The sequence below is a fragment of the Engystomops pustulosus genome, chromosome 3 (genome assembly GCF_040894005.1).
Source record: "Engystomops pustulosus chromosome 3, aEngPut4.maternal, whole genome shotgun sequence".
NCBI lineage: Eukaryota > Metazoa > Chordata > Amphibia > Anura > Leptodactylidae > Engystomops > Engystomops pustulosus.
The window spans coordinates 189,518,280-189,590,368 of NC_092413.1; the positions used below are offsets into that span (position 1 = coordinate 189,518,280).

The 72,089-nt window shown below is 42.8% G+C and overlaps 1 protein-coding gene and 1 long non-coding RNA gene across 3 annotated transcripts; one reads left to right on the forward strand and one right to left on the reverse strand.

Moving 5' to 3' along the window:
• The first annotated feature begins 4,592 nt into the window (after window positions 1-4,592).
• On the forward strand, window positions 4,593-5,652 carry LOC140120672 (uncharacterized). The gene is made up of 3 exons (XR_011853938.1): window positions 4,593-4,672; window positions 4,784-4,868; window positions 5,568-5,652. It is a non-coding gene; the product is annotated as an uncharacterized lncRNA (long non-coding RNA).
• An 11,362-nt stretch (window positions 5,653-17,014) lies between these two features.
• Window positions 17,015-27,645, reverse strand: AMOTL2 (angiomotin like 2). Of its 2 annotated transcripts, none has more exons than XM_072143430.1 (10): window positions 27,456-27,645; window positions 25,173-25,963; window positions 24,034-24,187; window positions 23,090-23,234; window positions 22,533-22,625; window positions 20,979-21,274; window positions 20,580-20,875; window positions 20,279-20,463; window positions 20,014-20,166; window positions 17,015-18,299 (listed from the first exon to the last, which is right to left on the reverse strand). In XM_072143430.1, the coding sequence occupies exons 2-10, from the start codon at window positions 25,859-25,861 to the stop codon at window positions 18,241-18,243; spliced, it is 2,070 nt and encodes a 689-aa protein (XP_071999531.1). In that variant the 5' UTR covers window positions 25,862-25,963; window positions 27,456-27,645; the 3' UTR covers window positions 17,015-18,240. The 2 variants fall into 2 exon arrangements, with proteins under 2 accessions (XP_071999531.1, XP_071999532.1); XM_072143431.1 differs by lacking the exon at window positions 27,456-27,645 and adding an exon at window positions 26,097-26,240.
• Between the last annotated feature and the right edge of the window lie 44,444 nt (window positions 27,646-72,089).

The following is a 72,089-nucleotide window of genomic DNA, read 5'->3' on the forward strand; positions in this document are numbered from 1 at the left end:
TCCCTGAGGTCAAAACGGGGAGGGCAGACAATGCCCACACCGGACAAATAGTGGACGTCTCTGGGGACTAAGTACCTGGTAAGTAAAGTATGTAAGGATGTGATGTGATGCGCTTAGAGACCCATAAATGCATATGGGAATACAGAAAGAACGAGCATGTTTATAAGATTGCAATTAATCCCATGTGCCTATATAGAAAGAAGGGATTTGGAAAAGGGGCCAAGATACCCACATGAGGTATCACAGCCGGTGAGGAATCGGATGGTAAGTATGCAAAAAATGATAATAGGAGAAGAAAACCATATATAGCGTCTAGTATGGGTGCTATTGGGTCATAGGAAGCAGGCAAAGCTCTGCTGTTCATTAAGTCCTATCTGAGTGTATACCCGGAACTGTTTTTCGCTTTCCAAGATGTGCAGCCCACAGAGGTGAGCTTCCTTTATATATTTTTTTGCTATATGTAAAATTGCATCACTAGCTCTGAACCGTAAGGAGACCACCAGGCTCACACTTGCTTCGCTTTCTGTGTTTTCTTCTCAGATGGGCACCGTGCGTCCAAGTAACTTCTTTGAAGATAGATTACTGTATGTTCACTTTTAAACGATTCCAGTAAAAGCTATATTTTAACCACTATTTTGTATTCTTCCTGATTAATTATAGTGAGTCCACTATATTTCTTCTACACAGTCTTTCTAGTTGAAATATTTATTGGATACATACTTTTGTATATTTGTCCAGATAGGGATGGCCGGTTTCCTCAAAACGGGAATCGATACATCACAGTGGCTATCAGAAGCCAGTGAGGTTTTTTCGGATAAGGTGCTTTCCCTAAAAAAATACACACCTACTATCAAAGGAGCATTTAAGGAATTACATCAAGTCTACAGAGATCAGATTAGTTCCTGGTGGGAGGTTCAGGCACTCGAAAATTACATCAAACATAATATTGTACCACGAGGCCTGAGAATACCCCTCACACCAGCGACCAGATACCAGGGACCTGGGTTCTGCACTAAGTGGGAGAAGGAGGTCACGGTTTGTTCCATTCGACTTATGCGATTCCTCCTACAAGAGGAGAAAACGAGATTAGACGCCTTAACAATTAAATTACAGGAGCATATAGAGATAGTTGACAAATTTTCCACAGACCCTGAGTTTCAGATTTTAGAAAAACAACTACAATCCAACCTCGAACGTTTTCAATTTCATCTTAAAGAAAGGAAACACAAACAGTTCAACAGAGATCTGTGTGACTTCAGGGACAATAAAGCATACTCCAACATTAACACTAAATTGATTCCCAACGAGACAGACTTTAGTACCGACACAGACACTGACACTGACGGCTCCACAAACAATCAGAGCGGTAGAAGTAGGGGCAGAGGCAATCGCCGTAGAGGCAGGGGAAGAGGCAACTCCAACTACATTCAAAGAGATACTTTCTCGGGAGATAACACGACATGCAACACGTCAGCAAACAACAGCAGGGGTGGTCACATGGGAACCCTTCCCACCTTCGCTCCCAACACCACTCCCACATACGCTCCTTCACAGCCCCCCTCTGTCTCCTCTTCCTCTTCATCGGCTTTTTTAACAGCAGGCCCTCTGTACCCACTGCGGAACCGGAACCGCAGGGGAAGAAACTAGACAACCTGATTATAAATCTATCCAATCGGGTCCTAAACAACGTAGAAGTATTAATCCTCAGTAAAGGGTTATCCTTTGTACCCACAAGTAGATTCGATGATTTTAACTGGCATAAGGACATTCACCTTTTCCTACGTAAACTGAGATGGCATAAATTCTTTAAGATTAAAGAAAGAAAAGACTGTCACAATTTAGGTGTCCCACAAGACCTCCTTGGCGACATACGACTACTTGAAAGTCTAGCCAGTTTACCAGCAGCCACCTCAGGCAAAGGCCCCTTTACTGACCTTAAACTTAAGAGCACGAACATTCCACCAATAGGTGACATCTCGAGTATAGATGTTTTTTCCAAACTAGTGTTCAAGGAACTTGAGCAACTAACCACGGGGATTAGACAACCGAACTGTACAAGGGAGGAAATACAAGCCCTGATGACTCTGGAAAGGGACAATACTATAACTATTAAATCCTCCGACAAAGGAGGAAATATAGTGATCATACAAACAGAACAATACCGCCAAATGTGTTTGAATCTACTGAAGGACACTGAAAACTATGCCATTCTACCCAATAATCCTACCAATTCTTTCCTATCAGAACTTAAGACTATTCTTCAAACCGCCCTTTCAAATGACCTCATCAGTAAAGAAGAATTTGATTTTCTTCTGCCCAAACATCCCAGAACAGCGACCTTCTACGGACTCCCAAAAATCCATAAAGGTCTAACCCCCCTGAAGGGTAGACCAATTGTGTCAGGTGTCGGGTCACTTTGTCAGAATATAGGCATCTACATCGATAAAATCCTTGCCCCGTTTGTCACGGCTCTCCCTTCTTATACTAGAGATACCACGGATCTCCTGAAAAGACTAGACGGACTCTCCATAGGACCTGACACCTACCTAGCGAGTATTGACGTTGAGTCACTGTATTCCTCTATTCCCCATCACTTAGGACTACAAGCTGTTCAATTTTATTTGAGCACTCGAGGCAACCAGTGCAATGCACATAACAACTTGGTCATCCAATTATTAGAATTCTCGCTCACACATAACTATTTTTTATTCGACGGGACTGTGTACCACCAGCTCAGGGGCACGGCTATGGGGAGCTCATGCGCCCCCACCTATGCCAACTTGTTCCTGGGCTGGTGGGAACACTGCCTTGTCTTCTGTGAAGGTCCTGCCCCCCGACACATTGATATGGCGAGCCTATGGGCTCGCTATATTGACGATATCTTTATCACCTGGGAAGGATCAGTCTGCCAATTTAAGACCCTCCTAAATGACCTCAATGTCAATTCCTTAGGGCTTAGATTTACATATGAGATACATGACTCCAGTATACCATTCTTAGATATCAAGATCAAAAAAAGACACAACGGAGAGATAGACACGACTTTATACAGAAAACCCACCTCGACCAATTCCCTCCTACGTTGGGAATCCTACCATCCTCCGGCATTGAAAAGAGGTATACCTTACGGACAGTACCTTAGAATCCGCCGTAACTGTTCCTCCCTGGATGAGTTTAAACTCCAAGCAAAGGACCTCAAACTACGATTTCTAGCCCGGGGGTACCCAGAGGAAACTCTTAAATCAGCCTACCAGAGAGCACTAAGAACCAACTGGACGGACCTACTCACCCCACGCACCAACTCACCCTCTACATCGGTTATTAGACTGATAGGCACTTTTGATGAGGGATCACAACAAGTTCGTAAAATTTTATCCAAATTTTGGCATATACTCAAAATGGATCCAGATATCTCCCCGGTCCTACATGATTACCCCACAATCACATTCAGAAAAGGACGCAACCTAAGAGACAGACTTGTCCACAGCCATTTTACTAGACCTGAACCCACTAGGACTTGGTTACGTCCCGACATTAAGGGCTGTTTTCGGTGCAGTGGATGTATTGCATGCAAGGTAGTACAGAGCTGTAAAACTTTCCACTGCTCCGTCACCAACAAAAACTATAGCATTCTTTACTACATCAACTGTAAAACAAAAGGGGTCATCTACCTGGCCACTTGTGAGTGTGGTCTCCAATACGTAGGCAAGACATACCGCGAATTTCGGCGGAGAATAGGAGAACACCTAGGGGACATTAGGCACAACCGAGACAAACCCCTCGCCAGGCACATACAAGAAAAACACAGAGGGAGCACCAAAGGACTTACATTTGTGGGTATTGACCTTGTTAAACCCCCGGATAGAGGAGGAGACTGGGACCGGACTTTGAGACAAAAAGAGTCTCAATGGATCTTCAGACTTAAGACAGAGTCCCCGTTAGGACTTAATGAACAGCAGAGCTTTGCCTGCTTCCTATGACCCAATAGCACCTATACTAGACGCTATATATGGTTTTCTTCTCCTATTATCATTTTTTGCATACTTACCATCCGATTCCTCACCGGCTGTGATACCTCATGTGGGTATCTTGGCCCCTTTTCCAAATCCCTTCTTTCTATATAGGCACATGGGATTAATTGCAATCTTATAAACATGCTCGTTCTTTCTGTATTCCCATATGCATTTATGGGTCTCTAAGCGCATCACATCACATCCTTACACACTTTACTTACCAGGTACTTAGTCCCCAGAGACGTCCACTATTTGTCCGGTGTGGGCATTGTCTGCCCTCCCCGTTTTGACCTCAGGGAACGTCTCTGCGCATGCGCCGCCGGCTCGCCCGGGAGACCTCGTGAGCAATGTCTTTTGACATGCGCGCTCGGTCCTCTGGGCGGGCCACTGCGGAAGGGCGCCGTTTCCCTGCCCTCTCCGCTCTTTTCTGGCGCATGCGCACACCGCGCGCCCGCTACCGGCCGCACCGCTCCACCAATGAGGGTGGCGGTCGAGCAGACGCCGAGTGTTAGGGGGTGGTACCAACACCACATGTGAAGCGCATAAATTGCAAGCCGCACGCCAGATCAGTTAGTGCCCACTGGTCATCCGCTGCGTACGGGGCTTTGCGCACAGGCACCCCCGCAGCACCTGTCCACTGTCTCAGCTATCTCCCTCAGGTAAGACTTTCATCTAGTGGGGTCAGTACACATTTGTACCCATATGCCCACATCTCCCTGATAATTGTTTTTGCTGCAGATTCACTTTCTTTATCACCTCTTCCTCACTAGGATGGTCACGGTTATATGTACACACTATGCCTAGTGAGTAAGGGAGCCAGCATTACCCCAGCACCATTTATCTAAGCAGTGCAAGGTAAGAGCACATTACTTACACTCTATGTCTATAGACACATTAGAGACCTTTTATATGTCACTTGAGGTATCAAATTATACCCTGTGGTTTTTTCTCTATTAGGGTTTTTTCCACACGCGGACCGCATTATCCCCTGATGAGCCCTAAAGGGTGAAACAGGCCCTGTCGGGATTTGGTTACGCAATTACCCTTATGACACACTTTGTATTACTCGTCCTTAGAGACGCTTTATTGACTGGGACGTTATCTCTAAGACTAGGTCCATTTACAGGGCCAGTTATCTAGGGTAAGGTTCCGGTCGGGGCTCGTGGTCAATTAGGGCCACAACCCCGAGGTTAGGTTTACAGGGTGTTCTAGATCTCTACCTAGGGCATTAACAGGGAGAGCTATAGCTATTTTTTGACCTATATCTCCTATGCCTGGAGTCACAACACCTTGTTCCTTCCTCCTTCTTTTTCTACACTCTGACCTAGGGTGCACATATACATTCCACTGACCCTCTTGGTTCCCTCCACTGAGGAACAACTTAATATCTGAGTGTATACCCGGAACTGTTTTTCGCTTTCCAAGATGTGCAGCCCACAGAGGTGAGCTTCCTTTATATATTTTTTTGCTATATGTAAAATTGCATCACTAGCTCTGAACCGTAAGGAGACCACCAGGCTCACACTTGCTTCGCTTTCTGTGTTTTCTTCTCAGATGGGCACCGTGCGTCCAAGTAACTTCTTTGAAGATAGATTACTGTATGTTCACTTTTAAACGATTCCAGTAAAAGCTATATTTTAACCACTATTTTGTATTCTTCCTGATTAATTATAGTGAGTCCACTATATTTCTTCTACACAGTCTTTCTAGTTGAAATATTTATTGGATACATACTTATCTATTTTGAGGGCATATTTTTAGCGCCACTTATGAATCCGACAGTTTTCTGGTGCTTCTATTTTTCCATGTAATTTTTTGGCGCAATTTGTGCCGCAAAAAGGGCACACCACAGTTTCCATTCAAGGATAAAATTAGTAATAAATGCCACCCTTTGTATTAGAAGATTGGAGGATGTTCAGACCCTGCACTCTTAGAGATTAGCAGACTGGCCCAGTGGTAAAATGCATATACAGTATATTAAAGGGGTTTCTCGTCCCCCCAGGAAGTTCTCAAAACTCATGAACTCTTCTCAAGAGGGTTTGATAGGAGCATATGGGAACGCTGGAGAGACACAGGAACACACGAAAGCGTCTGGAAACGCTAATGGGCTTTCTCTTCCACAGTAATGGCTTAGGGAAGCCTGCCATGGAAACCATAGGAGATCCTGGGAGAAGATCCGGCGGGGAGTGAAGGGCGGTGCCGGATTATAAGGGCAAGCCATATTAGCAGGGGCCAATCAGGAGGATGCTGGCCCTTTAAGGCTTAAGTCCGTGCGCGCGCCCCCTAGTGGCGGGAGCGTGCGACTGCAGGGATGGAGCGTGCGGCCTACACGTCGGGAGCCAGAGCACAGACAGGAGCCAGGAGAGGTAAGTGAGGGCAGGGGGACGGGGACTGGCAGGCAGCGGAGCACGGGTGCACCCGCGATTTATGACATTGAGCGCGGAAGCACCCGTGACAACTGGTACCCGAACACTGGAGCGTAAGCCCATATTGAAATGAATAGGAGTTAACCTGCAGTTCCGCAGGATGACTAGTATATATGTGAGTATTTCATACTACCATAGAGCTGCATACTGATGACCTGTATTGAAGACCAAATTATCCCTATAATATGTTATAAATAAATTGATCAAAAAACAACTAAATGACAGAATCCAATCTGCTGTGTAAAGTATAGAGGGAAGAAGAAATCGATGTGTGAGCCTCCAATACGACAGGAGGTAAGGAAGACAATCTATAGGCCCTCATACACATAATAAAGTCTGATGATTTTGGAAGAACTGCCCAACAGTGGTTGACTCCCAAATCAGCGCAACAGATGATGTAATAGGAAGGAGATGTAATTGGTCTGGCATGCTGAGTTTTATCTAGTCCAATATTTAATGTTTTTGAAGTATGAATTAGTCTGGAGTAGTTGGAGGGAATTGCTGTGGGTTTGGCTGACAGCATCGGAAGGTGTGCGGCCCCTTTAAGACACCCTTTAGTGCGGCTAGAGGCCAGATCACATCAGCATTTTGGTTTCTGTTTTGCAGTTTACAATGAAAAACAGAAAAGTAATACAGATCTGTTTTTTTTGTGTTTCAATGGACTTGCAATGGAGTGCGTTAGTAACCGTTTTTACATTGCGTGTTAGACCTTCTGCTATTTGAGGGGAGTTGATTTGAGGAAAAGTGGCTTTAATATACTGAAAAACGGAAATTAACCTACACTAACAGAAAGCAAGGTATCCTTTAAAATAACCTGACACTTTGCGATTGATGTATTAGACATCTGTTTAAATTACAGTATTTACGAAACTGCAAAGTGGAAAACAAAACCCCGATGGGAACTGACCCTTAGCCATTACAGCAAAGTTTACACTTCCGTTCAAACCTCCGTTTCTTACCTCTGTTAAAAAAAAATAAAGAACTGAGGTTTAATGTATCAATTAAAAATCCAGTTGACATCAATGTAAATATGTCACCCGTTATGTACAATTTAGGCAAGGATCCGTTAACCATGCAGATTTTTGATGGAAAAAATGACGGTGGCTGCAGTACTTTTCCTCCATTTGAATAAAACACATGGATAACAGATACCTGCCTAAATGGAACATAACGGATGACAAATTTACATTTACATGTCAATGGGATTTTTAACTGATACATTAAACCTCCACTCTTTACTTTTTTGTAACGGAGGTAAGGAATGGAGTTTTGAACTTATCAGTAAATGTATCGGCGGTACATTATATGTCATCCGTTATGGTCAGTTAGGCAGAAATCCGTTATCCATGAGTTATTTTTTCAAACTGAGAAAAAGTACTAAAGCCACTGTCACTTTTTCCATCCAAAATACGCATGGATAACGGATCCCTGCCTAAGGGCACATTCACATGGCCGTCTGCGGGGACGTACATGCGGCCGCAAATTTGCGGCCGCATGTACGTCCCCATAGACGGCAATAGCGGCACGGCGGGAATCCGGGCCGCACACCGCAAAAAGATAGAGCAAGCTCTATCTTTCGGCGGATGTGCGGCCGTGCGCCGCTATTCTCTATGGAGGGAGGAGGGGCCACCTCCTCCTCACCTCCAGCACACGGCGGTATGCCCGCACGGCGGGCATACCGCGTGTGAATGTACCCTAAAAGGAACATAAAGGATGACAAACATTTTTTTAATTTTTTATTGATTTGTTAAACCTCCATTCTTTACTTTATTTTAACAGTGGTAAGGCACAGAGGGTGCATGAATTTTTGATCATGTATACAGGATGCAAAAATTGGTCCCTTGGACCACCGATTGCCCCCTTGTGTGAGCCAAACACTCTCCAATGTCAATTCTAATGGACAGCAAGGACCAGCATTACGAGCAGGACATGCCCTGTCTTTTGTGGCACGGGCAGTGGAATCCACAGCCATGTGCATAAATCCATATAAAGTGAATGGGGGCTTGTGCTAGCTGTAAAAAAATACAGCTGACACACGTCTGCAAAACCCCATTGTGTGCACGAGCCCCGAGGCCGATGAGTTACATAGCAGCCAAAAGAGACTGAAGAAAGGAGGCAAGAATTAGCCATAATTAGTGACTTTTGTCCGCAAATGACCAATTCATCTGAATCATTCGGCAGACTTGTTTTCTATGGATACAACCACCGCCTTATAAATTAGGTTGTCAGCTAGCGGCCAGTCAGATGACATAAAATATTCTACATTGCTGAAACCAAAATGTTCTTTGTCTGTTTCTACCATATTCCGATTTTTTTACAGCCATCCAGAGTGGGATCAGTTCCGAATGTTTTTTTAATAAAAGTATGTCCAGATGAAGATACAGATTGTTCCCACATTTCACATTTCTTCTTCATGATATGTTTTTGATCACTTGTTTTCGGACTATATTCTGACACAGGGGTGTACGCAAAGCCTTCGGGAATGTCTACACTGAAAAATGCCCTGCAGATATTCTACAGAATTCTGTACATTAGCCGAAAATTGATAAGATATTACCACATCTCATCCCCTTATATCCTGCAGCATATACATTTTTGGATCTCCCCCCTGAAGGAATATAGTGGAATGTCCGCAGCAGATAGTCTGCTGCGATTCCCATTGCTATTTGCCTGCAGTGGGGGGTGGAGTTTAACTTTTGCATCACGGTCCAGAATGGGCTACATCTGACTGTGAATCCCGTCTTTAGCTTGGTTGCGTTATAGACCCGTATATGTTGAGCCAAACCGAAGTATTTCATAGAGGCCAGTTTAATGTTGGAACGATACAGTATCAAGCTCCATCACAAAGTATGTTCGGGTGATATTCTCCACAGTACTGTGCAGTAAGGATGTAAGACCACATATATTTTTAAGAGAATCTGTCATAGCTACAGTCTGGCTGTGTTCACACATTACGTTTACATTGTTGAGAGCGGATTTGTCTAATTACATTGTGTTAACATTTGCGTTTACAAATCGCAATGTTAACACGATGCAATAACGTTCCATTTTGTCTCCACAGCTGTTGTTTCAAAACGCAATGGTTTGGCCCTGGAGATTTGTGTAACCGTAACATCATGGGGGACTTATCAGCACTGAAGCTCTGTACCTGGTGGAGGGATATTAAGGGGGTGCTCAACCAGTGGTGGAGTGGTTAGACACGGAGCATTTCTGACCACACCTGGTGCAATTCTATGCCTGATCATAAATGCCACAGTGCCCCCCAAGTGTGCTGTTAGTAACAGCAGAAAAATGTTGTTATGTTCCAGGATTTTAGCTGGACTTAGAGCACTCAAGTGCACTGGTGTCTGAGATATCTTCACTTTTCTGTTGCCTCCTACTGATTCACTGCTGCAGTATCACAACAGAAGCTGCTACAGCAGGGGGATTGTGCTGTGCAGACATATCATTAACCATTGGACCAAAGTACTCTTAATCCAGCTACAATCCTGGAATATAAATATAAAAATACAAAAAGGTAAAGTTGCACATCTCCTAAAGGCCAATACCTAACACTGCCTGCAGCTTTGTATGGTCAAAACATGCCAACACATTCCCTTTATTCAGCTTATATCATAAAGTCACAAATTTCACAGAGAAAGATTAACAAAGTGGCCATAGTTTGTGTGGGAGGGGCATGGCCTAAAACTTTAAGTCTGGGTTCACACAATACATTTGCACTGCATTTTTAGGCATATTGCAAATTGGAAATTAAAAACACATAAATTCATCATCAATTCCAACGGCAGAAAGCAGCCAAAAAGTTGCCTTCTGTCAGAACGTTTAGCCATTTTTTGCTGTGAAAAGGGAATCTGAGCCTTGGTCTTTACATTGTGAAGGTTACATTTTGCACTTATAATCTGCAGGATTATAAATTGACCCCCTATTTTTTTACTCTGTGTAGATGTGTTTGTAAAAATGCCATAAACTCTGCTGGAACTGTGAATTATACTGCGAATGAATGAATATTTCGTTAATACTAAAGCCAGGGAAAGGCTCCATTTTTTTGGAGCACAAACTCCACAACATTTGTTGCCCCTCCCTGAATACTCATGGCTCTGTATGAGGCCTTGGGGCCCAATCATTATATATGAGAGCTCAATAATGAAGGCTAATCTCATGTGAGATTATGAGATAGTGAACCCAGGGTCGGACTGGACCACCAGAGTACCAGGGGATCCTCCGGTGGGCCCTCGTTCAATCCAATACTGAACCCTAGAGGTCCAGCAGAAAACAACCCACATTGGAGGCTTCTAGAGCCTATTTCTTGGGGGATCATAAAGGGTAGGCCCACAGGTTAATTTTCTATGGTTGGCTTAAGGAACCCCAGTCTGACACTGGACAAACCGATATATCGTGGTCCAAATACAACCTTTCAAATGGTGCCTATAGGTCATTTCCACAGTCAGACATTTAATATGTTTATCAATATTTTATAATGATTCATGTTGGAATGAGCGAGCGTTGATGTTTACCCAGGAATCAGGTGAGCATGACTTCATAAGGAGACCATAGGTTACCTTGTGGTGAATTCACTCATTCTGAGGCGAGAAGGTAAGACAAAAATAGAGTAGGAGCTGTAGTAGGGAGGAAGAGAGACAGACAAGAGGGTGAATAAAGACTTGGCAGACGGGGAAGGGCACTAGTACAGGAATGTGTAAACACATCTCGGCATATTTGCTCACTAATAGCTCCTCTGATTATGAAAGGTTGGAATTTTTGCTTCGTTTCTTCCATTCAGCTGTTAAAACTAGGAGTGGAGATGTCGCGTCACGTTTTTCTCCCTAAATAGCGTGTTAGGAATCTTCTCAAGTCGCTTAACTTTCAAAGCAGAAAAGCTGAGACATCTTATTTTTGAATCAGTGTGTCACATATAGGAAATATTTGTTATTTTTGTAAGAATATTTTTGTAAGTCCAGCTGTTGTCTTACACGCTTGCTCCTGACGCCATGCTACGGAGCCGCAACAACATGACTTCACCACTTGTTATCAACCCATTTTATAGACAATGTCAACTAAAAATATAAAATTTGGATTTACGAGAATCTTGTGTAGCTTTTTTCCTTGGGACAGCGCTACCCTTGTCCATGGTTTATGTCTGTCTATACAGTTAAGGCTCATTTACATTATGTGCAAGGCACTGGGGGGCATTGACTATGTGTCATATGTGTCTTTTCTGGCACCTGAATTTTTTCTTGTTCTTTCTGCGTCGGGTGCGCCACAAAAAAAAAAAAATTTGAACACTTACAGCAGTCTTTTTTTGGTTTGTCACTCAATTTGGGTGCAACTTTTAATTCCAGACACTTCTACGGCAGTTCTGGCTTAGTGATACTTTTTTGTGCAATGAATACCCCCACTGTAGAATCTGTCATGGTGATTTGGGACACTAAACCACCCACAGGTCCTTACGGACCGCTACTTTAGTTTCCGTCCTGTATCATTTTGAAGCATTTGGGTTAAAAACATAAACTAAAAGGACATCTACCAACATTTTACAGTCAACTCAATGCTCGTTACCTTGGGGTTTAATGTCAGTCTTTTCCCATCTTCAACAAGCTCCGTAACTCTGCATAAATACGTTTATAAAAATATGCTAATGAGCCAGACGCATTCAGGCCATGTCAGCCGAGTGCCTCTTGGCTACGTTGGGTAATAAAATATCTACATCCCCTTCATTAAAATCAATTTTTCTGGCCGGCCGCAAGCGCTGTAGATAGCTGGTGACGTCATCTGGCTGTCTGCAAATATCGCAAATGCATTGTGGTTTGATTTCTTGCACAGCCAAACTGGAAACCTTTGGCTACGCAAGGTAGAATCTCTCATGAATGCGCTTATGGCCGGCCAGAATAATGAATTTTGATGAAGGGGTGTACATATTTTATTATCAGACTGAGCCAGGAGGTGCTCGGCTAGCATAGGCCTGTGTGCCTCCGGATCATTAGCATATTGAGACAGATCAGAGATGAGAGATAATGAGATCCATGAGATGCATATAACACACAATGACATACAGTCGGCCCTGCTATCTCACCTATAAAACACACAGTCAGCCCTCATTCCTGCTATGCCCCCCCCTCTCTCTTTGGATCAAGACTTTATCTTGTCTGTAGCTTGTAGAGCTGGTCTCATCTGCACACTGCTGTGCAGACAAATTAGAGAATGTGTTAGTTTGTTATCCTTAGTATAATTAAGACTCTTGTCTTTGTGGGAATACCCCTTTAATCGTACCAGCCAACTAATAAGTGGTGTAAATTTACACAACAATTATCTACAGATGCACCATCCTTAATAATCATCTTGTGAGAGTGGAGCCTGTGCAGATAGGGGGAGAGCGGGCATGACTGGCTGGGCAAAGAAGGGCTTAGAATACTTGGGTAGTGAGGTGATAGGGGGATTTAAAGATGGGGCTGGAGTTAGCTATTATATAGGTAGCTGTCAGGGAGGGAGGGCTTCATTCTGGCCAGAAAAAATTGTGGAATGGTTGGTTTTCATTGTCTTCAAGTTAAAAGGTTGGTCTAGGGCCACATCTTCGTTCGCCACTTGGCTAGGAGGTTGGCGGCTAAGTGGAGCTGGGGGTGTGGTCCTGGTGCGCTGAGCGTGCAATTTATGGTTTAGGGAGACAATGGTAAAAATTCAGTGGTCTATGGTTAACATCATGCCAATTGGGGTTATAATAATTCTTTATTTATATAGCGCACACAGATTACACAAAGCATGACAAATTGGTCCCTGTCCCCATGGGGCTCACAATCTAAACAACCTAACAGTATGTTTTGGAGTGTGGGAGGAAACCGGTGTACCTGGAGGAAACCCACGCAAACACGGAGAGAACATACAAACTCTTTGCAGATGTTGACCTGGGTGGGATTCAAACCCAGGACCCCAGTGTTGCAGGGCAGAAGCGCTACCCACTCAGACACCGTGTCGGGGTTGTTGCCAAGAGCTCAGCTATCAGAGTTTCAAAATTGCTACTTATTACCGTATTTTCTGCCCTATAGGGCGCACCGGACTATAAGGCGCATTAGTCCGATGCGCCTTATATATGTAATAATTACATATATAAGGCGCATCGGACTATAAGGCGCGGGGTCCGGCGGCCGGGGGCGTGGCGGAGGTCCGGGGGCGTGGCGGAGACCCGACGTGACGCGGCGACGGGACGCGGCGACGAGACCCGACGCCGAGACGCGACGGGGAACGCGGGAAAGGTGAGCGGAGAAGGTGAGGGGGAGGTGGAGGAGGGCAGCGGACCATACTTACATAGGTCCCCGCTACCGGAGACAGCAGATCTCCCGCTGGAGATCTCCGGTAGCGGGGACCTATGTAAGTATGGTCCGCTGCCCTGTGCCCAGCGCCATACATAGGGCGCACCGGACTATAAGGCGCACTTTGGATTTCCACGGAAATCCAATGCTTTTAAGTGCGCCTTATAGTCCGGAAAATACGGTAAGTTGTCACATTTTAATGAACTTTTTTGTTTTACAGATCATTAAAAGATTGTTTAATAAAGAACTGTGACCATTCACCTTTCCAATGAATTAATGTGTCTGTGTCGTTATTTGTAGTTAGGTGGTGGTCAGGTAGAGGTATTGTAAGTTTTTCCCTCCCCAGAGCCCCGAAATATGTCATTGCCAGGTCATGGGACACAGTATGCAATTTTGTGCATTTTTATATTGTCTAAATTGGTGACACAGAATTGCATTCTACTAGCTAACCCACAGTGATTTTCAATGATAGTATAATGGATAGGAAATTAGAAAAAAAAGAATAAAATAACTTATGCTGCAGGTACATAATATGCTGCACGCCAACTATCATTACCGATTCTAGTTTGGGATAAGCCCCAAAATGGGTGGTTCTGTTTCGGTTTTAACATTGATGATTTGACTGAATCCTTTATTCAGTATAAATTACCATGTTGTGGAAACGAAACCCAGTTTTTGTTGCTGCATATTGATGGTATTGATAGAAATCCTATGCACTATGCTGCTAATAATTTTGCAGTGATTTTGATCTGTGTTTCACAGGCCTAAGTGACGCCTAAGTGTCGCTGTGCTCATTCTCCCTAAATATTAAACAGGATCAGTAAATCTGCACCTTTGTTTTTCTTTCTTCTAACCTTTTTAGGAATCCAACATAGGTGTCACTACATCATTCACCATGATTGTCACCTCCAGATTTTTTTTTTAATGAGAAAACACAACATATCTTCCTACTTGTGTGACGCAATGGCAGAATACACGAGAGTCATTGTGAAACTTGTCAGATTGGCCATCAGGCTTTCTGGAGTAGATAGGTGACTACTGAATACCCATTGTAATCTTTGCAGTCATGACTGTTGCAAAATAGGTCACTGTTGAAAATAGGTCACGGTCAGCAAGCAGAGATCTTGAAAACTTTTTTTTCCAAAATATTGGAACCTCAGGTAACTTGATTTTTGAAATAAGAGACATTAAGGTAAAAATAATTTTTTTTAGGAATTAACGTTTATAGAGCAGGGACAGCAGCAATATGCTGGCAACAAAAAACAAAACGCAATATAATGAAGAATTTTACAGAACCTGCAAAGTGGATGAAATTTCACTAATTCTTATCTAGAAGTGGCTGAGGGCTCTTTCACATTGTCGTTGTTTTTCGCGTCCGTGGTTCAGTGATTGCCACGGATACCACACAAAGCCATTAATTTCTATGGATGTTTGCACAGTGCGGCTCATTTATTAAGGGTCCGAACGCTGCACTTTCATTGGGTTTCCCGAATATTTCCGTTTTGCATCGAATTGCCCAGGGTTTTTGGGGCACGCGATCGGATTGTGGCGCATCGGCGTTGGCTTGCACGCGACAGAAATCGGGGGCGTGGCCGTCAGACAACCCGACGGATTCGGAAAATTTTAAAACCGAATTGTGTCGCAAGATCAAGCACTCACATGCACCAGGAAGAAGAAGGTGAACTCTGGTGGACCTCGGCGCAGCAGTGACACCTGCAGGCACACGATCTTAGTGAATCGCGGCAGACCCGAATCGTCCGACAACGCACCGTGGGATCGCGACAGGACCGGGTAAGTAAATGTGCCCCATTGGCTTGTATTTTCACTGATCTGTTGTCCGTAGAAAAATTTATGAAACAGAAGGCAATAGAAGTCTATGAGTCTGTCCATTTATTTTTCACTAATGAGGCCGTAAAACCAGGTGTATTTTCAGCAATGTTTTATCAGAAACTGAGACAAAGGGGCAGATTTATTTACCCGGTCCCATCGCGATCCCGCAGTGTGTTGTCCGACGTAGATTCGGGTCCGGCGAGATTCACTTAGATTGTGCGTCCGAGTTCCTTCCTGAGTCGCTGCTGCGCCGAGGTCCGCCGGAGTTCACCTTCTTCTTCCTGGTGCATGTGAGTGCTTGATCTTGCGTCACAAAACCTTTTTTAAATTCCGCGGATTGTCTGAATCCGTCGATTTCTGTTGCGTGCAAGCCGGCGCAAAAACAAATAATATTGTGGGATGTATCAAGAAAGGAATAGATTCTCATGATAGGGACATAGGGGGAGATTCATTGGGACACATTTACTAAGGGCTTTGCGCCGGTTTTCAGACCTACTTTGCACGTTCTTTTAGGTGAAAACTGCTTGCACAGGTATGTAAGAAGTGTCTGCAACGTTATTGTGTTGCACACAACCCTTTTATGGCACAGCTGCACTCGCCTCCATATAACACAAATTAGTAGGCGTTTGAGCATTCAGTTGGGTGTTCCGTGTGCGCATTTAACATGCAATGTCTGTCACACACCCTAGGCGTACCACAAAAAAGTTGGTGAACTCTTTCGGGGCCAGTGCAGGGATGCGACAGATTTATGATTTTTGGCGCAGGATCTTAATGAATCCGTTGCACTCAGCATTATACACGGAAATAGCACTTAGTGCAGCTTCCGCCTTTCTTAGGAAATGTGCCCGATTAGATCTTCTCTGCCAGTCTTCTGGTGGAGAAAGCGGATAATTCTTCTTGTCCCTTCCTGTTTTAGGGCTTCTCCGATTTGCATTTCACTTTGGGTATTTCGGAGCAATTTGTTGCATAAATATTTATGACAAATAAATATTTTATCCCAAAATACATCTGGGTATTCCAAGATATACCTTACAGAACTTAAGGAGTGATACTACTCCTTCACAGGTCAATTATGTCATGTCCATTGGTCACGTGGCCTGTTTGTAGTTCAGTACCATGCAACTGAATGCAGCTGAGCTGCAGTACCTAATACAGCCACTATACAATGTACATTATGACTTAGTAGTTGGTAGATTGTGAAGAAGCCATGGGGCGAACTGTGGGGCTGCTAATGCTGTGTGAAGAAGTACCGGTTCACTGCTAAACTAGGGTTGAATTGCAGGAGGCTGAAAGCTCCCTCCGTAGTGTAGTGGCCGGATGGTGGAACTGCAGGTGTATCTCTCATTCATTTCTATGAGAATTCTGCACAAATATACCTTTAGGATGTTGTCTAGTTAGGTTTTACCCTCCCTTATAAAGTAACAAATAATGAGTTGTCACATAATTTTAATTTTACTTTTAAAATTTATTTAATTTTATATTTAAAATAACAAAATTCTGGTCTGCAACAGCAGAAACCAGACGGCATCCAGGCAGCATACATTAAGCGAATAATATTAAGAAACAACAGCCACGCTTACATCTTTAAATACTTTCGATAACTTAAGTAAACTCACAAAAAATATATATCAGATTCATACATCTTTGGAATAAAACAGACTTTCACAGCGCAGATAGGCAGAAATACCAATACAAAAAATATATTACATTTGTAACCCACTCTGATGTCAGAGAGGTCGAGGGAAGGGGGTCGCAATTTCTAGAAAAAAAATCTTTCGTAAAATTGCATCACGCAATTTTCTTCTGATCTAATTTTGTAAACAATGTACAATAATAGAAAAAAAAAATTGCCATTGTTGACCAGCAACAGCAGCCAGAGAAGAAAGAGAAGGGTTCAAAAAGTGGGGAGGGGGATTTTATAATATAAAATAAATACAATATATGATCTAGTGGAGATGTAAAAGGAATTGTATTTGGCTTGTACTTGTGTGAGCTTTGTCTAAGTATCAACCAATGAGTTTCAGTTCATGGATCATAGAAGACCATCCATCAGCGTTGACCACAGGAGGTCTTCGAAGAAGACAGAAACAAAGATGTATAAATACAACTGAGAGTATACAGAAGAAGGACTTATAAAAATAAACACATAAGTATTTACATGACAAATGTTCAGGACAAGAGTCCAACAACTTTAAACCACTTCAAACCCCCTACATTTTTTGTAGGTATTTCTAGCAGCAACAGGGATTGGCTCTTGGCCTTTAAAAGCCAAAAGTAGACTTTATTCATCTCCCCCTCCCAGAGTCTGTTTCCACATGAATCAAAGCCTTGTGGTTGAGTTGCAGTTCCAAAAGTTCAGATGATGTATCACATTAATTGAAGTTGGAAAGTGTCTTCAACTTCAGATGGGTGAAAAACTAAGGAGGTCTTTCTGGAAACTTCTTGTCTCCTTAGCAGCCACTGCTCACACAACTCTTAAGTCCATCTACTTTGTAGGTTCGAGCTTTCAAGCTGAATACACCTTGCGTGGTGATAAGACTGACTGCCTCGTAGCTACGGACTGGACACGGGATTCCTTCCCAGTAGACTACAGTTGATCAACCAGCCATGGTTCCTGATCATGTAAGACTTTCTCAACATTTGGGTGTTATGCCCAAGAGAGTAAGAAGCTCAGATGAGGATTTCTACCATGTCAGAAATGTTGGAGCTTTTTGCAGTAGACACAGATTCTGAAAAACAAAAAAAAAACTGATCGTTAATACATGGTAGGTCTTCAGAAAAAAAAAATACAATTATTTTGATGACCTCAGAATCATGTCAAATCATTTATAAACTTTATGGTCAAAATTATAGCTGACTATATAAAAAAAACTATTAGCTGATCCTACAATCTATTATGATCTCATTTGTATGGAATCCACCAAATGCAGATGTCCACATTCTTTTGTTCTATGGGAAGATAATTTCGAACCCATGAATGTCCTACCAAACCATTTGGATAAGGAGGGTTGTTGAAGGGAAGTTATCTGAATTATTTGGCCATCTTAAGGTCGGAGCACAAAAACAAACTGGTCATGAGAAAATCATTATCATAATGTAAAGTATGAAGCTGACACGCAGCATTCACACATTTCATATCTATTGGGCACGCTAAATTGCAATATTTGAGATGCCGTCATATGAGAAGCAGCAGGCTGACAGATATTAATATACATTCACTGGATATCCTGTCAGCATGAAAGCAGATTGTCTATGCATGAGTAGATCTTATCCATCTAAGCACTAGCTATGCACCCTGGTGATTCCATTCTCTGATTCACCCTTCACAAAGGCCATTGAATACATAGATGATGAGACAAGCATGTGATCAGTCATGTTAAGATGCGGCCACATAAAAGATGACTGAATTCCATACAATGAATTGTACCGAGGAGTGAAGCCGGGACAGTGGGCCTTGCTTGTAGGGTGAAAGGGTTTGTCTGGGATGATGTATGCAACGCTATTGCTCAAGATTCCTAAATGAGAGCACTGGGTCACAATGGGCTATTTTCTCCGGCGGTGGCAGTGGTGGGGGGACATTCCAGACATGTCTGTGGCCTTACGTGGTGAGCAGACAGACTGTATCTTCATGGCGAAGTTACATTGTTGGTGCAGAGTAATGAGAACATGAGAAATATGAGAAAACCTTGAGATTCTATTGACTAATTGTTCTTAAGAGCATAATGAGCTTCTTAGTGCCACTCAATCTGAAGGTTATTTCAAGTGAGCAGACAACTTCTCCCCCCCTGAACTTGTGGGATCGGCAATGTATGTATTTAACACTCTTCTTCCCGGTATATTTTATACATGATCAGATTTGACTGTAGAACAGATATCAATAATGTATTCTTTTGTACATTAGAGATGTTCCCTCTCCCCCTTCCCCCCTTCTTCGTTCAATCTTTGGCCTCACACCTGCATTCTGTTCCCAGCTGCATAGCTGAGATTCATTGGCATTAGTCATCACCAAGGGAGGCCAAGCCTTGGCAGGGATTGTGAGAGGAGAAAGCTCTCAGCTATGCAAGGCTCGGCACAGGCTCAGCCTGGGGGAGGGGAGGTGAGCGAGTGCAGCTTCTACCGTTGCGAAACATCTCAGCACTGAAAGAATAGGCGCTCGTTCTAGCAACACAATGTCCACACTTGCATTATGATAGTATAGTGGAGTGCAGACTCCTGAGAAGCAATTGAAAGCCTTGTTGACGTGTGAACATACAATGTTTACCATAGTACCGTAAGAGTTTGCGCCAAGAACACACCCTTTCTGTAAAGCAATAGTATTTTGTGGGAACTAAATTTACTGGTATGAAGCTTACAAAGTATTCATATATATCATCCATAACCCAACATAGCGTGACTGACTCTATACCCTACAATGGTATCCTACAATGGACACATGAGACCTACCTAATGAAGACGTGTTATTGTCCAGAAGGGAGTCTGTTACGGCTTTTAGTTCGGTTGAAACCTCTGTTTGGGTGCTGCCATCCTTGCTGCCATGTTTCGAGTGCACAGGTAAGATGCTAGCATTGGCAGGTGGCGAACTGTTTGACTGAGTTACTGGAAAGGAAACATAAAGCGACGTTAAGCATAATGTTACAGGAACATCAGATAGCTGAAACATCAAGTTTGGCTGTCTTGTGATGTGTAAGTAATATATATAAGTAATCACCTGCTGCCGCTTGTGACATATTGGCTTGTCGCTCTCCGATCACCGAGTTTGGAGTTGATACAGAGAGTGTGAAAATGGAGGGTACAGACTTAGCCGGTCGTAGTGGGCCCTGGTGGGGCTTGCGTTGCTGCAACACCTTGATGACTGCATCTTTCTCCAGTATCTGAGCATGTAGAGCTTTAATTCTGTAAAGAGGAAACAGAATCATAATGATTACTAAGAAAGAAGAAAAACTATGAGCTGAAACTAGTCAGACTCTTGAAAGTAGTGGTATATAAGAAGTCTAGGATAGGCAACATACCTGTTTTCCATTTCTTGGTGCCTGTGGTTGACCATCAGGAGATCCTCATTGAAGCTATTGTTAGGCGAGTGGCGAGGTGAGTGATTGATGATCGTAGTGTCTCGTTGAGCGGCAGCAGTGGCAGCAGCATCCATTGCAAACTGGCGCATAGTGCGTTCTTCTAAGTATTTTTGCTCCCACTTGGTCATGTCAGCCTCCAGTGCCAATATCTTTTCCTCTTTTTCCCGCATCTGCTCGGATAGAGCTTGTACAGACAGCTCAGGTGATTGGGCTCCGTTTTGTGACAATGGTTGTCTCTGTTGGAAAAACAAAAAGGGAGTGTGAGTTTAACTTAGGATTGGATTAACAAATATTGTGAACACTATCAATACAAAAAGATAGCACAAAAATCATCCTTACCTGTTGAGACCTTAAGTTTTTCAGTTCTTGCTCCAGTCTCGTCCTCAGACGTAGTTCTAGTTGTTCTCTCTTTTCACAGGCAGCTTGGAGTTGGCTTAAGGCTTGTTGTAGTCTCTCTACCTTTTCGACATATGCTCTCTTCTTGCGGAGCTCATCTTCTGTACGAGCTGCGGTAGACTGTGCATTACTGAGGGCTTTCTCCAAAAGCTCCGCTCTCCTGCGCTGGTCCTCATTAGCACTACGCAGGAGGGTGATCTCCCTCTCCAGCTTATCTTTCTCTTGCTGCTGTTCACGACCTGTATGGAGAAAAAAATATATATCCTTAATAACCTGAACCCAGTCAATGATCTCCACATCAAGCAGCTGAACCTGATTCTTGGAACAGGTTAAAACGAACCATTCACAACGTGTCCCTGGTGGGAAGAGCAGTCCAGAAACAAATACAAGACATTTCTAACAAAGAACTGGTCAACTGATTTTAACATAACAGCTGCAAGTAGTCTACAAGCCACTAACGTTCCTTCAGAAGTGAAGATCCCAGCTAGGTTTAGAAGACTTGGCAAACAAAAAGAAGAGACCTGAGAGGTACGATAAGCTCTGCAAACAGCCAAGAGGCCTGTGAGATCCGAGCATGTTTACAAGAGCTTTGTCCGTATGTGGAATGACCTAACAAGAATATTCCTAAGAATATGTTAAACTTGACTGCTACTTCACTGTTCCATGAAAAGGTTAAGCAAACATAAAGGTTCCCAGGCTTGGAGAGGTTAGACACCAGGGACACAACAGCTCAAGGATGTATATCCTGGTAAGACCAGTTTTTGATGGTGTTCCCTGCTTAACATTCTAAGCGGAGATAACTACCACTAGAGGTGTCTGGCAATGGCTCAGCCCCCATCGGGAGAGATAGGTATCAGCCAAACACTGAAGGGAGTAATAAAAGAGTATCAAGTATATTCCATCCAGATCCGCTACTCTTCTCCTTAATTTAATCTTCCCCAACCCATGACTTCTAATCAGCTATTTCCTCCTGGCAATGATTTTTCTTCAGTTAATAAAACCCTTACCCTTCCACTAGACAGACTACAAAGCTTATCCTGTTAACCCCTGCAGTGCAAGACGTTCAATGTTTTTCCCCCTTTCCCTCCAATTCTCTAAAGGGAAGAAAGGGGGATGGGGGAAACTCGGGCTGCTGGAATGCAAAGAATTCAGGTCACATTGAACTCTGTTTGTTTGCTAAAGCAACATAGCCTTTTCTTCAGGAAGGAAAGAATGGACACACCTCCTGTGTCTCCTTAGAAGTGCGTCAGGCCAGATCCCACGTACTCAGGTTAAGACTCTATATGAAGTCTTATAAATCCAGTTGCAATATTTGCAGAGTGTGTAATAGAGGTAGAATAAGAATACTTCATGACTTCTACTACGGGATCTTTACAGGATGGCTATTTTCCATTGTAGTAACTTGCAACCGGGTTGTAGTTTTAACTACAGGTTCTGGTGATATGTACATTAATGGCTAGAAATATATATGGTTGATTTATTAGGAATACAACTTACACTGAGCAAGCAGCTTGGAAACAGTTCCTTGGTTGTCCTCCCGGTTCTCCAGGCTCCGGATTGCCAGCTGTTTGTTTGCAGATTCCAGACGTTCTACAGAAAAACCACAAAAATGAGTTTTAGACCTCAGCAATAAAGACGTCCAGAATTTCACAATGATGAAACATCTACTGTATCCTCAGCTCATCCTTTCGTCAACTCATTTCTAAGGCTGCCTCTCTAGTGGCTCGGCCTTCTTCTCAGAAATAACCATCATATATCTGTAAATAGGACAGCATGGCTCTGCAATTTTACCAAATGAGGCTCCAATTAATACAATGTTGATAGGATATTTAGGTTAATGAGCTTTGTCAGAAGACTTCATTGTTTTTTCTATGCCCCTATTGTCTAAGTTCTCTTCGTACATGGCTTTTCAAGGACTTGATGGTCTTAAGAGACTGAGTCCACTCACTTAACACTAATATCCATTGTAAGAAGATAATGATGACTGATAGCGTATAGCATGGTAAGTTAATGGGGGGGGGGGGGCTTTTTCCTTTATTCTCTCTTTCCCTCACCTCTCAGGTCGCGGTTGAAGTCTTGCATGCGTCTCATCTCTCCTTCCATCTTGGTCCTCATGGCGGTCTCAAGTGACTCTCTCTTTGAAGATGCTTTCATGAGGCTATCGTAGGCTTCGGAAATTCGCTGAATTTCGGTTTCCAACTGCAAAATAGGGAAGGGGTTAATAGGGTGTCATTTTCTATTCTAGTATATTTCCAAGTTTCAGATCAATTCAGCATATGGGACAATTTTCTCAGTAAATTACTTTAATTCGATTATTTTGATGCCTGGTTTTAGCTTAAATCTTAACACTCTGAACAGGATTCCATCGACCAATAGCAATCTCATTAGACTCCGCTTTTGAATTGAATAGAATTAAAGGGTCCAGACAGCACCATGGGCTCTTTATTTATACACTGATTATGTCTGTAGACTTTATGCCACCTGCCTGTCTGGATTACACATTTGCTAAGGGGCTGGCACCCCCCTCCCTATTCCTTACAGCTGAGGCCTTCCTAACACAGGCACCTTTTCATCGGCACACAATGGCTCATTTATGCCACATCAGGTCAGCTCAAGCAGAACACAAAACCCAAGCAACTGTCAGCGGCCTTCAGCTCTACGTGTGCCTTTAACAAATGGCTCATAGCGGCCTCATTGTGCAGAGTCCTCGCAGCTGTTAAAGGGGAGACTATAGGGAGGGTGGGGATGGGGCAGAGAAAGTGAAAGGGTTGACAAAACGAAACCGAGAGGGGTAGACACCCCACCCTCCGTGACCAGCTGGAGAACCTTTACAATAACCTGTTTGTTGTTGGCAATCATATATGGACACTAATGGGTTTTCCAAAATGTAGGGGCTGATGTACTAGACAGGGAAGACAGCTGCCGGGTAGCAGTGCACATATCCGCAGTGGCGTGTGCCTACAATAATAACACCAGAGGTCACTTGTGTTGTTTTTACCTTCTGGATTCGGACTGCTTTTTCACTGTAAGTCTCGAGTTCCCTGCGCAACTTTTCATTCTCTCGCAACAAAGCGTCCATCCGAGCCATGTGACTACCCGTCGTGTTAAAAGACGCCATTTGGCCGTATTGTACATTAGGATCGGGCATGGTCCTGTAAAAGAAGAAATAAGAGCATGAAGTCACACAAACCTGAATATATTAGATTACCAACAGATCTTTACTTGTTTTATCATGTAAATGAGTTCCAAATGCTAATGCTGAGTGATAGCGCTTCCTTCCTGTCCCAAAATAACCAAATGACTTCACATTGGAAAGAGTTTTTATAACATCATGGGGAGATTAGCAATAACTTGCACACGGGGCCTGTACGGTCTTGTATGATCTACACAAAGTAGCATCTTTCCCAGCGAATCTAAATTAATGTTCCACCCTAAAGTAACTATATAGAACGTTCAAGCTTGGATTTGGAGTATGCCAGTAATTTCCTATGGATATAATTACCTACTCTATACCTTATTGACCTTCCTTATCCTACATCTGCCGCCTATGATGAAAATGCCATTCCGGAGCTAGCCAGGATGCCAGCGTCTGGAAGGAAGGCAGTGCTTGAAGGTGTACTGCCAGAAGAATACTTCTTCCTTTTTACTAGAACCTTAGGAATTCATCATGGAATTACAATGAGGGTGGTATTTCCGTTAATGGGACTAATCGCTCCTGCTGCCAAAGGGGTTACAAGAACTAACAAGGGAGAAAATTCTTCTACTTTGAGGCTGGAAATATTCCTTGACTATTATCTGCATCTCTCGCATACGGAGCCACTTCCTGTCTCTGCTTATCTCTTCCTGTGTGAACAATGCAGAATTGTCGTAGCCCACCAGCTCAGTGTTTATTGTCAGGGACCTCTTTAAATGCCAAAGACTTCAGTTTAAAGAGATTTTTATATCCCCCTTTGAAGTAGCTTTTAATAAAGTGTTGTCTGTCTGTCTGAGGGTGAATATGTCTAGGCACACAGGCACACTTCAGACTATCAACTGTTTGAAGTCTGGTTTATGGGTTCTCATTTAGGAGAAATTATTATAATGGACTATGTTTGACTGTAAGGGAAATAGGATGAGTGGTCACATTGAGGTGTTTACCTGACATCAGGTTGATGGTACAATGGGAGATCTCCAGGATATTGCCTTTGTTCAGGAGCATACCCACTGATGTGGTCAGGTTGGCTATAAGCTGGATACTCAGGTGGGGCATGTCTGTAGTGTACACCACCATCTTGATGTCCACGAGCTACTGACAGCTGGTACTGTTTAGAAAGTTGAGGGAAGCTGTGTGAGGAGCTCATGTGGTTCTGAGACTTGGCTCCATTGCGTTCAAGAGACATCTGCAGCAACCTCTCGCTCAGAGACCTTACATGGCCATGTTTCAGCTCCATAAGGGACTGGTCTTGCCTTTGAGGAACATGTTCAACCTTCTGAACATTTTGAACTGCATAATATTGAGAAAGGGCAGCTTTGGCTTCTTCATAGGTTGGGAGCTCCTCGCCTTTATGTTGGAACTCATAAGCTTTATACATAGGGTTCTCCAAGTAGAAATGGTCACAATGGTGTTCCTGCCCTTGAGGTTCCTGCCTTGTGGAAGGGCTGCCCTGCATCTCCTCTTGTTCAAGGCTTTCAAGGGATGACCTGGGGCTTCCATTGCCCCCACCACCCCTTAAAGCCTGTTGTTGGATGGCCAACAAGGTACGATTCTCACTCAGATTCCCATATCTCAGTTGCTCTTGAATAAGCCGGTGTAGGACCGTTCCAGACGAATCCTCCGCTGTTCTCATTCTTGCTCAATAAAAGAACTATAAATCCCACAAGAAAAAATAAAATAAAAATACTGGATAATCCTTTCCCCGAATCTTCTGATCTAAGATACTGGTGATAGCCTGTGGACGGAAACAGAACATATTAGGATAAGTTTTTATTAATGGTCTACATTCATCTTACAATCTTCTACCATATCATCTATCGTCTCTTTGTATGTGTTCACCATTTTCTTCTCCTTAGATCTTTTTTTACCTTTTTAAGGAAATATGTGCAGGTCAATTGATAGTAGAGACATTGCTGGAGGCTGAGGAACCCTAATCATTACTGAGCATTTGGCAGCAAAGGATTGACCTTGATGGTACCTTTTGTGGTTAATTGCAAATACCTTTCTACTGCTTTCCTCCACAACAGCCTCTGGAGAGGTAAGACTTTTGACCTGTTTTTTTGTTTTAGGCAGGGGGATGTATCAATGATTGGAATTTCGCCCTCCCCTTTTTTTCTAAAGAGATAAGGTCCAGTATTTCTCTGGTATGCCCCCCTGCAGCTTCTGTTTAGTAGCATTCCCTTAGAATACCAGATATCCTACTTGAAGTTGAACAACAAACCAATCTTAGGTCTATAGAGGAACTCAGAAGGACAACTAACTCAACGCTATAAGGTTTCCAGGTAGAACAATGTCAATACAAGGAAAATCAATGGACTATATTCAACATTCTACACATTACTGTCCACAACATCCTTAGGTGATGAGTAGATTGACCACAAACCTCTGGATTTCCTGCTATCTAAATGCCCAAAGTTGTTTTCCACCACGTAAGGAGATACAAGCACCTCAACAAATATCTACAACATGACATCACTAGTCGTTTCGTGTTGCAATTGAAATTCTTTGTGGATTGCAGCTCCGCCACAACATACAAAAGCTTGTACTCAAAATAAGAACAATAACCAAAAAAATACCCCAAGAATTCCTCAGCCATTGCTAGGGGTGACCAAACACCTGCATTTCTTTCCTTCTCTCCCCACGCAAGAATGTGCCATTGTTAACACGTAACACCAGAAACAAAGCATACCAAGACTCGTATTATCATAATACTAAAAATAGTTAACATGATAGAAAAACAACATATTTCTGACAACAACATTGATGCGGGTTAACATGAGACAATCATCTAGAAATGGGACAATCATCTAGAAATGAGACAATCATCTAGAAATCCAGATCCATATGTCACCTTTTTTTTCACATATGAATAGTATTGACGTTTTAGAATGAATGTGTTATAGATTCATACATATATATATACCCTGTAGTAAAGATATTAGCATAACATCTTCACACATGCAAGTTAACATATGTTCTATGAAATCCCATTTACCTTGATGTTCCCTTAATAATACAATCATAACACATATATACGTATAGGAATATGCAAACCATGTAAAAAAAATCATAACGCATGATTGTATAGTAATATGCAAACTATGTAAAAATAACAACAATGTAATACAAAATAGCAACATTTACAAAGCACCGAAAATTATTACATTATTGCAATAAAATTGTTGGACAATAACTAAAGCCTCCATGAGAAGAAGTTGGGCTCTTACCAGGTCATCGCCAAGGTCTGCAGCAGTGTGGGTGCCAGCATGTGCCAATGTCCTTGGTGTCTATCCCTTAGTGTCAGGAGCAGGCTGTGCACAGCCTGAGAGCTCAGAGCAGACTGACTCTCCTGCTCGCACACTGCCTGTACTGCCTCAATAGCTGCGCTATGCCAGGAATGTGAGAGTTTCAGGCTCCCCCTGGGATAAGAGCTCTAACCACACATAACCTTTCTCCTGCCCCTCCTCTCTCCCTCCCTCTCCTGGGACTATGCTCTCCGCCCTCACTCTCTCCAGGAGCTGCACCGCTCCCTGCTCTCCACTAGGGGATGCATCATCTCCTGCTCTATTGTGTATGGAGAGGAACAAAGAGCACAATGATTCTGAGCATCCAAAACATACACCGTAATATATAAAATATTATAGAATAACACACAATACCTGCAGCCTAGCACTTTATAGGTGTATAGCATTTATGTACATTCAAAGAAATATTATCACTAGTTATGATAATCATGTATCTGTTCATCTAAACATCTAACTATATATACAAGAAGAAAGTAGTGAAAAAAGGGAATTGCTGCAACTTACGATATTGTCAGTAATTAAATTTTTTTTTGGTAATTAATTGAATTGAAAAAAATGTGCTGTTCTTTCTGCTACTATCACCACCACCACACTACCACTAATAATAATAATAATTCTCTTATTTATATAGCGCACACAGATTACTCAGCACTGCACAGAGCTCGCCAAATTGGTCACTACCACTACTACTTCTACTACTACCACTACTACTACCACTACCACTACTACTTCTACTACTACCACTACTACTATTACTACTTCTACTACTACTACTACCACTACCACTACTACTACTACCACTACTACTACCACTACTACCACTACTACTACCACTACTACCACTACTACTACCACTACTACTACTACTTCTACTACTACTACTACCACTTCTACTACTACTACTACTACTACTACTTCCACTATTACTACCACTACTACCACTACTTCTACTACTACTACTTCTACTACTACTACCACTACTACTACTACTACTACCACTACTACTACTACTACTACTTCTACTACTACCACTACTACTATTACTACTTCTACTACTACTACTACCACTACCACTACCACTACTACTACTACCACTACTACTACTACTACTACTACTACTTCCACTACTACCACTACTACCACTACTTCTACTACCACTACTACTACTACTTCTACTACTACTACTACTACCACTTCTACTACTACTACCACTACTACCACTACTTCTACTACTACCACTACTACCACTACTACTACTACTTCTACTACTACTACTTCTACTACTACTACTACCACTACTACCACTACTTCTACTACTACCACTACTACCACTACTACTACTACTTCTACTACTACTACTTCTACTACTACTACTACCACTTCTACTACTACTACTAGTACTTCCACTACTACTACCACTACTTTTACTACTACTTCTACTACTACTACTACCACTACTACTACTACTACCACTACTTCTACTATTACTACAGGCAGTCCCCGGGTTACGCATGTAAATGTGACCATATACCCTCAATAGCTGTCACTGTAACACTTGTTCTGCTGTCTTCCCCATGCAGTCAGTATTGTGTGCATTTAGTTTTATAGGGAAAAGGTAGTTATCTACTGCAAGAAACCTCTGTAACAAAGTGTCCACCATACTGAAATAGTAACTAAATCTTTATTTATATAGCGCCATCATATTCCATTGTGCTGTACATACACAAATATAAAAATACAAAGCCATATGAAACAATAGGAACGCAGGAGCTTACAATCTATGAGATGCAGCATGCTCTCTTCTTCTTTCCCAGAAACCTGTCCACAGGGAAGGGTCAGGATACCCCTAATAAACTAAAATCAGATTTTCTCTAATGGACAGCGTATGTCCATTTTACCCACCTGATCAGAGGAATGGGGATGCCAAATTATCCAATGTGAATGAAGAGGTTGTCAGAGGAATAACTTCCACCCAATGTTATATCAGTACCAAAACCCCCAAATATAATGTAGTGTTTCTATGGTTCTTCTCATATTGAAAAGTGGGAACTTATGGACCCCTTAGGCCCCTACCTGTATGCACCCCCCAAGTTAATAACCTGGATGGTTACACATATAAAAAGCTTATCGACACAATCCCCTCTCTATTCACTTTGGTATAGAGAGATTTAGTAAAAATGTATAGGATAAAGGAGTCTTACGACAACACAACTGCATTACACAATACACTCTAGTGAATGTCAAGCTCATCCCTACTACATACATACAATATAGAATTCCCTACTACATACATACAATATAGAATTCCCTACTACATACATACAATATAGAATTCCCTACTACATACATACAATATAGAATTCCCTACTACATACATACAATATAGAATTCCCTACTACATACATACAATATAGAATTCCCTACTACATACATACAATATAGAATTCCCTACTAGATACATACAATATAGAATTCCCTACGTTGCTCCTGATGTTACAATGTATAGATTATTCCTAGTTCTTGTTGTGGCAGCAGTCCTACAAGCGCAGATTACATATATATCACCATCGCTGCAGACATACCGTACCCTGCGGGCCAGACATAACACATAATACATCTAGATAATATATAGCACATATATATATATATATATATATATGTATATATATATATATACCACAAGCATTCTACAAATATTTCACATAAAATATGTCTACCAGCTGTTCTAAACAAGGAAGCGGCTCCTGTCAGCAGGAATATTCTGGAATAAGGTGCCATATGTATTGTCAGCGCAATGCAATGATTTATCATAATGGCTCTAAATATATAATGGACCCAGAGACATCGGGTTATAAGGGGGATGGGGACGCGTAGTCTGCTGGTCAGTCATTCCAGGTCTATAGCTGGATGCAGACTACATCATGTGCTCAGATATAGAAAAATGGTATTTCACCTCACGTGTCACTCAATACAAAGAAAATGTGTGAATCTCTATTTGGTTTTGTTAGGATTCCCTCTATGAGCAAAACTGAGAAGACAGGGCGTCTTTTACTCCAGAAGACCTAATGTCTAATGAGTTATGGTCCGTAACATACTCTGATGATATCTGCAAATCACCAGTCACAGAAGATGTTTCCTATTGAGCCTATTGAACAGGCCACATGGAAAATGCAGTCTAAACAGATTGTACATTTCCAGACATCATATTATAGTGCAGGAGGAGCTGAGCAGATTGTACATAGTGTCCTATCTGCAGGTAGCATGTTATAGAGCAGGAGGAGCTGAGCAGATTGTACATAGTGTCCTATCTGTAGGCAGCATGTTATAGAGCAGGAGGAGCTGAGCAGATTGTACATAGTGTCCTATCTGCAGGCAGCATGTTATAGAGCAGGAGGAGCTCAGTGGATTGTACATAGTGTCCTATCTGCAGGCAGCATATTATAGAGCAGGAGGAGCTGAGCAGATTGTACATAGTGTCCTATCTGCAGGTAGCATGTTATAGAGCAGGAGGAGCTGAGCAGATTGTACATAGTGTCCTATCTGCAGCCAGCATGTTATAGAGCAGGAGGAGCTGAGCAGATTGTACATAGTGTCCTATCTGCAGGCAGCATATTATAGTGCAGGAGGAGCTGAGCAGATTGTACATAGTGTCCTATCTGCAGCCAGCATGTTATAGTGCATGAGGAGCTGAGCAGATTGTACATAGTGTCCTATCTGCAGGTAGCATGTTATAGTGCAGGAGGAGCTGAGCAGATTGTACATAGTGTCCTATCTGCAGGCAGCATGTTATAGAGCAGGAGGAGCTGAGCAGATTGTACATAGTGTCCTATCTGCAGGCAGCATGTTATGGAGCAGGAGGAGCTGAGCAGATTGTACATAGTGTCCTATCTGCAGGAAGCATGTTATATAGCAGGAGGAGCTGAGTGGATTGTACATAGTGTCCTATCTGAAGGCAGCATATTATAGAGCAGGAGGAGCTGAGCAGATTGTACATAGTGCCCTATATGCAGGCAGTATGTGATAGAGCAGGAGGAGCTAAGCAGATTGTACATAGTGTTCTAACTGCAGACAGGATGTTATAGAGCAGGAAAAGCTGAGCAAACTTTATGTAATGTCCTATCTGCAGGTAGCATGTTAAAGAGCATAGAGGAGCTGGGCATATTGTCCTATCTGCAGGCAGCATGTTATAGAGCAGGATGAGCTGAGCAGATTGTACATAGTGTCCTATCTGCAGTCAGTGCTCTATAGAGTAAGAGTAGCTGATCCGAGAGGAAGAAGTGTAGAAGATTGTACATAATCTCCTATCTGCAGCTCCTCTTGCCTATAACTGCTTTAAGTGACCAGGGATTCTGATGAGCTTAAGGAAACCCCTGTCATGTAATAATAATAATAATATAATAATAATAATCTTTATTTATCGAGCGCCATCAAATTCTGCAGCGCTTTACAAATCATGTTATACATAGAGTCCCATGTGGTGAGCGGCATGCATTGTAAAATACTTTGTATTTTCTATGTTTCTATGCTGGTGATGGGTCCCATAACCAATAACTAACCATCTCTATATTTATGGTCATAAATCAAATGCTAAAAATTGAGACTGAATGAGGCTTAACGGAGTGTGTGCTGGACATTTTCCCCATTGCTTTAATATTAAATGCTCTAAAACCCCATTGAGCCTCCGTGTACATCCTCCTGTACATCCTCCTGTACATCCTCCTGTACATCGTCCTTGGGCCATCCCCATGACATGAGCCCCCAGTGACAGTTATATTGCTGCCTATAGCCTGTTCCCACATTTACTGCTTATTGTTCATTCAGTGACAGCAGCCCATGGCAAGTGCTCCCGACGCCTCCACCTGTCACCAGTTTATGCACTTGGGCAACTGTTGTTTCCTAAAGTCTTTAGCAGGTGCCCACTTTATTTTGGTGGGAATATATGACTTCGACTAAGACAGTCCCACAGTTGCTTGAAAAAGATATCAGGGAAGAGTATTTCTACAAGAAAGTGATAACTTCCTTAATAAAGTCCCTAACTGATTGCTCCAAGCTTGCACCTTCCCCTTGCGGTAAGTTATTTTGGCACCTTACAGCAATCTTCTTTGGGAGCTTTAGGGAAAACTACAAAGCCAATACTATAACTGAGCAGAACTTCTGAAGATGACATCTCTATATGGATACAAACAAGGTGAAGATGCATGGAAGGCTTCAAAGAAACCGACAATGAAGGACTCTTTATGGCTATCTTTCCACTGCACAGCTGCGGAAATATGAACAAATGAAGATGAACCAATGGAAACTGAGCTGTGGTACTACATCATTTTACAAAATCATTGTCTTGTAAGCCCCACCTAATCTACAGAATGAGGGTTTAAAGGACATCTACCACCATTATAAAGGATTGTAAACCAAGCACACTGACATACTGCACCATCTTTCAGAAGCTCGTCTTTAAGCTTATTATGCCCTTGTTTTTAAGAATAAAAGGCTTTTAAAAATATGCAAATGAGCCTGAGGAACCCCAGGCTCCATTAAAACCTATGAAGCCCAGAAGAGAAGATACTGCCAGAGGGGGCACACACCAGTATGTCAGTGTGCTTGCTGTACAATTCTTGATCCTGCTGGTAGATGTTTTTTAAGGCGTCACTTGGAGTGATGTTTCCTTTTTAGTTCTATGGTTGGGCTTTCATTCCAGTGAATTTTAGGACTCAAATGAAACAGATCATGAAAATGGCATCCACTGAACCTTTCCTGGATAGAGACAAGTGTTACATGTCCCATCAGATCCCATCAGTGACTGCTGCTCTGACACAACAGTATGCAATCGTCATAAATATCAAATCACATTGTCCATAGACTATTCCACGTATACTTAAGTGTAGCCTAACCTACAGAGCAGGTGACTTTTCTTTCTATTAAGGTTGTCCCAAGATTTATTGTCATCCCCTATTCACGAGTTTCCGGATAAAAATCTGTTTGGTTGTGGTCCCCACTGATCACGAATAAGGATCCAACCGATCAAGAGAATAGAGATCCCGTTCTTACTAATTGATGTTACGGCAGGTGTCCCGCTGCTCCATTCAGTACTATGGGAGTGTCAGAAATTGTGGAGAGCAGCCTTTGGCTATCCCTGGTACTCCAATTCACTGTCTATGAGTCTAAGAGTGCTAAGCCTGGTAATTTCTGACATTTCTGTATTATCCAATAGCACGACAGAACACTGGATTAGTGGGGGTCCATTCTCATGACAGGTGGGGGGGATCCATCACCAATTGGATTGCTACCACCTATCCTGTAAATAGGGGATTCAGTCAATTTTGGTACAACCCCTTTAAGAACTAGGTGTCTGCAGAGGCCTGCGTGCCCTCATCTGCGAAGATGCCATTCTGCGCATGTGCAGAATGTAGGCCTCTGGCTGCGTGGTCTCGGGTCCAATGTCGGAGCTACTGCGCATGTACAGAATGCCGGCTTCGCGGACAAGAGCTTGCGGCTCCTCGTAGCTGCGCGCTGAAGATATCTTGGATCAAGGAGGCTTCTGGGGTGTGAAGTAGCCCGTGCCGTGTAGCTTCAGATTACAATTAAACCACAATTAAAGATTAAAAAAGGGGACTTATGGATTCGCTCTTAAAAGGGCTATCCTTTTATACATTAGAGGCTGTACCTTAATATGTAGATCCGTGGTGGTTGGTTTCCTTTAAGGTGCTGATCTCTAATGCAATATGCACTAGACCCCATCTAAGATGTATTGTATATACTACAGGTCTATCTGTATTGGGGAGAGAAATCTTATATCCCCCCTGTAGCTCTTGGGCCATCACCTCCTCAGGTTGCCCACATGGGTGCCCTTGCAGGTGCCAAAAGTCAGTTGATTCATATTATATGTAAAACATACATCTTTGTATAGGGTTTCATACATATGACCTTCTATTTAGGAGCCTGATACCCAATTTATGTTCCTGCTCAGTGTTCGCTGGTCTGAGATGGTATCAGTAATGTATTAGTCTCCAGTAATGGATTTAGCAGCCTGAAACTGTCCTTGTAGGAGTCTTACAGATGCTCCTCAACTAGGATAACAGATGTCAGCCTGAACAGTGTCCCATTCATTCTGCCGGGGACCTTCTGTGTCCATGTTGCCCTCGTCTCATTCACAGTGAGGTGGTTGCTAAAATCTGTCATGATTTGTGACATAATCTCAGGAGTTGGGTTTACAGAGGGGTCTCATTAAAGCTGGAAGTGTCACCTGTTCTTCGGAGACAAGGGGGATCTTTTTCCTACCAGTCTCAAAGTAAACGGCAACTTAGGATAAGTCATATCACACAACATCATACAATTATAAGGACTTACAGTACAGACACTTTCACATTTGGGCATTGTTTCTTTGTATTTTGCGTCATTATTATAAGCCAAAAAGAAACACAAAGATATTCATATCCTTTTTTTTTTCCATGAAGGGTCTTTTTCTTTATTCGTTTATAGATATTTACCAAAATAGTTACTTCCAAAACCCTAGAAATGTGGTCTAATTTTGCGTTGATAGGGAATGATCCCATGAGTTACCTGTGGTTCACAGCTGACTTTAATAAGGTAGATCCGATAGTAGGTTGCTTTATAGAGCCTCAGCCTCAGCCTCATCCTTAGTTTGTTTAAATTTTTATTAAAGCAGAACCTAGTAAAAATGTTATCTTTTTTTCATGCAAATGTTCTCTAGAGGCTACTGTGGCGCTGAGTAGCCACAATGTGGTGCAGGAGCAATGGCTACTCCATACCGCAGTAGCCTCTCTCAATCTCTGCCCCCATCATGTCTTCAGCGCACAGCTCGCTATAGCTGCACACCCTTGTCTGTGAAGCCGGATCTACTGCGCATGTACAGTAGCTCTGAATTTGGTGTCGAGGCCCTCAACTGTGAAGCCGGAGTTCTGAGCATGCGTAGATAATGGCGCACAGGTACAGCGAGCTGCATGCTGAAGACAGGAGGGTAGGAGGGATTGAGAGAGGCTACTCCGGTGTGGAGTAGCTAAAGCTCCCGCTCCACAGCACAGCTTCTCCACACCCCAGTATCCTTTAAAGAAAATTTCCATAAATAAAAGATAACATTTTTACTTGGTTCTACTTTATTAAAAGTTTAAACAAAATAAGGATGGAGCTGAGTCTCTATAAACTAACCTACCATTGGATTTACCTTACTAGGTAGACCCAGAGGGTAGGTTTCCTTTAAAGTTAAAACCATCACTATCCTCGCACGGTAGGTACAGCAAGGTTTCCACCCATTTGTGCATGTTCTGCAATGGCCAATCCTAAAGGAATTTTCCAGTACAGGCAGTCCCCGGGTTACATACAAGATAGGGTCTGTAGGTTTGTTCTTAAGTTGAATTTGTATGTAAGTCGGATCTGTATATTTTATCATTGTAATCCCAGCCAGAACTTTTTTTGGTCTCTGTGACAATTGGATTTTAAAAATGTTGAGTTGTCATAAGAACCAGGATTAACACTAAAGCTTCATTACAGACACCTGTGATAACTGTTACAGCTGTTTATTAGCCTGGGACTAAAGTACAATAAATTACAAATATCCAGAGGTCCATTTGTAACTAGGGGTCGTATGTAAGTCGAGTGTTCTTAAGTAGGGGACCGCCTGTATAAATTCTGGTCCATAGACATGTGACTGCTGGGTCTTATTCCCTCTATTTGATGGACCGTCAAGTGGAGATTGTGGAAGAACTAACGGGTAGCATACAGACAAAAATAACGTTCATATGCAGCGCAGGAGGCCTTAGCTTGTTGTCAGCCTGTGACATCTCATGGACAACAATGTAATTTGAAAAGATTTCACAACAGAAAAACATGAAAATGCATTATATGAGGCTGTACATACAACTATGGTATACAATGGAATCCAAATTTCTAACCCTAATTCTTCATTCCTATACTACATATTAAACAGAACCTGTGACCTGGAATGTCAGTTTAGCTGGTGGGAAGTACCAATAGCCTATGCTATGCTGATGTTAAAAATGCCTTTGTCAGCATTCTGAATACTGACACTACTTTATAAAACTTTATTTTACATTACCTGGTGGGGTGCAGGGTGGGGGGGGGGCAAGCTGCAGCAGCCTTTGTGCCTGTGTCTCAGTCTCCTCTCCTCCACACTCATCCAGCCCCCTCCCCCCTCCCTGTCATGCGCATTGAGCAGGCAGAGGAGGGAGGGGTTGGTGTAAAGTAGAAGAAGAGTACGTGAGGAGACTAAGACACAGACAAACAGGCTACTGCTTTCTGGAGAACGTGTAAAAACCCAAGTTCTATTTATTTAATTGTACATTTCCATCAGGGCTGTAACTAGGAGAGGAAAGACCCCATAGCAGACTTATCATTGGGGCCCTCTACCCCCTCAGAAAATATTTGTATATAGACTCATGCACACACATGTATGCACTGATATGTACATTTATACACATACACAGATCTGTCCCAGTAGCTGCTGACCACATGGGAGAAGTACACGGCAGGAATTAAGAGATCCTGTCGTTCTGCTGTCCCCACCTCCTCTTCCCCGACATTTCTTATCTGAGCTGCTGATTCCTGCTGTGTATTGTGGAGGATGTGCACTGTTATATACATATTATGCTGTACAATGTGCAGTGTGAACTGTTTCTAAGATTACTGCTGTGTACTGTGGAGGATGTGCTCTGTTATATACATATTATGCTGTACAATGTGCAGTGTGAACTGTTTCTAAGATTACTGCTGTGTATTGTGGAGGATGTGCACTGTTATATACATATTATGCTGTACAATGTGCAGTGTGAACTTCTTCTAAGATTACTGCTGTGTACTGTGGAGGATGTGAACTGTTATATACATATTATGCTGTACAATGTGCAGTGTGAACTGTTTCTAAGATTACTGCTGTGTACTGTGGAGGATGTGCTCTGTTATATTCATATTATGCTGTACAATGTGCAGTGTGAACTGTTTCTAAGATTCCTGCTGTGTACTGTGGAGGATGTGCACTGTTATATACATATTATGCTGTACAATGTACAGTGTGAACTGTTTCTAAGATTACTGCTGTGTATTGTGGAGGATGTGCACTGTTATATACATATTATGCTGTACAATGTACAGTGTGAACTGTTTCTAAGATTACTGCTGTGTACTGTGGAGGATGTGCTCTGTTATATACATATTATGCTGTACAATGTGCAGTGTGAACTGTTTCTAAGATTCCTGCTGTGTACTGTGGAGGATGTGCACTGTTATATACATATTATGCTGTACAATGTGCAGTGTGAACTATTTCTAAGATTACTGCTGTGTACTGTGGAGGATGTGCTCTGTTATATACATATTATGCTGTACAATGTGCAGTGCGAACTGTTTCTAAGATTACTGCTGTGTATTGTGGAGGATGTGCACTGTTATATACATATTATGCTGTACAATGTGCAGTGTGAACTGTTTCTAAGGTTGCTGCTGTGTACTGTGGAGGATGTGCTCTGTTATATACATATTATGCTGTACAATGTGCAGTGCGAACTGTTTCTAAGGTTGCTGCTGTGTTGGGATTGATTGATGATGCACATTCTTGATTCTTTAGTGTGTCAAGTCGTATGCCCTATGTTACCCTACATTTTGATGCCATTACACAAATTTCGGAATTGAAAGAATCAGGAAAGATGGAAAGACATAAGCAAATGTCAAAAATAAAAACATTAATTGAATAACACTGGATCTGGCTGCAAGTTTCCCTGGAAAGCAGTGGAAAAAAATCACACCCAGTGGAAGGAGGGGTGATACCCCAGAGGCCAGTGACTTGCTTCAATGGTAACTACTATTCAGAGGCCTCGGTCATCTGTAAGTTTGTGCCAGGAACCTCTCCTGTGAGGAAAAAATGGGTTGGCCAGCTTTCAATAAATCTGTTCTATTAGACATGTCTCTTTATGTAAATATACCTGTTTCTTTGCTTCCTTTCCCTGTCATCCTCATGGTGTTTTTAGCTGTGTGTCTCTTTTAAGGATCCTCACTGACAGACACAGGAAGAGGAAAGCAGGAGGGAGCAAGATGAGTCATAACTCTCCTTCTACCGCTCCTCCTATTCATCAGAGCTCACACGCATAAACAAAGAATCACAGAGAGCCTGCACACAGCACAGACGTAAGTAACAGGACTGCTGAATCACTTGATAAACATTCAGGGATTATTATTAAGGCAGTAAAAGAAAAAGGGCAAATTATGTTATAGAATGGCCCACCCCTTTAACATGGTTTATTTTTCTCTAAAGTTTGGTATATGCCTGTATGATGTAATATTAGAATGTTTTATTTTCTATATTAATTTTTATTACTAAAATCAAAGATGCCTTTATATGTTACCTTACACTAATAAATACACTGTTTTGTTTTCTTTTTAAGAGTTGATAATTTTTTATTTTAAAATTCTGCCTGATATCACCTGTGGCTAACTTAAAATGAAAGAAAAAGGAGAATGTGACCTTTAAATATAAGTTTCACTATGATACATCTATGTTTATATCTTATTACATTATCTTGTGCATTACATCAGGTTTATTCAGGCTGTAAAGACAAATAATACATGGACAGACGGATGGTCCCCGGAGCACAGGTTGTAATATATATATATATGTATATGAGCCTTTAAAGTGCATTAATGGTCTGGAACAAGCTGTGAGAGGGTCCTGAGTCTCCTGCCATATGGAGTGTCATTAACAATGGTAGCACTGTGTACAGATCCTACAATTACAGGTGACCCCCTCCCTCCCCCCAGCTGCACTTTACCAACTTAACCCACTTGCTAGCATTTAGCTGCATCTGCCACTTTAACCCTTTAAGTCAATGAACCAAAGAGCCTCAATACAAAGGGCTTCTATCAGTTCCGCAGATATTTTCAGCCTCCTATAATATTGTCACACAACTGTCTCCACAGATATATTTAGTCGTTTCTCTAAAATCCTATAAAAGTAGCTCCTGTTGCTACAACTCAAAATTTTTTAAAAAAAGGGTCAGGGAGACTCTGACAGGACAATAGTGTGTCACATCCAATTCATGTTATATAGAATGATATTCAGCATTTCTGTAATATTGTAAAATGATCAGCATCATGTATTATGTACAGCATTTGGTATGAGATATAGTAGAAAATAATGTGACGGATAATGAGATAATCAAATACAGATTAAAGAAGGGAATAAACATTTTATAAACTATGGAATAAAATTTACACCAAAAAAATTGGCTACATACTGTGGAGCACGCGGATGGTGTGTGTTAGCCGTGAAGCCCTGGGGCTTAATATATAAGGTGTAGAATTTGATCTAGATTTATGGTAAGATTCTGGAGCACATTTCCAGATAAGACTGGATTATCATCCACCATCAACCAATGTGATAATTTGGGGCATGTTATGATTACAGACAGTGGACCTAACGTGCAGACTTTCAGACCCCGAGTAATTGTCTACTTTGCTATCCAACATTTAACATTTCATAATCACGTACATTTAATTTTCAATGGAGATGAGCAAGGTGCACATTGTCTGCTATCAGCCCATTTTGCCCAGAATTGGTGTCACAGATGAAGATATTGGCCCACATTTATAAATAGTGAGGCACTGGGGCACATATACCAAGGGTCCACGGACCACATTTTAATCGGGTTTCCCGACTTTTTCCATTTTGCGCCGCATTTAACTGGGGTTTTTTGACGCACGCAATCGGATTTTGGCACAATTGCGTCGGCTTTCATGCAATGCAAATCGGGGGGTGTGGCTGTTGGAAACCCGACTGATTCAGACTAAGCGTGGGATTAAGCATTCAAAATTGTATCGCAAGTCATGCACTTACATGCAGTGGGAAGAAGAACGTGGACTCCTGCGGACCAGAGAGGGGAAGCGACACATGCAGGAAATTGGACGCACGATCTTAGTGAATCGCGGCAGTTCCAAATCCTCGTCGGACAACGCGCCTCGGGGATGGCGACGGGACGGGTAAGTAAATGTGCCCCCCTGTGTGCAGTTTGCCTCACTAGCCTGTAAAGTGCGCTGAATTATTGAAGGCTAGCACATGGTCTCCAATATTCTGGTGCATCCAAAGTGCTTAATACAAGTGCACCAGTATGTTTTTCTGGTGCACACAGTTTAACAGACATGTGCCACAATTATATCAGACTCTCTGACATAATTGAGCTAATGCACCTTAAACACCCATTTATGTACGCAGTTTAGTGTTTTTCGCCGGTCACAGTGCAGTCGCGACACAAAACTGGTGACATAAAAGGCCACAGTTATCAAAACTAGTGCAGTCTGTACTATGTGCAGTTTGCCTGCGTAGTGTGCAGAGTGGGGCAGGTTAATAAAAACTGGCGCCAGTTCTGCATTAAACTGGCGCCCCCTGCACTGCTTGGGAAGTGTGCGCCATCATTTTTTTTGGTGCACTTTGTCGATACTGTTTGTGGCACACGTCAGTAATAAATGTGGCACAAACTCTGAGTAAGCAGTAACACTCTCCTTCGGGTGCACATTTTTTCTGTCTTGTCGGACACAGAGCAGCCACGGCACAAAACTGGTGCAGACACTTTATAAATACATGTACAAGCAGTTTGCATGTTTTTTTCAGTGCAAAGTCAGACAGAAAACTGGCCCAAAACATGTGCAAGCAGTTTTCACATGTATTTATGTGCCAATTTTGTCTGAAAACAGCTTGATTAATAAATGTGGGCCATAGTGAGTATTGTGCCTCACAGAGGCTCCATACTGCGGCAATGGGCCACTGTACAGGATTACTGTATGCCAAAACGAGTAAAGTTTTTTTTTAAGGAATTTATTAAAAGCAAAAAAAGAGTATGGTGTAAAAGGGACCCACAGTAAGTTTAAAAAGTTAGACCATAAAGTTTTCAGTTATATTTTCAGAACAGTAATAATGAAAGCACTTGCAGTAGTAGGGTTAAAAGTAGCTAAAAATCTGGAAAGAATGCAAAGAGTTAACTGAACACAAGCCATAACAATTTAATGGAAGCCCCAAAACATATCTTGGCTCTGGGGACTTGGCCGCTAAGAATATTTGCCTAATGTGTCCATATTAATGTGTGTTTTTAGCTGGAGGGTGTTGCGATCTGCCTGCCAGCTGGCTCTCGGAGCAGAAATCCCCCTTATTTAATCAGTGTGAGGAGAGGGCCTGTCTGCTACGATGTTTTGTCATTAATTCCCAACCACCTGAATCTGCCATCTGCTCCTTCTCTTCTCCACACATTCCCCCTCCTTACGTCTACTCACATGGAGGAAGAAGCACAGACATGCAAATCAATTATATAGATGGTTTGTTTTACTGTGTGTGGACAGTTGTAGATGTATACATATCATAATATAGATAAGAATAGAAAATTCTTATAATACATTACTGGAGGTTATATGGGAAGAGCAAATGTTATATAAACTAAACAAGACAATACCGGCGCAACCGGTGCTCATACAGTTCAACAAGGCTGTAGGATAAGTGCATCGAGTTGCTATCCCATATCCGCTGGATACTTTTTTGTAATGCTACCACATTCTAAATTGCCCAGGCCACAAGTCCAGAGTCTACATTTTGTGGACAGGACATAAATTAAATCAGTGCAGTCAGACCCCCAAAGTTCACGGAAACGCTGACGTTTCCACTAATTGAGGGAGCAGTATGTGGAGCATGTGTCCTGACGCTTCATTCAATACTATGGAAGCGTTGAAAATTGCCAAACACAGCTTGGGCACACACATAGACATTGAATGTGTTCTCGTTTCGGACCCTTAGCAATCACATCGTTATCTCCTATCCTGTGGATCAAAAGTAAAACTACAGCAATAGCAGCTGCTATGGGGCCCGTAATGTCAGGAGGATGTGCATCATTATATACATATTATACTGCACATTGTACAGAATAATATGTTTATAACATATATGCAGAGCCAGATTAACAGTGGAGCCCCTGGAGCTCTGGGTTGGGGCCCCCCCCCCAAGACAATCCAGATCGTGGAGCCTGGCGCTGGTGCTCCAAGAGCGCCATGGTTAATCCGGCTCTGCCTATATGAGATGTATATATGCTGTATCTCTAATGTTGTCTGTTTATATGGTGTGTATATATTTATGCTGTCCGTTTGTATATAGCACTGTATGTGTGTCTCAGTATATGCTCTATATGTGTGTGCATGAGTGTATAAATGTGTGATTGTAACTCACATGTGTATACAAATATGTATATTTTTTAAGTGGGAAGGGGCGACCCATTCAGAAGCCTGCTAAGGGGCTCTGCCTCTCCTAGTTATGCCCCTGCTGTGGATAGTTAATAACTAGAGATGAGCGAACACTAAAATGCTCGGGTACTCGTTATTCGAGACGAACTTTTCCCGATGCTCGAGTGCTCGTCTCGAATAACGAACCCCATTGAAGTCAATGGGAGACTCGAGCATTTTTCAAGGGGACCAAGGCTCTGCACAGGGAAGCTTGGCCAAACACCTGGGAACCTCAGAAAAGGATGGAAACACCACGGAAATGGACAGGAAACAGCAGGGGCAGCATGCATGGATGCCTCTGAGGCTGCATAATCGCACCAAACAATCCTATCCTATTGCTATGGCTATTTTCTAGCCAAGTATCAAAGGAAGCACACTACTATGCCAGATGAGATGACACTGAGTTATTGCCTAATAGAAATCCAACCCCTACTGAATTTTGCCACTTCGGCCTTTGCTATGGATATGTGCGCCACTAAGCGCAGAACACAGCGGTCGCAAGTCTCACTACAAATTGCTCAGAATTGGCAAGTACATGCACTGCAGAAACTACAGCCACCAGCAGATCAACCAGAAATCAAATATATAGAACGCTACTGTAGGCTTCAAGAAGCTGTTTGTATTCTCCTATGGCTATTTTCTAGCCAAGTATCAAAGGAAGCACACTACTATGCCAGATGAGATGACACTGAGTTATTGCCTAATAGAAATCCAACCCCTACTGAATTTTGCCACTTCGGCCTTTGCTATGGATATGTGCGCCACTAAGCGCAGAACACAGCGGTCGCAAGTCTCACTACAAATTGCTCAGAATTGGCAAGTACATGCACTGCAGAAACTACAGCCACCAGCAGATCAACCAGAAATCAAATATATAGAACGCTACTGTAGGCTTCAAGAAGCTGTTTGTATTCTCCTATGGCTATTTTCTAGCCAAGTATCAAAGGAAGCACACTACTATGCCAGATGAGATGACACTGAGTTATTGCCTAATAGAAATCCAACCCCTACTGAATTTTGCCACTTCGGTCTTTGCTATGGATATGTGTGCCACTAAGAGCTAAACACAGCGGTAGCAAGTCCCCCTGCTAATTCCTCACAAAATGGTAAAAGATGCAAATTAAAATAAAAAAAGTAGAACGTTATTGTAGCCCTAAGAAGGGCTGTTGGGTTCTTTGAGAATCACTCCTGCCTAACAGTAAGCTAATAGAACACCCTAACGCTTTCCCTGACCAGCAGCAGCTCTCTCCCTAGCGGCATCCAGAGACAGAATGATCCGAGCAGCGCGGCCAGCGGCTAGTCTATCCCAGGGTCACCTGATCTGGCCAGCCAACCACTGCTATCGACGTGTAAGGGTACCACGTCATGCTGGGTGGAGTGCAGAGTCTCCTGGCTTGTGATTGGCTCTGTTTCTGGCCGCCAAAAAGCAAAACGGCGGGAGCTGCCATTTTCTCGAGCGGGCGAAGTATTCGTCCGAGTAACGAGCAGTTTCGAGTACCCTAATGCTCGACCGAGCATCAAGCTCGGACGAGCATGTTCGCTCATCTCTATTAATAACACTTGGGACAACCCCTTTACCTATATGTTAGATGATACTACCCTCAGGAAAACAACAGTCTGGTCTTACGTTGGACACACACTGATATAATTTACCAAAAGTTAGGTACAGTTAACACTGGAGGTTATTTTCCTGGCATCAGTGCCAAACAGGTTCCTCTCCTTTCAAGACAAGTTGGTGGGGTAAGGAAGGAAAAACGCCAAATATCGACTATTTGCGTGGATTGGGCTGGAACCCATCAGTCACAGTCCCCTTTATGATGTGGCATCACTGTAATACTCACTATGATAAACAGCATCACAACCATTATATGTGTCAATCCTCCCTGTAAGAGCAATACTAGTTCCGGAGTGTATAGAAAAGCATCAGGACAATACTAACCAGTAATGATGTAAATAAGGAAATTGGAGTGAAATAGAATACTTACTATTAGCTCCAGTAGCCTCTGTCTGTGTTCTTATATTCTAACTTTGTCTTTACATGTTAACACAGCATTGAACTGCATTTGGAGAGTTATCTACTTCATCAGAATTGGGAGCCTACCTTGTCTCCTGAATCACCATGTGTGTGAATGAGGTAACAAGGAATCTCATGGCCTCTCCTCGGAATCATGCCAGGATCTCCTGTACCCCATCATATAAAGCTATAAGTACTTCTTCTCCTCCTCTATCATATACTACTCGTACTCGGGGATAAAGCAGCAGGAATCCCATAATCCATTTTCACTCAGCCAGAAATTCAGCGATGGATGAAGATCAATATATTTGACATGAAAGAGGTCAACATGATGTCCCGGCCATAGTGACCTATGTTAATTGAAGTGGTCACGTATTTTGCTACAATACAAAGTCTAAGTGGATTTGCAGGATTCCAGATGAGGCCTGCACTTATTGTGTGCAGCTAGGGTTACCAGATAAGCCCTGGAAGCGTGGAACATTTGGAGTTTATGGCACGCATGGCTGCACTGTGTAACGCTGACCATAGTCGTAACCTGACCTAGTCAGAACCTATGATAATCAGTGCTATTAATTATGGTAATAATAATTACATGGCTGGCACCAAATCAAGGATATTTCTTCCAAATTGTAGGAAGTTTCTCCAGATGAAATGATAATTGCAGTGTTTATCCAGCTACTAATAGGCTGCTTTTATGTGGTCGCTAGTCTCCAGCATATAAAGAATCATTTTAAGCAGATACCTAGTCATTTATGCTCCTTTATTTGACAATTTAAAGGTTGTGAACACTGACACTGCAGCGGAGTACAATGTAAACCTCGGACCGCTCACAAAGCGGTCCGATGTATTCATGAGGGGGCGATCCGAGGCGCTGCCTCTTCTCCGTACCGCCCGTTCACATCATAGGCCAGCGGTGACTACCGCGCATCATGTGCCAGTCACCGCCCCTAATCCCGCCCCAACCCCCGCCCCTAATCCCGCCCCAACCCCCGCCCCCTCATGAATACATTGGACCGCTTGGTGAGCGGTCCGGCTTTAACATAGTACTCTGCCGCAGTGTTAGATAGCAGTGTTAGATAGTAAGCAGCTCCTAGTGCCCAATTTATTCCCAATTTATGCACAATTTATGGGTGACAGGTCCTCTTTAAGTTAACCACAGACCTCAGTTATTTGCCACATTCTCATTCAGCTGTCAGCTATATACATCCTTTTGGGTAAGTGTGCACATATTCTGATTGGGTAGGAAGGAGTCATTTGTTAGGACACCTAGTTGCTGCTTTTCATCTCTGTGCACAGAAGGGCAGATGTTAAAATTTAACATCAGCGCTTATGTGGGTCCCTTTACATCTTAGGCTATGTTCACACCCATTCTGCAGGTTCCATGTTACATTTTTAAAGCGGAAAAGAAATTGTACAGCAGCCCGCGTTTATTTTTCCACTATAAAAAAAAAAAGAATACAGTAATTCCGTAGATCAATGTCTATGAGGAAAGGAAGGAGAACAAAAGATCTTCCGTTTCCCTTCCGTTTTACTGTTCCGTTATGCTCTTCTAATAGAAAGCCCCAATGCATATGTGAACTGGGCCTAAGGTTTCACATGGTCCAGTAGGGGTTTGACTGACTTTGCCTTATGCCTTTGCCTTATGCTCCTCCCACCAAATTTTGACTGTATGTTATCAAGAAGAGAAGGTAGAGGGTAACACATGACTTCTAAAAATTGTCTGTATCTATATAGGCACAAAGCTCTTTTTAGACCTTTTTTGTAAGGTCTACTTTTGCATATATTATTAACCTACAATCAGGAATCTAACTAATAAGGTAGATCCAATGTTTGTTTCCTACCTAAGTCCTAAATTATCTTTCCCTAATCCTATAAAACTTCTTTCCCTAATCCTATGAAAACTTTATTTTACTAGTATGCAAATTTTCATATAACTACAGTGGTAGCTGCCAAAGCAGCTGTTATGGGGACTGCAGTGTCAGGGGGCCCCATCATTCGACTTACTAAAGAATGGAGGATGTGCACCATTATATACATATTGTGCTGCACATTGTACAGTATAATATGTATGAAACATATATGTGATGTATATATGGTGTATATGTGTGTGTGTATCTGTGATATATGTATGCTGTGTGTGTGTATGTATGCTGTATGAGTGTCTAAATGTGTGTATAAGTGAAGAACTGTATGTGTGTATATATCGTAAGTATATAAATTTGTGTATATATATATATATAAATGTGTGAGTAACCCGCTTGTGTGAGTGTACAGATACATATATTTTTTAAGTGGGAAGGGGGGCCCCATTCAGAAGTGGAATGTATCAGAGATATTTGTATCTATGCCAGACAACAGGAAATAATTAACATTTCCATAGTGGTATGTGCAGAAAAGAAATAAATTCTGTTGGCCCGGTCTTACCTTGTATAACCCCCTATTTACACAAAGCAGTTACTGGGGTTTTGGAAACAAAAGTATTTCCAATATGTAATAAAAATTCTTTGGTTATTATCTGAAAATATGACTCCTGTAACTCGATGCTAATGTAATGGACACTAAACTTTTTAATAAATGTTATTAGAGGACATTGCTTTTTGTTTGTCTTTGATGGGGCTTATTTCTGATAAAATGATATTCAATTTTCCTAGAAAGACATGGAGAAGCTCTCTAAGATTTGTCTGGCAAGTGTGTAGATTTATTTCAGGGATAAAAAGCTGCTCATGGACACTTCTCGTAGTGGTTAATTTCTACGGACAAAACAATTTGACCATCATAGTTGACATTTACCATGTGTAGGATTGTCTGGAGGCCCCTATATATACAAGAAGCCACCTGGCAGTTGAGATGATAATTTCTAGCGTACATGGAAATACTTTACTTTTTCTTCTATTTGGTGGAAGATCTGGCCACCTGTAATACTGGAGATTCTTACATGATATCTCAGTATTTCTGGATTATTAGATTTTTGGACAAGCATTCCAGACCAAATCATGAATAGTTTAATGATGGTTCTTCATTTTCCGCTAGATCATCAAGACAGAAGCCTTAGCTAAAGTTCTCAGGTTCTTCTTCCAGGCAATTATACATTTTTACAAAATAATCAAATAGACCTCTCAACCTGGGATTACTATAGAGACAGCAGACAGGATGTACTTTGTTTCTCATGCTCCGGTCCCCCCCACCCTGACCACGTCTCACACACCTCATTGTGCTGCTATCTGTATGGTAATGTCAGGAATGCAGTCATTTCCTAATAATCCCACCACCCTGTCTTGTGAAATAGAACAAAACAGACATCAGATTACACATGTAACTCAGCGCACCGTTCCCAGACGTGGCATTGTACGTGCTGTCAATCTATACACCCTACATTGTGCCGCACTGTAAGAAGTCACCATAAACATAAGGACATTCCCCTCTCACATTTCATTTTCCCCTGTTTTAGACTATTCTTTAGTTTAAAAAGTCATTGAGACCAAGAATTTTGGTATTTTCCTTTCTGGTTTTGGGTAGTCCTTTATTTTGCTGCGTATTTCGTTACTAGATGTAGCCCTGGGACTCAAGGATAGAATAAACTCTCTTCACTCATTGTACTACCTTTATCTTTAACCAATAGATGACATTTGTTACCATGAGAAGTTAAAATTCAGGTATTGTTTGGGTCGTAAGAGATACCCTCTTTTTGGGTGAGTTGATTTACTTTTGTTGGCGGAAGGGTATTCACGATCACGATCAGGAATGTGATATATACTGGTTCTATTAAGTTTACAAGAGTTATAATTAAAGGATTTATACAGCGACATAAAAGTTAGCCCCTATCCACAGGTTGTACGCCTGATGTAGCCCGAGATAAAGAGAGCAGCCGGTTCTACATGCGCCCGCTGCTCTATTCAGCACTGATGGCTGCTTCATGGGGGTACACCGGATCATTGAGACCACCACTGATCAGCGAGCTAACTCTTATCCTGTGGATAGGGTGTAAGTTGTACGTCGCTGGAGAACCCCTTTAATATTTGACATTGTTTTTGGAGCCCATCAAACTTCTACTGATCAAGTCACACCAGCAGGTGACACTTCTGTGGTTAGACATTCACTCATCTTACATAAATTACCTATCCTGAGGGAATGATGAAATATAACATCATCTTTGGTCATACACATCTAAAGTGAAAACCTTTGAGACTGTTCTCCCAATTTTCCATGAAAATGTGGCTTATCATCTCTTCGATGCCACATACAGGAGAAGATGAGGTTTGATGGAGATGTAAATTCACTGCTTGATCCGTATATCCTGATAAACCACTGTCAGGGGCAATCGTGCATGTATATTGAGATAGCTGTAGGATGAACGCTCCTTCAGCCAACATCTTTGTAAGGTACATGGTGCATATAAAGGCTACCTTTCCTTTCAACAACCTATTCAGAGACAAGTAGTACAATAGATGTACACAGCGCTAGGGCTCTGTTCACACCTGTGTTTGGCAGGTTCTATTCCCCTTCCATTGTCAAATAGCAGTCAACGTCTTTCTTCAACTATTTTAACAAAAGTGTAATGGAAGGCCACTTTCCACGCATTGGACCATACTTACTAAGCAGCCTGCACCAGTAATCTGGCATAGACTGCACATAGATACAAACTGCTTACACCTGTATTTATGAAGTGCAATACTGTGCACCCATATGGGTGTTCTGGTGTGCAATCCCAAAGTGCACCACATTTATGTCGGATTATGACATAACTGTAGAGCACACACCCATTAAACTGAGTGCACCAGAAAACTGGTGCATAAAGTGCAAGCGTTTTTGGCACCCGCAGGGTGCGCCTGATTCATAAAGACTGTGATCTGGTCTACAAGAATGGGGTGCACTCTGCATGATAATGCGGCATACTTCACGTAGTGCAGTTTGCCCCACTATTAATACATGTTGGCCTACGTCTTTTAATTTGCAGTGCACTCAGAGCTCCTGGGGTGGAGCCAAGTTATTGTGACTAACTCCTCCTCCCCCCTCTGTATAGAAGTACCATATAATCTAAAATCTGAGTGAACTTTTGTCCATTTTACCAACAGATGGAATTCCACAGAGGTTTTAGCATGAAAAGCAGATTAGGAGAGAGGTTGATAAGCGCCAAACTATATGGAGAATGAGGCACTTTGCTCTGATAAGATATCTTAAAAATGTTCTTATATTTACACCATTGAAAAGTTAGTGGTCATTTAAGGATTTAGGTGGGTTTACAATTTTCTTGTCAAGTTCAAGACTGTAAACAAAAGTATTTTCTTGTTCAGTAGAGATAACTATAAAGGTGACAGCCATAAAGCACAGTGTGGATGCGGATTGTATAAGCTAGAAGAGATTTATGTGTTAAATAAAAGTTAAAATAAAGTTACTCAAAATGTATTTTTTTAGATTTAGAAAAAAAATGCTACTATTTAGGGACAATGAAGTAGGAGATGAACCTAATGGAGTTACTACAGCGAAAGTAAAGATGATGTTTCCCCTGATGTTTCCAGCAGCTCAGATGTGAATTAGAGAAATGACTTGTGGCTGGAATGTGACATCGGGAATGTGCTGTGTTTCGGCAGGAAGTGGTGGGTGCGTTCCAGGAAATGTTACAATGAAAACGTAAATACATTAAAATTTGTGATCTGTGACTCGGGAGTGCAGCAATCGTTTACCTAGTATACTCCAGACTTTTGTTACAAGTTTAGGACACCAGAAAACTTTACGGAACTAGAAGTCCAGCCAAAATGGTGCTTATAGTTCTGTTACCCATCAAAATGATACGAAGACCATAGAAAATAATAATGTTTGATAATGTACATAGACACTAGCTTTTACAAAAACTTGGTTATTTACTTTAAGTGACCCACCGGAAGTGCTTATACTGCATACTGATAAAGGAAGACTTAGAAGGTCAATCGGACGGCTGAGTCCATGTTCTGCCCAGCAAACTAAGTTCATGTAGTGGTTATTCTGAAAACTGTGTGGGGATCCAGGCTTGGTCATCTGTGATGCAGGGAGTTCTTGCCCTGCTGGACTTTTTAAGAGAGGACAATAGTGTCTTATGCAAAGTCCCAGCACTATAAATGACAAAGTTTAGATCATGAGGTTGACAGACTTAGGCTAAGTGAACACAACCATACAGTATTTAAGGGCTGTGAAGTGGCCACAGTTACGGCCCCGATAGAGGTCTATAGTAGACAGCGGCGTGTTCCACCGCACTGTGACCTAGTCAAGTGGCCACACTGCAAATGGTAGAGCATGTCCCCTTACTGTGGCATGGCCACTCCATTCCTATGCAGATCGGAGGGGTGAAACAACCTACAAACTTTCCCTTCTTTGTGGTAGAGGGGTATGCTTGTAGCCAGCGTCGACTACAGGTTTCAGTAGGCCCCTATGCGACAGAGTCTCAGTAGGCCCCTTTGCAGGCAGCATTAAACATTCAGAAACTAAAACAATCTCATGTTCCCTAGTTTATCATACCAAACAGCCCCCTCATGGTTATTTTATATAAAGCCCCCCTCACCCCATGGATTCCTTATTGAGGTCTCCCCAGCAGCTCTGGGCCCTGGCACTTGCCCAGGTATGCCCAGTGCTGTTGCCGGCCCTGCTTGTAGCTTTAGTTGTATGCAGGACATCTATTCAGCATTTCTACGTTCAGATTTGTAAATCCAGCAGAAACACAGAGAGAGAAGTGATGTACAATTAGGCTACCTACCATCCCTTCTGCTGCCACTTTAATACGGATCCATTTCCATGGGCTGCAATGGTCTCACAAGACATACAAAAAATAAAGGAAATTTCTAATATCAGGAGTTTAGTGCTGAGTTCTAAAAGGAATCTTCCAACCGAAACCCCTAAATGCAACCAGTTGCTCTGCATTATTGGCTATGAGTAAAGTAAAAAATTGTCAAAACCAAGTGTAAAATTTAGAAGATATAAAATGAAAGATGTCAAATGTGAATGTCTCATAGACTGTAAGCTCTTGTGTAATTGCTTCATCCTCATAGACTGTAAGCTCTTGTGTCACCCCCTCATCCTCATAGACTGTAAGCTCTTGTGTCACCCCCTTCATCCTCATAGACTGTAAGCTCTTGTATCCCCCTCACCCTGATCGACTGTAAGCTCTTGTGTCACCTCCTCATCCTCATAGACTGTAAGCTCCTGTGTCACCCCTCATCCTCATAAACTGTAAGCTCTTGTGTCACCCCCTCATCGTCATCCTCATAGACTGTAAGCTCTTGTGTCACCCCCTTCATCCTCATAGACTGTAAGCTCTTGTGTCACCCCCTTCATCCTCATAGACTGTAAGCTCTTGTGTCACCCCCTCATCCTCATAGACTGTAAGCTCTTGTGTCACTCCCCCATCCTCATAGACTGTAAGCTCTTGTGTTACCCCCTCATCATCATAGACTGTAAGCTCTTGTGTCACCCCCTCATCCTCATAGACTGTAAGCTCTTGTGTCACCCCCTCATCCTCATAGACTGTAAGCTCTTGTGTCACCCCCTTCATCCTCATAGACTGTAAGCTCTTGTGTCACCCCCTTCATCCTCATAGACTGTAAGCTCTTGTGAGCAGGGCCCTAGCTCCTATTGTTCCATATGACTGTTTGTACGCTGTAATGTAGTATTTTATGATTTGTAAAACGCTACAGAATGTGATGGTGCTTTATAAATAAAGATTATTATTATTATTATGTAGTAGTAGTATGGGTTGAGCTATACTTGTTTGATCATTCATTGAGAGGGTCTCCCCAGATACCTTTCCCACTAATACCGGGTCCATCTCTATAGTCCTGATGGTTTAGCCATTAATCTCCTCTATGCTATTATCACCTTCAAAGCCACGTGGTACAGTAATGTATTGAATGATTGATAGAAAAGGTAATAAAAGCCCAGTGGGAGAGAGGAATGCTGGTCAGCGAAGCTTACAATTCAAGCTAAAGGAAGAGTCAATGAGCATTCCATGCTAATTGGGAATCAGCAGCCTGTAACAATCAGGCCCTGTGGTACTTAAACAAAGTCATTTTGCACCTCTCTTTTGTTAGGAGACAGGGGGAGGGTGACTGGACATTTCCTTTAAATGGTGGAATGTATGTATATATGTATGAGGACTGTGTCACCAGGCCATCATCTGGACCCAAATCCTTGTCACTTATATGTGATGCACATTGAAGGATTAACAGAAAATATCCATCCTTTTGGAACAAGAAGGCCGCCACATGTGTCTGTGTTTGCCATAGATTGAGATGTGTTGTGCCATGGTCTTTTATAACTCCAAGTCCTTGTCCCTCAACTCCTCAGTCTCTATCCCACAAACCTTTATTTTCTGCTTCCTTTGGCAATACTATACTTCTTCGCCTTCGTGTCTCCCTAATAATAATCTTTATTTATATAGCACCATCATATTCCGTAGCGCTTTACAAACCATAGGGGACAAATACAAATATAATTCAACACGACAGAGCACAAATATTTATATGGAACAAAATGAGTGAGGTACCTGGTCACAAGAGCTTACAGTCAATGAGGATGAGGGGGTGACACAAGAGCTTACAGTCTATGAGGATGAGAGGGTGACACAAGAGGTAAAAAGCTTGTATAATGGTCCAGCCATCCTTTATAAGGGAATAGAACAAAATATAATATAATAAATAGAAGTGCTGTCGCTTGACCCAGTCATCAGCCGTCATTTTATATACAAAGTCCAGGGTGAATGGGACTGCAGAGAAGCTTGGTTCCTGCTGGTTGCTGGATAACAGATGGGAGGAGGCTGCCTAAAGAGATGGGTTTCAAGAGCACGTTTGAAACTTTGGAGGTTGAGTGTTAGTCTGATAGTCCAGGGTAGAGAATTCTATAGAATGGGTGCAGTTCTAGAGATGTCTTGGAGACGCAAGTGGGAGGTTCGAACAAAAGTAATGGACTTCAACTACTGGATCCTTTTATTCTTTGTTGGATTACCTTTGTAGGTGTAACTTGAGGCTATTGGACTCGAAACCTATACCCAGGCCGCCAACTTGAATGTATTAGTTATAGTAATAGTCTTCTCACATAGGGAAGTGTAATGGCGGTTGCGGAGTTCACTCTGGTGTTCCTGAGGTCTTGTCCTAGGTGCCCGTCTGTACCACTCGCATCAGTCCTGCTGTTCTCTAGTTCTCGTGTACTCAATCAGGTGTATCTGGTGTTCCCTTGGCTCAGTTGTTTCCTCCATCAGGAGGCCCGTGAAAAACAAGGGTTCACTGGGAAATTGAGCTCTAAGGAGGTGGGTAACTTCCCTGTGTTTATGATTAGATGACAATTATAATTTTCCTGTCCAACTTGGAAAACTATGGTTTTGTAGGAATTTGAGAAACTTCCTATATATGCCACTCTTTTTATGGCTAGCATGAATATAAATATTTAAGATGCATATTGTTTTATGTGTTTTATGTGTTTTTTTTAGTTAGTTGGAATGTTTTTGTTAAAAAAAAAAACAGCTTCATCAGCTTCAACTCACACAGAAATAGTGACATCATAGAAATAGTGGTTGGCCAGGGTCTACTACTACTTATGTGCCTGGGAGTACTGGGGGCATATATTTTGAAGGCTGCACTTATCCATTAAACACTACTGCGCTTGAAGTTTTCACACCATGGATAGATGTTCAACAGGCCGACACCATGAGATTAGCAAACTATCCAAGATTCGATTTTAATTAATTTTTCAAAAAATGTTTGGGTATGAATTGAATTGGTCCAATCCCATGTTGTTCCATTTGTCCATGGATATTAGTAAACAAGCCCCTCTAGTCCACTAAGACCCAGAGTTTTAATAAGATGCTGCTCAACAGATACATTGGGGGTCATTTACTAAGGGCCCGATTCGCGTTTTCCCGACGTGTTACCCAAATATTTCCGATTTGCGTTGATTTTTCCTGAATTGCCCCGGGTTTTTGGCGCACGCGATCAGATTGTGGCGCATCAGTGCCGGCATGCACGCGACGGAAATCGGGGGGCGTGGCCAAACGAAAACCCGATGGATTTGGAAAAACCGCCGCATTAAAAAAAAAAAAAGTGTCGCTGGACACACGCTTACCTTCACCAAGTATAGGATCGTGAACTCTGGTGGGCCTCGGCGGACTTCAGCGCAGCAGCGACACCTGGTGGACGTCGGAGGAACTGCGCAAGTGAATCGCCGGAAGACCCGAATCCACCGCAGAGAATGCGCCGAAGGATCGCGAATGTACCGGGTAAGTAAATCTGCCCCTTTGTCTCATCTCTACCGACAGCTAGTTCTACGGAACACCCCATCCTTATCTTGACACTCTTGACTGGGCCAAACTTAAAGGGTTGGCCACTTAACTCATGTTTTTGTAATGTGTGTAAGTGTGTGTGTGTGTGTGTGTGGGGGTTTAGGATATTAGGTAATTTACCAATATACATCTATTAATAGTTCTGCTCCGTTTTCTTTATATGTAAAGCGAAGCCTCCTGTCTTTATGTCTCATCAGCGAGACTTTCCTGCCCATAAAATGGCAGCAGATGGAGGGTCTGTCCATGTCCTACCAGGACCTTATGATAGTATTCATGAATATAACATCAAGGTCCTGGCAGGTTGATTGTTCTTGGACAGTTAGAGATCACATGACCCTCCATCTGCGGCCATTTTATGGACAGGAATGTCTGGCTGATGAGGTGAAAGACAGGAGGCTTCACTTTACATATCAAGAAAATTTTAGTAGATGTATATTGGTAAATTACCTTATATCCTGTCTCCCACACTTACACACTTTACATAAAATATGTTCACCAAATCTACTTTTGGCAAAATAACCAGAGCAACAATTGGTCAGTGAAAAAAAAGTCAACACAGTGGAGTAAAATTCCCCTTCCTTTCCCCCCTGAGTGAGAGTAAGGTTGGATTCACCCATGGCGTAGGAATTGTGTGTCTGCTGCACATCCAGTGCGTTTTGCTTACATTTCCCTCTGTATTACGTATCTGACGCTTCCGTTGTGCCGTTTTTTTCACATCCTCAAACATAACTGAAGGCTTTAAGATGGTGAACTCCGACGGACCTCAGCGGGGAAGCGACGCATGCAGGATCTCGGGCGCACGATCTTGGTGAATCGCGCCGGACTTCATCTTCGTCAGACCGCCTGGATCTGGGATCGCGACAGGACCGGGTAAGTAAATGTGCCGCATAAACTTTCATTGCTTTCTGTGATCAGCATCAATGAAAAACAATGGAGAGGTTTCAAATTTTTTTTCCACAGACAACGGATCCCTGAAAACAAAAGCCAAAGTGAATAAACCTCATGAAAAACAATGGCTCAGTAAGCCATCAGTGAAAATCACGGATGCACGGACATGAAAAATAGACGCCAGTGTGAAAAAGCCCTGAGGAGCAGAAACTATAATGGAGATACAATAAATTATTATAAGGAATGTCCCCTATGTGAAGCGCTTGCTATGTCTTCTCCTAGAGACCAAGAATTCACTGACGTCCTACATAACAGAAATAGTAATTCCATTGTAAAACAGCTGAGGTATAGCTGCCGCAATATCTCGTCCTGTAATTACCTACTTTGTTGCCCTGTAATAAGATGCGGTGGGATAACATGTATTATGTAAATGTATGTAATCAGCTAATTTGTGCAATCAGAGGGAGACGGCAGGAATGCAGCTAATTGGGGTGGGGGCTGTACATCCAGTTTGGGGAGATGTAAAATGCTAAATATTTTGCTGACCAATCACTAATTGCCTTTTTTAATCTAATGAAGTTGGTGGAAAACTTTGGGTCTAACACTTAATTCTTCTGCTATTAACAAAGCCTGGATAATTCTAATCCTGTGTCACCTGGAAATCCTGACTGTTAACATAATCCAGTGATCAGCAAATACAGTAATAGGGACAAGTATTGATAACGAGATTTAGGGATAATGGGATCTGTAAAAATTATAGAATTACAAGGTTACTCCAGCTTTTACCACAGAGCATTGGGACCTTTCCAGAATTTGAACTAACTCGATCCAGTGATAACAAGATATCCGTCACGGAGAGCATCAGGCATTCCCAAGACACCTGCTGGGGACTGTCACACAGCAATCATCATAGTCATCATGTGAGCAGAATATGAGGATGTCTGTGGAGAGGCTGAAGAAGACCCAATATGTGCACAATGTAGAGAATGTTGTTTAGCAGAGCAACCTGGATCATGAAGTCCTTCAGAGGGTGTTTATGGAGTTCTGTTATAATAAGTGTCTGTATATGGTTTGTAGTAGGTTCTGCAATAGGTTAGGTTACATCATTTTGTTTAAGAAGATGACTACATTATTGATTTTTAAATGTTTTATATAAAGATAAAATCAGCCAAGATGTGTTCACATCGAACTGTGATGTACAGTAGCTCGTGTAACCTGAAGGCCCTTCTAGATACCATGTTTCCCCAAAAATAAGACAGTGTCTTATATTAATTTTTGCTCCTAAAGAGGCACGAGGTCTTATTTTCAGGGGATGCCTTATTTTTGCATGAACAAGAATTTACATTTATTGGTGAACAAAAAATCTACTTCTAAAACATCCTTATAACTCTCCAAACTCTGAACTATTGGAATATTTGGCCTCAATCTCTCATGTTTAGCAATAGAACTTTCCTTAAATGACCACTTCATGTCCATGTAGCTGCTCGTAGCGCATTTGTCCTGCAACAGTCGGTGATTTTATTCCGCAATTCTTCCCCATGTCACAACCTCTTGCAGCATCTAAAAGATTTCCTAATACTAATGTATGGCGCGGGGGGAGCCACTGCAATGACTGCCACTAGGTCTCATTTTCAGGGGAGGCCTTATATTTCTAAGCCTGAACAAAATTGTACTAGGTCTTATTTTCAGGGGAAGTCCTATTTTAGGGGAAACAGGGTATCATGCTGTGTGAGGAGGTCACATTACAACTCTTTGGGTAATGTAAATGGAAACAATGGAGGGGGGTATTTTGTAGTAACGTGAATCAGGGCCCAAGGCTGCTGGGGGGGAGGGGCACATCATGCTGTATCTAATAAATTTATTAGGAGTGAGGGGGTCGTTATATAAAGGAGCTGCATATAAAATAACCATGAGGGGGCTGCATATAAAATAACCATGAGGGGGCTGCATATAAAATAACCATGAGGGGGCTATATATAAAATAACCATGAGGGGGCTGCATATAAAATAACCATGAGGGGGCTGCATATAAAATAACCATGAGGGGGCTGCATATAAAATAACCATGAGGGGGCTGCATATAAAATAACCATGAGGGGGCTGTATATAAAATAACCATGAGGAGGCTATATATAAAATAACCATGAGGGGGCTGCATATAAAATAACCATGAGGGGGCTGCATATAAAATAACCATGAGGGGGCTGCATATAAAATAACCATGAGGAGGCTGTATATAAAATAACCATGAGGGGGCTGCATATAAAATAACCATGAGGGGGCTGCATATAAAATAACCATGAGGGGGCTGCATATAAAATAACCATGAGGAGGCTGTATATAAAATAACCATGAGGGGGCTGCATATAAAATAACCATGAGGGGGCTATATATAAAATAACCATGAGGGGGCTGCATATAAAATAACCATGAGGGGGCTATATATAAAATAACCATGAGGGGGCTGTATATAAAATAACCATGAGGGGGCTGTATATAAAATAACCATGAGGGGGCTGTTTGGTATGATAAACTAGGGAATATTTTAGAGAACCGGAGACTGTTTTAGTTTGAAAATTTTTAATGCCCCCATGTGGGGCCTGCTAAAACCTGGAGCTGACCCTGAACTCAATGTGTAATCCTCTGAACATGTCATGATGTATCCGTTGGGATTAGCGTCACCATAACATTGAGTGAAACGTTACCTGCATAGAACATGGAGCTAAAATCTACTATGTGTGAATAAGGCCCTATCCAGTTCAGTACTAAAAGTGCAAGACCTTATGTGATTGTGATGATGGTTTTCTGCCATTAATACAACTTAAGGCCTCATGCTGTTATGGTGGCTGTGATTTGGCTGCACAATTGGTAGCCAAGTCATGGTCCCCATGGAGGACTGTGGCACCCGGTCAGTGCAATGTGCATGGAGCCTAAGGCCTAAACAGGAGATCTTTGATTCCACTAACACTAGTTGTAGAATGAATAAGCTTTTTAGTATAGTATACTATTTTATGCATGATATTAAGAGGTGTCAGGAAACATACAACTATAGATACCTAAAGATAAGCCATATGAGCCTCATTGGGCACATAAATGGTGCTCCCAAGGCCTGTGCATTGTTTCAGTGAAAGCTCCGGTACTTGCTCTCTGAGGCAGGGGTGTAAGTATATAGGTTATCTCCTAACTACATGATAGGGGAAAGCAAGGTGATTGGTGAGGCTCCGATTGCTGGGATCCCACCAATCAGGAGGACGGGACCCCCATGATGTGGAGCATAGGGATACTGTTCTCACCAATGGGCGGAGTGGCAGGAAGAGCATGGGCAGTGTCGCTCCATTCAATAGTATGGCCAAGCACGGTGCTTTGCTATCTCCACCACTCACATAGTAAGTGAATGGAGAGGCAGGAAGCACGCTTAGCCATCCACTCCACCCATTAGTGAGAATGGGATCCCCGTTCTCTCATTTACAGAGGGTCCTGTTTTTGGGATCAGTGGTAATCCCAGCAGTTGGACCATCACAATCACCTTGTTATCCCTTATAAACAACCCCTTTAAATATCCTAATTCACCACAAATTTTCTTTAAGGTTATCAATATAAATCTTCTGAATTAGTAGCTGTCTTCTTAAGTACCGCACCCAGTGTAGAGGTTTTAAGGAAAACTATTGAGATGGCAGGTGGAATCTTTAAATGCACCTGCTATAATGATAGACACACCTGCCATTTACAGAATTCCTGGGGGAATACAGTAAACTGGGACTCCTCATGCTTCATTATACAATAATACTTAACCGAATAATTCACTTAGTTCCATTACATCAGCCTTACAATTATCTTTTTGTTACAGATACACTACATGATATGGTGAATAATCGGACCGTCACGTCACCTTCCATTGAACGCAAAGTTAACACCTGATTTGAGTATTACCTACATATTTCTTGACATGAAAAACATCAGCTACCCATATAATCCATAATCCTTGGGGACATATGCAATATGTTGAATCCATCCCCCATTGCCTCCAATGACCTCTGCTGAGTGTATATGTCGCCCAGCAGGAGAGAGCAGGATGGATAGAGTAGCTTGCTGCGTCTTTCCATCCTGTGGTTTAGACAGTATACAACGTATACTGTACAGATGGAGGCAAAAAGGATGCCCCCTCCTGCCGGTATGTGTCCATGGATACACTCGGCATTTAGAGTTGGGACCTTTCTACTTCCTCTTTCTGACGGAGACTTCTCTTGTTTTGATAGTGTCCTTGTCATTACGGGAGGCAACCGATTCAGTTAGCACAAGTAGTCCATCTCATCGTGGTTTCATCTGTCTCCCAGCCCTGTCTTATTTGGATGCCGCAGATCCCAGGACACAGGCTGGAGTGAGACAGGGATGTAGAAGGACATGAGGTTGGGGTTGCCAGAGCCCTACAAATGACCATGAGGGGGGTTAGATATTTCTCACTAAAATGTCATAAATTGGACACTATGGCCCACATTTTGCCTCTCTAAAATACAGAGTGGAGTCGGTTATTCAATACTGGCGCACGTCCTTCATTAATCTGCACTGTTCAGGAAGTGTACACAGACTTTTTTTTAGTGCAACTTTAAAGGGATATTCTGGGAATATGAACGTCTGATACAAAAACCTATGATGATATAAATAAATGAATGTAACAAAGCTCAATGTCATTAGTCACAAAATGGAGCTTAAAAAGTTTGATTTTATGATTCACAAAATGTTATGGCCTCACTAAAGTAGGTGGAGTAATACCCATGATCCCTTAGTTCTCAGTAACTCCTCCTCCCTCTTATGCTCTGCTCCCAGTGATGATCTAACAGGGTTTCTTACTCTGTTATCATAGTAATGATGTATAACTGCCATCACTGGGCATGGTGGATGTGCCGCAACCAACCGACTTCAGCCAAAAAAGCAGTAATCACCTGACCTGCCCAGGCAGGTGCAGGACATGTGATGTGGACATGTGACCAGCGGCCATCTTCTGTCCTGTGTCTGCTCCGCACGGAGGAAATTAAAGGGCCGTTAGCATTTTAATTCTTCATTACAACAGTATGTCAACAGCATTTTTCTGCAAAGGGGAGCAAAATTTTGTATAACAACTAAATACATATTAACTTATATTTTAAAGACCCATGTGTATATGAATTATGCTGATTCCCAGAATACTCCTTTAACATAGAGCGTGCAACACAATTCTGTCGAGTAATAAATCTGGCGCATGCTCGGAATCAGCACTGGAACTGCCCTTTAGGTGCAGAATTTTGTGGCGCAGCAGACACAGTGCTGCCACAAAACTTGCGCAGACACTTTATAAATACATGTGCAAGCAGTTTGCATGCTCTGTTCAGTGCATAGTCAGACAGAAAACTGGCGCAAACACTTTAACAAATGAGTGTGAAATCTTGTAGTGGAAAGTGTGTGCTGGAGCGCTGTGCAGCCCAAAAGCAGGTTCATACTGGGTACAAGTGGCAGAAGTGAAAACGTTTGAGATGGCGTGGTAAAAGTTATGCGTTCAGCAAAATTATTCACCATGACCAATTTAGCAGTGGGTCAAAGATGGTCTGGAAGGTATCTGCTTAGTAGAGTCACACAAACCTCCAAATGATGGGGTTATAATTACAATGAGATACAAGTGTTGTATCCTCAGATCCATTGTCAAAAACTTAGCCCAATCCAGTGGACCTTGGCTCCACCTGATGCAGGGAAATGTCAGTAGACCATCTTCCAGGTCATCAGGAGCATGCCCAGACAACGTCAAAAGACAATTGAGGGGTCATACTCACTACTATTTCAAAATTATGAATTTTGGGTTAATTTGGTTGATTTTGATTTCCATTGAGCAGGTATACCTTATTTTGTTCTCAAATAATTACACGATTTTTATCAGCAAAGATGTTTGACGTGAATCTTAATAAAGATACAATGTCTGATTTCAATTATTTTTGTGATTTCAGAAGGACTGGCCCAAAAATTATTACCTATATCCTTTTAATTCTGAATGACACTTCAAAAATGCTGAATATTTCACATATGACTAAGCCTCCGTTACCGACTCCAGGCAACCTAACAAGAAAACAACATCTGCTTCCTTGGTGGCTCCAAACTAATTTGTTTGCTGCTCATACCTGACACAGTGTCTGTATCCCATAGCCTAGAGGAAGAATGGAGGTGGGTTGGAGTGAGGACGAGGTCATGTGCTCTAATATTCTGCCTCGTGTTGTTTGTGTCATTCCTCGAACAGATGGACCATTTAAGGCATATGATCCACTCTCATTCTAACCAATGAATTTATTTTTTTTGGTGCTAGATTGACACAAAAATGAGGTTATCCAAGGACCTTGAAGGACACACTCAGTCCTCGTTATACTACACCAGAAGTGTTTATGCCAACATTTTAAAATAATTCCCAAGGGCACGTGGCTACTGAGCCAAGACATTGCAGTCTACCATATCTTTTTATGGTGTGATCTGCTGTAGGAGACTTCTTAATTACTTCTTCTTAGATCTCTTCTAGATGTCTCTAGACAACATGGATTATTTTTTTTTTTGAAAAATGAAGCCGATCTTTCAGGAAGGAGTAGTATCTATTCTCAAATACATATGAAAAATAAGAAGGCATAGAATGTGCAAATGTGTATTTGGTCATGGATTTGGCAGACAATTTCTCTCCTCCCATTGTTATAGATATTATTCTGTTAGTGAAGTTATTCAAGAAGGAGTTAACTGTGTATAACCTTGAGAGAGACACTGGCCCACATTTACTAAAAACAGTGCAGTCTGTAGTATATGCAGTTAGCCTGTGTACTGTGCTGGGTGCGCCAGATTCAGGATTTCTGGCATTTGTTCTTCATGAATCTGGCGCTCCCTGTACTGCCCGACAGAGTGCACTACTTTTTTTGGGGCAAGCAACACACTTCTGTCTTTACAGACTTTAAATCTTGTGCACGGTCCAACTGAGAACCAGAAAGCCCAACACGTGCGTGCAACACATATGTGACGTCAACACTTCTTAAATACATGTGCAAGCAGTTTGCACTTAAAGGAATGTCCAAAAGAAAACTGGAGCGAGGTCCTTATTAAATGTGCCCCAATAAGTCTCCTTGGACCTTGAAGAAGCTTGTCCTGTACTTTCACTGACTACCACCATGATGCGTATATCTTATGTGATACGTTGTTATTATTATTTATACATACTGCGTAACTATGACCAAAGTTACTACTCCAACCTAAGCTAGATAAATACTCTGTAGTTCAATAATAAATTCTAGAATCTTACTGGGTTTATATATATATATTTATTTGATTTGAAGCAGATGCTCAATACATTCAGGTGTTCCATCCCAGCAACTCACTACTCATCATTTCTGGATTACTGCAACATTGACCTTTTCATTCTACCAACTCAAGGATGGTAAGATTACCCCCAGAAGCAATCACATTGTCACAAAGGACTTTGTATATGCCTTTCCCCCAAACACAGGAAATTTCACCCATGAATCTGGTAGTTAGTGGCATGCAAATATGGAGTTTTTAAGGGGGCATCTTCAAAGCTGTAAACTGCCCAGATTCCTATTGACTCCCTAAATGTCATACAAACCAGAGCCGCGATGCCACTGTTATCATGGCTAGTCATTGACCATGCCCCTTCTCCTTAAAGTTCTCTGCCAAATCCAATTTTAAGCATACACATCAGTGATTAATGCATGTATACATATGCATGCATGTCTAATGTTAGGCATGGCAGAGTCCCTTCGAGTGGGTTTATAGCTGGGGATCGGGAGCCTTGTGGAGCTTGGAGACACCCCTTAAAAGGTTTCATGTCTCACTTATCATCAATGCACACATATGTGTGGTATATAGAGAGCCGCACTTTACATTGTGACTGTTTTGGGGAGTTCAAATCCTTCTGATAGTTGACATACAAGATAGTCCACAACCTGTCCTCTCCATTGCCAACTACCTTCCTGTGGGTAATCTTTGATCCATCTTCTGCTGTTTATCTCTAAGACACCTCCCATGTCTCTCCCATCGCGTGGAATTCGCTATCCCAACACATCCTAATGTCCACCCCTCTAAAACCTGAAAATCCACCTTCCATGCTTCCATATGATAATCTGTACCTTCATCTATTGCCTCCTACTATCCTGCCATACAGATATGGAGGCCCTCATGGGCGGGGGCCTCCTTCTTTTTGTACCAGATCAGTCATCTAGTCAGTCTATTGTAACTATTTGTACTAATTTTTAAAAACTCCTTTTAAATGTAAAACAAATAAATTCTACACTATATTTCATGTTCCAGAGAAGCTCCTCAGGAGCTAATACATGGCATGAAGAAAATAATACAGCCCCAGCTTGTACATATAGCATTGATGTGTTGTGTGGTAGCATATTGTGGTGTATAATACTATTTCTGGGGCCAGATCCCTAGTTCCCCTCTCTTGGCTGCGACACCTCGGTACTAGTGTGGAATATGCAAAGTGTGGAATGTAAAGCAGCCGGTTCATCTATCACGGCATTGTGCAGGCCAGTCATTGTGCTATGGTTACAAAGGGACTGGAGACACCTAAGGACCCCAGCTGGCTGTTTAGGAAGCAGATGGTTAGGTTGGAAGAAAGGGGGAGGACGGAATGAAAGAACAAAAGAGGAGGAATTAACAGGAGGCAGGTGTGCAGGAAACTGGAAGGGTAAATATACAACATTCATAATATGTGCTGAAGACTTATTGATCGACCCAATCACGCTCAATGACAAATATGGTTATGCTTCGTGTACCGGCTACTATGGTGAGTTATATCAACAGAGCAATTCCAGGTGAAGTAAAATGTCTATAATTGGGTTAATTTATATATTTATATAATTTTTGGGGATTAGCAGTAGTCTAGACGCACAAGGAATATAGATAATACAGGCGGTCCCCTACTTAAGAACACTCGACTTACATACGACCCCTAGTTACAAACGGACCTCTGGATATTGGTTATTTATTGTACTTTAGCCCTAGGCTACAATAATCAGCTCTAACAGTTATCACAGGTGTCTGCAATAAAGCTTTATTGTTAATCCTGATTCTTATGACAATCCAACATTTTTAAAATCCAAAAAGTTCTGGCTGGGATTACAATCATAAAATGTACAGTTCCGACTTACATACAAATTTAACTTAAGAACAAATCTACAGACCCTATCTTGTATGTAACCCGGGGACTGCCTGTATACTTCTATGTTAAAGGACATCTACCACCAGGATGAAGGATTGTAAACTAAGCACAATGACATACTGGTGTGTGCCCCCTCTAGCAGGATCTGCTCTTCTTTAATCTTCTCATACCATTGTTTTTAAGATTTTTAAGCTTAAAAAATATGCAAATGAGCTTAAGGCGCCCCAGGCCCCATTAACACCTATGGAGCCAGGAGCCCTGCAGACTCATTTGCATAATTTTAAAAGCCTTTAAAACAGGACACAAGAATGCAAAAGAAGAGCAGATCCTGCCAGAGGGGGCAAACACCAGTATGTCATTGTGCTCGGTTTACAATCCTTTAAAGTGGACCTGTCACCAGAAATAAATGCTCTAGAGGCACCTACTAAAGTAAGCAGCTCCCTAGTGCTACCCTAGTAACAGCAGGATTAAATTGCTAGCTTTATCGGAACATACCGATATAGCAAGAGAACACTACAGTACATAGCCCTCAGAACGCTGGACCAAGCTTACAGCGTACCGGCGTATTCATGAGTGGGCTTCCCTCTCTGTAACTTCTCCCCCGGTTCGGCCATCCCATGCCATATATCGGCGGTAACTGCCAGTCTCCATGTTGCAGTCACCACCTCCTCGGACCGCCCCCTCATGAATACGCTGGACCACTGTATGCTTGATCCGGTGTTCGGAGGGCTATGTACTGCAGTGTTTCCTGGCTTATCGGTATGTTCCTATAAAGCTAGCGATTTAACACTGCTATTACTGGGGTGGAGTTAGGGAGCCTCTTACTTTAGTAAGTGCTCCTAGAACATTTATTTTGGGTGACAGGTCCTCTTTAAGGTCATGATGCCCTTTAAGGTCATGATATGTATTATTCTCCTGTTTTTGGTTGCTACGATTATCACCTTTGATATATCTACTGTTATAAGTTATTATTCCAAAAATTAGGGTCATTTTACACTTGAACATAATGAGATTTTAGAACAATATAAATTATACAAAAAAGTGAATCATTGGGGTGACATAATTATTAATTTAAGGACACCCGACTAACAGATGACCCTTAGTTACAGATGAACCCCTCTGCCCAATGTGACCTCTGGCTAAGTCTCTGGATGCTATTACTTTAGTCCCAGGCTACAATGATCAGCTCTAAGTCGTCAGGAAAGAAGTTTTATTGATAGTTCTTGTTCCCATGACAGCACAAAATTTTGAAAATCCAATTGTCACAGGGAAAATATTTTTCTTCTAGAGCCACAATTATAAAATACACCTATTCTGACTTGCATACAAATTCAACTTAAGTACAAACCGAAAGAACCTATTTTGTACGTAACCCGGGGACTGCCTGTATATTGTTTAATTAACCTAAGACGTTATTCCTATAAAGCTTAAAGGGTTTCCTCTTTAGACAATTCCTACCTGGAAGGAGGATCCCTTGATAAAAATGTCTCTGGAACCAGTCCACCTGTGGTAAGCTTTTATTAATCTGTAGGGAACTTGACAGTAAGTGGTAAATTTTTCTGCAGCACCAACAAAGAAAGAATTACCATATATACTCGAGTATAAGCCTAGTTTTTCAGCACAAAAATGTGCTGAAAACCCAAACTCGGCTTATACACGAGTAAAAAAAATATAGGTTTTTCCAGGTTTTTGTGGTAGGGGCCTCGGCTTATACTTGGGTCGGCTTATACTTGAGTATATATGGTAAGCATTATGCAATGTCCAGTGACAGTAATGGTTTGTCTGTGTCCATCAGGAAAGGACAGGTCCTTCAGAGTAGGAAATGATTTTTGTAGCTACTCTTTATTCTGAAAATTAGACTATAGAACTAAACCTATTAAATCAAAATATCCTAGGTTGTAGAATTTTTTTTTCTTAACTAGACAACTCCTAAAATAAATTCAAAGGCACTTAGGCCAAGTCTTCAACACATGGTTTCTCTGAATCAAAGAAACAATGAGAACAACAAGTATCAGCGGCACAAGATGTACCAAGAAGACATCAGACACAGGTCAGGGGTAGGTCAGAGGTCAGTGGTAGGCAGCAGACAGCACAGCTGTCAGTCCAAGTAAGCAAAAGTCAAGTCAGAAGTAGAGCAAAATCATTCTCAGTCTAGGTCTTTGCAAAAGCCACATGATGAAAGAACACCAAAGACATTGATAATTAGGTGGCAGGGTGTAAATATACAAACGGGGCAACATCTTTAATCATTACTCTTTATTCAAAAATATAATAAACTTAATGACAAAAGAAGTTGGAGTTGATGGAATGGAGCGAGACTTTCTCTGTGTGAATGTAATGAAGATATGTGTGAGCGGTTACAATATAAGAGTGAAAGACGACGTTTATGGAGGAAAACTGCGCTACTGGAAGGTGACTTTAGGCCCTCAATACTGGATACAAGATGAAGTATGGTTGGGTATATTGGTTCTGTATAGTATCCTGTGCCACAATTGCCCATAGATATTGCAGTTGGGCCTATAGATCCTGCACTCTTGTAGGTCTCAAGTGAAGGTTTCTCAGCTGATCCAATAAATGTTAAATTGGCATCAAATCTGGTGACGGCAAGCCAAGAAAGTGTTGTAATCTGGCTGAGACATTTCATGGAAACCATGAAATACAACATACCGTATATACTCGAGTATAAGCCGACCCGAGTATAAGCCGAGACCCATAATTTCAACACAAAAACTGGGAAAAAACCTATTGACTCGAGTATAAGCCGAGGGTGGGAAATGCATTGGTTACAGCCTCCCAGTATATAGTCTGCCAGCCCCTGTAGCATACAGCCTGCCCAACCCCTGTAGTAGGAAAAAAAATAACACTGTACTCATCTTTCCGACGTCCCCCATAGGTCCTCTTCTGTCTCAGACTGTCTCAGACAGAAGAGGACCTACGGGTGACATCAGAAAGGTGAGTTTTGTCTTTATTTTTTTAGTTGACTCGAGTATAAGCCGAGTTAGAGTTTTTGAGCACAAATTTTGTGCTGAAAAACTAGGCTTATACTCGAGTATATAAGGTATGTGGTCTTGAATTTATCAGTGCGCTGCAAGTGTCCCTCAGTAGTATGCAATGGCTACCCAGATCATTAGACCAAAAGTGGGGGCAGGGCTCACCATTAGTCATCCATATTCTAACCCAATTTGAAACTGGATTCTTTGCTAAAGTCAGTAGTGGAACATCAATGGCTATAAGTCTCCACACGATTATAATGCGGCCTTAATTGGCAAAGTCTCCATAAGGAAAACTCTTCCTGACCGTTCTGGTTTCTCATTCACAACATCACTACAAACGAAGGCAACCGTGGTACGACATCAATGGCTGGACACACAACTGGTGCCGTTACACAAAATTTTCCTTTTATCATACAATTAGTAAGGATCTACCTTTCAAAAGGCCCATCATTAATGCACACAAGGTATTTTTTCATATTTTCTAGCTCATGCCCCCATGTATTTCTATAGGCTATCGTTTCCCCAGAGCCTAGTGTGCTTGAGAAAAGAGGAGATGCCACTCTTGGCTGAGCTTGTAGTAACACTTTCTTCATTTCTATTTTATCATGTAAAATTGGAACAAACAGAAATGGTAAGAAAACCAACAGGTTTCATCTAGTGAGGTCTTACTTATGGTCATAATCATGCACTGCTACATGGACGTCTCTAAAAATAAATAGATGCTACACAGGTGCAACGGATGTATGAATAAGGTGAAAAACTCATTATTAAACATATCACAGTGCTTTACAGATCATGGGGTACGTATACACAGGGCCAACATGGGGGTCTACTGGACTGTGTTCAAGGAACCCCCAATTTTCCTAACAAAAGGGGGGCCCAAGGGGCTCACAGTACCCACAGCTCCGTCTTCTCCTCGCGCTCCGTCTTCTCCTCAGGGCTTCGTCTTTTGCTCTTCACCACTGCATCATAGTGATGCGTCCGGGTCAGAAGACGGAGCCGCAAGGAGAAGATGAAGCAGCAGGGCCAAGGAGAAGAAGATGAAAGTTCATTATAAAGGGGTCATCTGGCGGGACAATTCATTAAAGGGGGCATACAACAGGACTTTTCATTAAAGGTGGCATCTGGCAAGACATTTCATTAAAGGGGGGATCTGGGGTTGACATTTCATAAAAGGGGGCGTATGGCAGGAGAGTTCATTAAAGGGGGCATCTGGCAGGACATTTGATTTAAGGGGGGCAGCTGGGTTGGACATTTCATTAAAAGGGGATCTGGGGAAAACATTTCATAAATGGGGCCATCTAGGAGGACATTTCATTAAAGGGGGGAATCTAGGGTGGACATTTCATTAAAGAGGGGCATCTGCTGTGAACTGGGGGGGGGCTGACTGTGGACTAGTGTGACTATCTATATACTGAGTGGGCACGTGCAGGGGCTATTTATATACTGAGTGGGCACGTGCAGGGGCTATCTATATATTGAGTGGGCACGTGCAGGGGCTATTTATATACTGAGTGGGCACGTGCAGGGGCTATTTATATACTGAGTGGGCATGTGCAGGGGCTATCTATATACTGAGTGGGCAAGTGCAGGGGCTATTTATATACTGAGTGGGCAAGTGCAGGGGCTATTTATATACTGAGTGGGCAAGTGCAGGGGCTATTTATATACTGAGTGGGCATGTGCAGGGGCTATCTATATACTGAGTGGGCACGTGCAGGGGCTATCTATATACTGAGTGGGCACGTGCAGGGGCTATCTATATACTGAATGGGCACATGCAGGGACTATCTATATACTGAGTGGGCATGTGCAGGGTGTCACAGTCTATGGGGAATAGTCCCTTAGGACTAAGTGAGTGGACTCCCTGGACCACCGCGGGAGATAACAACCTTAGCCGCACCCGGGAGCGGAGTCTAAGTGAACTCCTGGTCTTCGCCAGAGCCCGCCGCAAAGCGGGATGGTCTTGCTGCGGCGGGGAGTCACCAGGTCGCTCCGCGGGTGCGACTAGGCCCACGGTGGCAGCCAAGGTAGGGACACGGGGACCACGGGAAGGCAGGCAGAACCACGGGAAGGCAGGCAGGCAGGACCACGGGAAGGCAGGCAGGCAGGACCACGGGAAGGCAGGCAGGCAGGACCACGGGAAGGCAGGCAGGCAGGACCACGGGAAGGCAGGCAGGCAGGACCACGGGAAAGCAGGCAGGCAGGACCACGGGAAAGCAGGCAGGCAGGACCACGGGAAGGCAGGACCACGGGAAGGCAGGACCACGGGAAGGCAGGACCACCACAGGACGGCTGGCAGGACCTCCACAGGACGGCTGGCAGGACCTCCACAGGACGGCTGGCAGGACCTCCACAGGACGGCTGGCAGGACCGCCACAGGATTGCAGGACCGCCACAGGATTGCAGGACCGCCACAGGATTGCAGGACCGCCACAGGAATCTAGGACCGCCACAGGAATCTAGGACCGCCACAGGAATCTAGGACCGCCACAGGAATAACACAGGAAACCAGGAACACAGAAACACCACGGAACACGGAAATCACAGAGGCGTCTGGAAACGCTCGGGAACACAGAGGGCTTTCTCTTCAGTAATAGGACATGAAGATCCGGCAGGGGATGCTGGGAGTCGCCAGGCTATGTAGCCGAGCCAGGAATGCAAGAGCCAATAAGCAGGACGCTGGCCCTTTAAGGCTGGGAGAAGTCTGGGCGCGCCCCCTCTAGTGGCAGGAGCACGCGACTGCATGGAAACAGCATGCGGCCTACACGCTGGGAGCAAGAGTGCAGGCCGGAGCCTGGAGAGGTAAGTGAGAGCTGGGGGAGCGGGGACCGCAGCAGCAGGCACGGGTACACCCTCAATCCGTACCGAGGATCGCGGGTGTAACCGTGACAGTACCCCCCCTTAGGGCCCCTCTTCTCTTCTTCTTCAGCCCGCTGTTCTTCTTTCTTCGCCTCCTCCAATTCTTCTTGGTGATGAGACACCTTATGAGGAGAGAAGGCACCGGGAAGACTTGGGAAGCAGGCTGGGTCGGCTCTAGGCACACCGGAGCAGCCTCAGGGGAGGCCAGAGCAGCCGTGGCAAGCTGCGGAGTCTCTGGGGCAGCCGTGGCAAGCTGCGGAGTCTGGGGCACCACTGGAGCAGCCGTGGCAAGCTGCAGAGTCTGGGGCACCACTGGAGCAGCCGTGGCAAGCTGCAGAGTCTGGGGCACCACTGGAGCAGCCGTGGCAAGCTGCAGAGTCTGGGGCACCACTGGAGCAGCCGTGGCAAGCTGCAGAGTCTGGGGCACCACTGGAGCAGCCGTGGCAAGCTGCAGAGTCTGGGGCACCACTGGAGCAGCCGTGGCAAGCTGCAGAGTCTGGGGCACCACTGGAGCAGCCGTGGCAAGCTGCAGAGTCTGGGGCCCCACTGGAGCAGCCGTGGCAAGCTGCAGAGTCTGGGGCGCCACTGGAGCAGCCGTGGCAAGCTGCAGAGTCTGGGGCGCCACTGGAGCAGCCGTGGCAAGCTGCAGAGTCTGGGGCGCCACTGGAACAGCCGTGGCAAGCTGCAGAGTCTGGGGCGCCACTGGAACAGCCGTGGCAAGCTGCAGAGTCTGGGGCGCCACTGGAACAGCCGTGGCAAGCTGCAGAGTCTGGGGCGCCACTGGAACAGCCGTGGCAAGCTGCAGAGTCTGGGGCGCCACTGGAACAGCCGTGGCAAGCTGCAGAGTCTGGGGCGCCACTGGAACAGCCGTGGCAAGCTGCAGAGTCTGGGGCGCCACTGGAACAGCCGTGGCAAGCTGCAGAGTCTCTGGAGCAGCCGTGGCAAGCTGCGGAGACACTGGAGCAGCATTGGCAAGCTGCGGAGGCTGGAGAGTCTCTGGAGCAGCATTGGCAAGCTGCGGAGGCTGGAGAGTCTCTGGAGCAGCATT

What these genes read in the sequence shown, in the direction of transcription:
- AMOTL2 (XM_072143430.1), bottom strand. Translation starts at nt 25,861, where the DNA reads ATGAGAACAGCGGAGGATTCGTCTGGAACGGTCCTACACCGGCTTATT. An exon ending in AAGCAGTCCGAATCCAGAAG is followed by an intron (nt 23,235 to 24,033) that starts GTAAAAACAACA and finishes CCTATTTTGCAG; the next exon opens with TTGGAAACCGAAATTCAGCG. An exon ending in TTCCAAGCTGCTTGCTCAGT is followed by an intron (nt 21,275 to 22,532) that starts GTAAGTTGTATT and finishes TTCTCCATACAG; the next exon opens with GTCGTGAACAGCAGCAAGAG.